At 34.8% G+C, this 72089-nt stretch overlaps 4 protein-coding genes and 3 long non-coding RNA genes across 7 annotated transcripts in view; 4 read left to right on the top strand and 3 right to left on the bottom strand.

Moving 5' to 3' along the window:
* The window catches only part of LOC18777332 (uncharacterized membrane protein At4g09580), a 2976-nt gene extending 308 nt beyond the window's left edge, over nt 1-2668 (bottom strand). Inside the window, exons 1-4 of the mRNA XM_007209426.2 lie at nt 2221-2668; nt 1015-1285; nt 767-937; nt 1-272 (exon numbers count right to left, since the gene is read on the bottom strand). The exon at nt 1-272 is cut by the window's left edge and continues 308 nt beyond it. Coding sequence (XP_007209488.1) covers nt 147-272; nt 767-937; nt 1015-1285; nt 2221-2432 — 780 coding nt within the window. The 5' untranslated portion in view covers nt 2433-2668 and the 3' untranslated portion in view covers nt 1-146. The remainder of the gene's footprint in view (nt 273-766; nt 938-1014; nt 1286-2220) is intronic.
* Nucleotides 8369-10849, top strand: LOC109949271. The gene is made up of 3 exons (XR_002271835.1): nt 8369-8640; nt 9528-9591; nt 10669-10849. It is a non-coding gene; the product is annotated as an uncharacterized LOC109949271 (long non-coding RNA).
* On the top strand, nt 22949-26101 carry LOC109949227. The gene is made up of 3 exons (XR_002271775.1): nt 22949-23231; nt 24462-24626; nt 25296-26101. It is a non-coding gene; the product is annotated as an uncharacterized LOC109949227 (long non-coding RNA).
* LOC109949167 lies at nt 31348-32519 on the top strand. Its single transcript, XR_002271686.1, has 2 exons — nt 31348-32091; nt 32211-32519. It is a non-coding gene; the product is annotated as an uncharacterized LOC109949167 (long non-coding RNA).
* On the top strand, nt 33313-37168 carry LOC18777458 (inositol-tetrakisphosphate 1-kinase 1). The gene is made up of 2 exons (XM_007210455.2): nt 33313-34991; nt 36692-37168. The coding sequence occupies exon 1, from the start codon at nt 33663-33665 to the stop codon at nt 34740-34742; it is 1080 nt and encodes a 359-aa protein (XP_007210517.1). The 5' UTR covers nt 33313-33662; the 3' UTR covers nt 34743-34991; nt 36692-37168.
* Nucleotides 46608-48347, bottom strand: LOC18775884 (transcription factor MYB39). The gene is made up of 3 exons (XM_007210587.2): nt 47847-48347; nt 47027-47728; nt 46608-46872 (listed from the first exon to the last, which is right to left on the bottom strand). The coding sequence occupies exons 1-3, from the start codon at nt 48209-48211 to the stop codon at nt 46860-46862; spliced, it is 1080 nt and encodes a 359-aa protein (XP_007210649.2). The 5' UTR covers nt 48212-48347; the 3' UTR covers nt 46608-46859.
* On the bottom strand, nt 56418-64795 carry LOC18777187 (ABC transporter B family member 2). Its single transcript, XM_007210367.2, has 12 exons — nt 64073-64795; nt 63928-63982; nt 63656-63831; nt 62221-62421; nt 61827-62086; nt 60624-61164; nt 59898-60277; nt 59221-59636; nt 58607-58848; nt 58277-58524; nt 57681-58093; nt 56418-57269 (listed from the first exon to the last, which is right to left on the bottom strand). The coding sequence occupies exons 1-12, from the start codon at nt 64394-64396 to the stop codon at nt 56722-56724; spliced, it is 3804 nt and encodes a 1267-aa protein (XP_007210429.1). The 5' UTR covers nt 64397-64795; the 3' UTR covers nt 56418-56721.

Here is a 72089-nt window from a genome sequence, read left to right as displayed (position 1 = left end):
AGCATATAATCTTATCCAATGGAGATCCGACAAAGGCAGTAATCTTCAAATGCGGACAGATGCTAACTGTACAGAGGTGATACCCACATGACTGCAAACTGAATAAGGGCCTCATGTACACCAAGCAAAGTTCAGCAAGTGAGACGCTATGATTTGCTCTTGCTCACTAACGTGGGAGTAACTGAGACAACTCCAATGAAGAACAAGGTGGCTATTGAGTTGAAATCATAGAGATCCCCAAGAGATCGCAACTCTCCAAGAGCTAATCCAGCCTGAGGGCAAAAACAGAGTCAGAGATCATAGGCATAACTAGTAACACAGAGTACATTACGAACGCCAGAGAACTTAGATAAATCACCAATACAATTGTCCTTTATAGATTAGGCCGAACTATCACCACCTTAACATGCTGGTGGCATGTGGCAGGTGGTTTGAGCTCCAACCACTTCGTGAAATGAACCAAAATAAAAACCATTCTCCAAAATTAGAAAACTAACTTTGCTAAAGACAATTTTACCTTTTTATGCATGAGTAAACAATGCAGATTGAGATGACCGAAGATGAAGGTATAATGATCTTTCTCTATGCAAAAAATAATAATCATGATTCATATCTGTTTTTGCATAGTAATTTTTATTTTGGGTCATTTGAGCATAGAACCCTTCAGGATTTGAGTAAAGTTGTGATAATGCCTTATGATGTTTGGAGACCACAATTGAACTTCAAAATTTAACTCAAAAATTTTCATAGAAGGAAAGATCCATACCCTGACAGTGACATAAGCAGCTGGTATCAGACCAATTATGGTTGCCAGGAAGAAAATATGATAGGGTACATCCACTATTGGTGAAGCAAGATTAATAAACGTGTTTGGCAAGGTCGGAGTCAATCGTAGAAACAACATGTAGTTTAAAAGTCCATCTCTTCTTTTAGCCACCTGGAAGAAAAATAAATGACTGATTCCTATTTTTTATGTTAAGTATCAATGAAAGATATGGAGACATTCAAATTTACCTGGTTTTGGAAAAATTGTAGCTTGTCAGGCCAAAGAGAGAAGACAATGGGCCTCCCTATCAACTTTGACAAAAAATAACAAGAAGATGCACCAGCAGTGGCATTGAACACCACCAAAGCTACGCCTTTGAAAACCCCAAAAAGGGAACCAGCAAGCAAGGACATGAATACAGTACCAGGGATCATGAAAGTCTGCATAAATATATAAACCATGCAGTACCCCAACAAAACCTGAGCAGTGTAGTCACTTGTGTAGTCCTCAAGGTGAACTCTACCCAGAAGAAGACAATGAAACAATAAATAAATAAAACTGACAAATACTATGAAACTAATATTCCGCAATCTCTCTCTAAATGAAGAACATACAGCAGGGACAAAACACAATACATCATTCGTCAAACTAGGGAAGTAGATTTGCTATAACAAAGCAAGTTCATAGTGCTAATGATGTTACAGCTATGTCTTTCAAAATACTCAAGCAATAAAATTATCAAACCTAAATTAAAATTATACCACAAGAATCTCGTTCCACCTCTCTACCAAGTGAAATGGCTTTAAATGGTTATAACAATAAATAAAGGACATTAGCATTATTTCCCCTCATTGAGTCTACACAAATCACTCCCAACCCTCCTACTACAGCATCTTTAGGTCACACTAATGCACTAATTCACATTAGTTCACATTAGGCATTTGTGCCACAACTCATAACTAATATTACAGCAACATGATGTCACATAAAGTTTCACAGAAGAAGAATCAAAGGTCCGAATCTAAACTTGCTTAGACCAATACCAGTTGTACTAAAATAAAGACCTATTATCTTATTAGGAAACAACAATCTATGTATTATTTTCAACTCTTGAAAAGTGATTTGTCAAAATAGAATGCTTCAATTATTTAGCTAGAAGATAGATCCTCACAAAAAGATCACGCTTATTGGTTTAGCTTTGGAAAGAGAAAAATAGCTCTCAAAGCTAAAAATCCATGATTTACTACACAACTAACAGAGCTCTGATGCAGAAAACTGCTTATACCAATAAAACAGCGGGAAAAAAAAGCCCTAGATTGGAATTGCATGAGAAAACCACAAATTTCCCATCAATTATGTTCCTTTTCTCTAAGCTCCAGAACATTGAAAATTGAATCTTTTATGGGCAATTTATGATATATCTAAAACAAAATACAGGAAATTGGGAAAAGTACCTGAGGATTTGAAGCTCTTGGAGGCTACGAGGGAGCTTGAGAAAGCTATAATCCGATGCGGGCATGGTTAGGTAAACCACCAGAAGGCCAACCACGAAGCCCAATAGGACCGTGGAAGCCACAGCCATCTCCCAGAAGCTCAATGGGAACTTACTGATAGATCCCACTCCCCCAACAACCTTCACATCTCCATTGTCTTCTCTCTTCTCCATCTCTCTCTAAATTTTCCTTCTTTTTCTTAAAATTTTCTTTCTTTCTGCAATTTTCTAGGGAAAAGTTAGAGAGAAACAGAAAGAGATGGAAAACCAAAGGAACCCCTTTTCTCTTCTTCCCTCCTTATGTTTCACAATCTAACTTCTCTCTCCTCTAATTTTTGGTTTCTTTTCTTAGCAGAAAGAGGAAGAGAGAGACAGAACAAAGCATATTCGCTAGTTTCTAAACCAACTAAATTCTTCGGGAAAAATAAAATGAATATATTGGGAAAAATAAAAATACGATAATTATCTTTTTACTTATTTTGATTTTGTAATGCATGTCGTATTATATGTCGTCCTCCGCGTTTTACTTTGTTAGCAACCGAATAAGGCCCAACCTCCTATCATAGTCTCACATGCTTCCCTTTTTCTTCTTTTGGCTTTATAAATTTTTTTATTGGTTTTATTTTTTAATTTTTCTTTCTTTTAGCATTATCTTAAAATAAACTTTGTAATTACTTTCAAACTTTTCAATTTGTTTTGAACTATGTCTATTGTGATATATTTTTAAAAAAATTGGTGTCTGAAAGAAAATAATTTAAATGGAGGGTGTTGATGTTAGAGTCAACTTGGACAAACCAAATCCTAATCAAATTAAGTTGATGCAAGAATTGTTATCTTATTTGATTTACAGAATTTGAGGTCCTTCCAAATTTTTAGCAATAAGTCCATTTCAGTATTATATTATACAATTATCCATTAAAATTTAAGCAAAATTTTAGCAATGGTCCCTGAATTAAAACTAAACTTAACTTTTCGTCTCTCATATTATTAAATTGTTACGGTGGTACTTTAATTATGCCTCTATTTTCAGAAATCATCTTTTCCGTCATCTTAGTCAACTATTTCGTTAAAAATGATGAAATGGCAATGACAAGTTCTCTCTCTCCAGCCCCAATTTCTTCCCACCCCCCAGGCGATTTCTCACCCATATTTCTTCTCCTCCCACCAATTTCTTCACCCACCCAAATTTCTTCCCAGCCTTGAAGTGACCAATTTTTTCCCACCCATATTTCTATTAATGACGATGGGCCAACAGGCAAGTCAACTTGAAAAGCATGAGCTTTTGACCAGAAGCAAAAACCAATTCAAGAAATGCGATATGGGTTTTGTTCTTCATTTCATTTCATTCTTATTGGGTAAAGTCAGAGTCAAAGCAAAATTTGTGTATGCAAAAATGCAGTTGCGCCAACTGCTCAGCTACCCAAAAAAGCACTTTTTCACACTAACTGGTCTCTTTGAAGTTTGAACTGGTTTTTTTTGTTCCTCAAGTCCTAGTGGATGCCAAATCACAATTTGCAATAATGTCCAATAATGTGTAGCCCTCCTTTTAGTGGGGTTGGGGCTAAGGTAGAGGGTGGCTGTGGGATATGTTTGAGGGTTGGAGTTTGCAGGTGGTAGTCATGGGGGAATAGGGGAACGGGGAGAGTGCACAGGAGGGGAGGAGAGAAAGGGGGAGAGAGAGAGAGGAAAAAAAAAAGAATTATGAATTTCTCAATTTGCCCTTAATTTTAACTAAGTTGACGGAAAGACCAATGATGCAACATAAGATCTAATTGAAACACCACTGTAACAATTTAACAATATAAGGGATGAAAGTAAAGTTTGATCTTAGTCCAGGGATCATTGCTACAATTTTGCCTAAAACTCATTTGGAGGGAAAATCCCAAAACTAGCCACTTGTTATTTTTAATTGGTTTTAAAAAAAATTTAACACACTAAGAATTAATTAAAAAAATAGTTAATATTGGAATTTTCCCTCCAAATAAGTTATATATGGGTAATTGTATAATATGCCATGTTGAAATTGGCTATTAATGAAAAACCCTTTCTTAAAAGTAGAGAAAACATAAATTTATCAATCAAGAATCCTAGTCCTACCTGAAAGAGATCCTCACACTACTCAAATCCTTTTTGTTCCTTGTCTTGATCTTTTAAAATTCTCTCGTTTTAAGATAATATTGTGATAATATTGTGATAATATCGAGATAATGAAGACAGTGAAAAATAGACCTGGTATTCGTATTGTGTTTGCAGTAGTCGTGTCGTGTTCGTATCAACCCGCTTTTCTTAACGGGTTTGACACGACAAGACCCGTTAAGAAAACGTGTGAAAAATATCAAACACGAACACGACCCGTTACAATTCGCAAATCACACGACACAACCCATTTCACCCATTAATAATAATAATAATAAATTAAAAATTGGAAAAAAAAAATTAATATAAAAAAAACCACCGTGTGTGAATCTGGGTATTTCTTTCTAGAGCCAAAGACATTCCATTAAACAGCCAACATCAAGAGAGAGAGGAGATTAAGGAGGGAAAAAAGAGTTATGAAAGGAAAGAAGGGGAGATTGCAGGTGATGGTCAAGATTGAAGGTTGGATGGTGGGGAGATTGCAGGTGATCTTTACAGCAACCTTCACAGATAGCCAGTAAACCTGAGAGTTATCTAGTCCTATGGGTTGGCTGCTAAGAATTGGTATTCTCGATTATTTTCCTGGAATAAGAGGAGTACCAGCAATAGTTTGGAGTGTATGGTACTTGTAGCAATATATATATATATATATATATTCCAATACTCTGATACCAAAAGGGGTCTAGTATATTCTAATCTCGAAAATATAATTCATTATTAGATTCATATTCTAGTTGTTCTTCATTAACTATCTCAGGGATTTTACCAATATTGGCTCTAGAGCTACTCGAATTACAAGAGTTGGTTATAAGAAAACGACTCATTTTTACTCAAGGTTAAGGTTTGGATTACTAAGAAGAATGTGAACAGTAACTCATAAACTTAACTCTCGGTCTAAGGAGGTACCTAGTGACTCTCTCTGTCCCCTATCATGTCGCAGCCGCTCGTGCCTCTACCTGGGACTTATCGTTTGGATTCTAGGTCTTACTGTGTGGTCCAGAGAGAAAAGGAGTAGGAAACTTGAAAAACTTTGAATTAAATAAAAGAAGAAATTGAAAAACTTCAACTCGGAAATCCTAAACCAGCCACTTGAGTTGGATGAGTTGCGACTTAGACTCACTCTTCAACACTTACGACTTTGATACCAGAAGGGGTCTAGAACTAGGAAGAGATAGAAGCAAGGGTACAAAAATTAGATAGTAGAAGAGACGCAGTTTATGCATGAAACAAATTAATGAATAAATGAAAATAGATGCAATTAAAAATATCATTATTTGAACATAGAGGGGTCGTTTGGTACGCAGGCTTGGCTTGGGCTGGCTTGGACTAAATTTAGTACCATGTTTGTTTAATTTAATTCTAGTCTTAAATAGGATTGCTAATACCGGGCCCACCAAAAACACATCTTTAGGAGGAGACTATTAAGCCCATGTAGAAAGGGAGGATTAACTAGTAATGTGTTCACCAATGTATAAGATGCATATATTATATTGTAATAGTAATAACATATATTACTATTATTATTATTATTATTATTATTATTATTACATACACATATAATATAATGTACATATATACATGTATATACACATATACATGTATATATATATAAACACATATATACATATACAGTCCCCTTCTATTGAGGGATCCCTCAAATAAAATTATTTGAGGGACGCCCTTTAGGGTACCCTACAATTTTTTTCCCAATGATCCAAACCATCTATTTTTTAGGTCTTCATTCATAGATCATCCTAACAAAAAATTAGACAAAACGGTTTCCAATTGTGTCTTACAAAATCAATGAACACGGTACTTCAAGAAAATGCTAAAATTTCAATAACTTAATTGAGTGGTCAAATGATATCGGATTCAAGTAATTTTTTGTAGGGATGATCTTTGAATGAGTATCTACAAAATAGACGGTTTGGATTAGTGAAATACAATCCGGAGTGGGGCCTACAAGGAGTGTCCCTCAAATAAGCTTATTTGAGGGATCCCTCAATGGAAGCTCTCTGTATACATATATAATATATATATAAATACATATAGATATATACACGTATATTATTATTATAATATACCCATATACACATACATATTAATATTATAATAATAGCATACATGTATATATGTAATATATATAATATATTATATATTAATGTACATATATACACGTATATACACATATACATGTATATATATATATAAACACATATATACATAGATAATATATATAAATACATATAGATATATACACGTATATTATTATTATAATATACCCATATACACATACATATGAATATTATAATAATAGCATACATGTATATATGTAAGGCTTAAATGCTAAAATGATCCCTGTGTTTTAGCCAGTTAGCCAATTTAGTCCATTTGTTTTCAATTTGGCTAATTTGTCCTTGTGTTTCGGACCGTTAACTAATGTAATAAAATCCGTTAAACTTCTATTAAAATATTAATAAAAAATAAAAAATAAAAATATTTGAATTCAATCTATAAAATAAATAATTATGAAATAAAAATAAGATTTAAAAGCTAAAAGCAATTAAAAACCAAAGGACAACACCATTTTAGCAACACCCTTTCTCCCCAGCAACAACTCACCCACACGCAAAAACCCCAACTCCCCAAGCCACAGCCACCCACCCCTCCCCTTCTCTCTCTCTCTCTCTCTCTCTCTCTCTCTCTCTCTCTCTCAAGAACAATCCCTATCTCCTGACCATTTCTCAGTAGAATCTTCATCATGCAGTCATCGCCCCACTCCCCTCAACCACATTGCTGAGCAGCCCTGCGCCCATCCTTTTCTTTTTTTAAAATCTTTTTTCTAATGCTATGTTTTAGTTCTAATGAAGTTTTAATATGTTTTTAAATTAATCCAATTTTTATAAATTAATTTCAACAAAATTTATAGGTTTTCGAAGGAAGAAGAAGAAAAAAAGAATTATCATGTTTATTTAATGGTAATTTTAACAAAATGGGCCACATTGGCTAACAGTGCTAAACACAAGGACCAAATTGGCTAAATTAAAAACACATGGACTAAATTGGCCAACAAGATAAAACACAGGGACTATTTTAGCATTTAAGCCTATGTAATATATATATATATATTATATATTATAATACACACACATATATATATATATATATATATATATAAACACATATATATACATATATGTGTATATATATACTATACCCATGTATGTATTATAATATATATATACACACATATATACACATATACATTATATATTTATACTATATGTATATATATATTATAATATACATATATACACATATATACATGTATATTATTATTATAACATACCCATATATATTATCTATTATAATATACATATATATATATATATATATTTATATATATATGTATATGTATTATACCCATGTATATATTATAATATATAGATACACTTATATACACATATATATTATATACATGTATATACGTATACATATGTATATAATAATATATACATATATTATATATATTATATATACATATGTATTTTATAATATATATGTATATACATACATATATAATCTACATATATACACGTATATTAATGTATATTATTATTATAACATACCCATATATATTATCTATTATAATGTACATATATATGTATATGTATTATACTTGTAATAACCCAAAAAAAAATATCTAAAAAGAAATAAAATATCTAAAAAGTAAGGATAATATCTTCTAGCATAAAAGACAATTTTGCCCTCGCATTATTTAATAGGGGAAAAATTGACTTTTTGATCGAGAAATAATTTGGCAATTCCGCTTGCGCCGTTGCGTAGAGCACGGCGAGAGGAGTCCGTAGACACGGAGTAGACCCGAATCGGAGTTGTAACGAAGAAGATACGATCAAAATACCGTGAAGGGCAAAATGGTAATTTGACCAAAAGTCAGATTTTTAACCCTTTTTCCTTCTCTCTCTCCTCATTTCTCTCTCCTCCCGATTTTTGCTCCAGCCGCCCGACCTTTCCTCCTTCTCCTTGACGCCACGGCCGCCACACTTGGAACCGATCTCCGCCGTTGGTACCAAACGAACCACCACTCGACCGCCGACGTTGCTTGACCCTTCGCCGGAGTTTCCGTGGCCGGAGCTCGCCGGAAAACTCCATTTTCGCCGGATTTCCAGTTTGAACTTTGAGCTCGATTTTCTCCTTCAATTCTCCACCAAATCGATCTAGTAAGGTATGGTTTCTCAGCTATTTTTCGTGTTCTAGCTAATGGATATATGGATTTCGATCGATTTTAGCCCTAAAGGGTTCGATTTTCGACTTGAAAATTGGCCGAAACTTCGGCCGCCGTGATCTACTGTTTTCGATCACTTTTTGGGGTATGTCCAAGAACAAAAGTGACTCAAAATGGGGTGTTTTACCTAGGATAGGAGTTTGGAGTCTTGGTTCCGAGATTTTTCGGCCACTCGGTATCGCTTTAGACACCCGAATCTGCCCGCGCGTGCTGGGGCGCGTGGGCGAGGGTGGTGGAGTAACTCTAGGCAGTTTTGAGATCCTCGTGTCATCACCAGCGCGTAGGATTTCACGGATCTCGATTCGAAGTCCGTTTGAGCCCCGAATGGATTTTCCATATCGCGTGATCCTTGGGTGCAGTGTCGTCAAATCGTCGGATCGCGCTGAATTTCGGATATGTCGCTCTACATGATTTCAGGATCGTGTAGGATTTGACGGATTGCGAATCGGAGTCCTGGATACTCCGAAATCGCGAACCCTGGGGCTAGGGTTTGGATTTTAAGCGATAACGCGATTTTGGCTAATCCGACCGTCCGTTTCGGACCAAACTCGCAGAACATGGTTCCTTCTCTGTGAGGAACCTTCAGAGGAGCCCAGATTGGCCATCGGAGACCGTGGACCCACGGGGTCCGGGATCGGCCGATCTGGCAGTATATCGCTTAGTAAGGCTTCGGGTCTCTTAAGGTCATTCTAACTGTCTAAAAATCTAATGTGGGCATAAGAGTAACTTTAAAATGAGTGCACGTATTTCTAGGAGCCGGGGGCAGGGTGTTTAATTTGATTATTTTTATTCAGCAGTTTATTGATTTATTATTCATGGATAATCAGGCACCAGATGTCCAGTCGACCTGCAGGAAGGACCTTCGAAGGGTCCAATTAGCTCGGACCATCAGTGAGTAGACTTTCTTTCATAACGATTTTATATGCATGAGTTATATCTTAAACGATTTTATATGCATGAATTATATAAATGAGATTATTTAAGTGATTTTTTTTATAATGAGTTTATACAAATAAGCTTTTACAAATTAGTTTATATGGGTTAATGTCATTATTTGATCTTGAAGAAGTTTTATGAACTATTCATTTCGAACGTGATCTGTGCTGTACAATACTTTGATTTACGGTTGTTCAGTTATTGAAGCTCAGTAATATAAAAAGCAGAGTTTGAGAACTCTATCAGAGGAGACAGCAGTTAAATTTTAGTTTCACAAAAAGGCAGTGAGTTATTAGATTTTTCTAAAAATAGTTTATTTTAGAACCACCATGTACCCACCCTTTACTTGGTGATTACCCAGAGTTGGACCGATGTCTACGGACATCCAGTCCGATTTCAATTTATGCCAGTGCACTTGACTTTGCCTCACGAGTTTCGGGGACGCTCGGACCGTGAGTGCCAGAATTTGTGGCTCGGCAGACTTGGTGTCCCGAGACCTGCCAGGATTGCGGCTCGGCTGACTCTGTGTCCCCGAGACCTGCCAGGATTGCGGATCAGGCTGACTACGGTCCCTGCATCCTGCTAGAGCGACTCGAGCTGACTTGGTGTCATCGAGGAATCTGCCGGCGGATCAGGCTGATCATAGTCCCCTTATTTTGCCAGTTTGCGGCTCGGGTAGACTGCGTGGCGCCCGAGACCTGCCAGGGGAATTGACGGATATGACAGGGGTACAAATAGGTGGTATTTTCAAAGGATTTTGAGTTTTCTTTTATTCGATTATGACTTTCAGTTATTTTATATCAGTTTCTTTGATATTCATGCATTTATATCTTTACATATTTGTTCAGTTATACGAGCACTTTCATCAGTAGGTTTTTACATGCTTATTTGAATACCTTGTATTGAAATATAGACAAACCCTCGAGTTAAATCCTTGCTTATTTTTAAATGGGGGTTACTATGTTTATAAAATTTATTTTCAAGAACTTAATTTTTGTCCACTCACATTTTCAACCTGTTTTTCGCCCCCAGGCCGTAGAAGTACGCAGGATCCACCACCGGGCCATCCCTAGCTTCCGCGCCACCAAGTATTGAGTTTTGTGGAAAAGTTCTTGAAACTCTGTGAACTTTAGAAAATGCTCTGATATCTAGTTTTAGTGGAAAACTGGAGTTGGTGAATACTTGGTTATTCTATTCTGGTAGTTGGTGTGGATTTATTTGATTGTTTAACAGGTGAAATAAGTTGGGTTCGGTCAAAATACAGGGGAGATTCTGCCGAATTTTCGGCAGAAGTCTAAGGGAAAATTTAAAAAGAATTTGAAACAAGAAGGGTAAAAAGGTCCTTTGTGCCAGACATTCGCCAGGTGTCAGACACGCACAGGACTGGGCTCGAATTCCAAAGTGGAAATTGGGTCTGGTCCTGTCAATACCTATATATATATATTATAATATATAGATACACCTATATACACATATATTATATACATGTATATACGTATATATATATATGTATATTATAATATATAATATAAATACATATATTATACACATATATTATATATATTATATATACATATGTATTTTATTATATATGTATATATACATACATATATAATATACATATATACATGTATATTATTATTATAACATACCCATATATATTATATATTATAATATACATACATATATATAAATATATGTATATGTATTATACCCATGTATATTATAATATACATACACACATACACACATATGTATATGTGTTTATATTATTTATAATATATAATATTATTATAATATACATATCTACATGTACACACACACACATATATATGTATAGATATTTTTGAAAAAATTAAAAAATCTATTCCTAATCCAAGCATACACCAAACGCAGGATAAGTGTTATCCAACTTAGACCAAGCCAAGCCAAGCCAAGCCAAGACAGTTCCTAAGCATAGTCTATGTCAAGATAGTCCTGTGTAACAAAGGAGCCCAGATATTATTATTGATAACTTGCAGAATGCAAAACACTTACAAAAGGTTTTCTTTGCCTCACCACTTAGTTCTTCAAAGCATTGATACTGAAAGAACTTTTGAAACTAAGAAAAATTGAAAGTGTACTAAATTACATTCTGAGGATAACTGAGGCCGAAGCCTTTCTTAAATAAGCAAACATTATAACTATTGGCAACTGTTGGAGCACGGGAAGCCTACTGTGGTAATCATGCAACTTTTGACTTTGGAAGGTAACTTGGAGCACGGGACTTCAGATTGTTGAAGCGCAGGACCAAATATTCCTTTTGCTTTAACTAGAGTGAATGCTTTAACTTTTGCTTTCACATTTACTTGCCGGGGCTCATAATGATTGGGGAGACTAGTCTTTGCCAAGATCAAATGGACTGAAATCATAAGGATCTTGACTGTTAGGAGGATAATCACTCCACCACATTTTGGGGGCTGAATCCTTCTTTTGACTTGATTGGATTTTTGGTTGACTGGTGGATGATTGAGACTTGGGGGTGGCATCACTATCATCATCTTCATCCTCTTCATTCATCTGAGAGGCTTGAAGCATTAACTGGCGAGCAATTTCCTGTAACTCAGGTTTGGATTTTTCCTCGATTGGGAGAGAAGCATGAGAAGAAGCAGGGGAAGATTTCTTCTTTTCCGACTGGGGAGTTTTGACTGGAGGATAATTAGCATAAACATAATTAGTGATTCTCTCAATTTTGAATTTATCCCACCATTTGATTGAAAATTGTCGGGATAAGACTCTTGATTCCCAATTGACCTGATAAGACCATTTGAGGATCCACGAGACTTTGTACTTGGCACAAATGAGCAAGGGGAAAAAATAACTCAGACTCATTGAATTTGTGTTTATAATAATGGACTAATTCCTGCATCCGGGGACGCAGGAGATCAAGGACTGGACCATGTTTTTCCCACCAGTGAAGAAACCCAGAAGGGAAAAGACTTTTGAATTTGCTATCAAAATTAATGAACCATGAATGACTGAAATCGATGGTTTGGTGAAGGAGGATGGAATACCAAGCATCAATATAATCATAATAACTGTATTGGAGATCTGACTGAAGAACTTTTAAATCATAAGGGTGACTATTCCATTCATGCTCATTAAGAATTCGGTGAATATAGATGGAATGGTAGAGAATTATCTGGGGATTATCTTTATCTCTGATTGATTTGATTCCAATTGACTGGGTCTCATAGAGGATATCAGTGTAAAACTTAAGATTCTTAAATGGGGCTTGGGGAATAGAATGACTTAAGGGTGGAAAATAGGATTTTGCAATGGTGACTGGGTTAGCAATAGAATCATATTTGGACTCAACAATGAATATGTGACTATTACTCCTGATCATGTAAGGAGATGTTTTTTGGTAGGAGACTGCTAGAGGGGTAAACTTGGTTGACTGAAATGGATCATGGCTTGAGACTAAGGTTGACTGAAAACTGAGACGAATTTGGCCAACTGTGGCACCTAGACTGGAAAATCTATTACTAATTTGAATGGGAGAGCATCCCGGGTAGGGGACGATCTGGGAAAGAGACTCATTTTTGTCTTGACTCATTGATGGAGGGAGGATTCTAGGTGACTGTTGGTGACTGGATTGACTAGGATTTTGACTGACTTCTTTCTGCTTATCTTTTCGTCGTTCTGCCATTGTTTTTCCTATAAAAATTCTCTGGTAAGGAAATCAGGGACAAAATTCTCACTTCCTCTCAAATACTCAATCTCAAAATAAAAAAAAAATACTCAAAATTGCTTGCCATCATGCAAAAATCTGTTTTGATGCAATGTTTTGAACATCTTTTTCTAAAACATGCTTAGCAGACTTACAATCAACTCTGACTAAATTTTTTTGATCTAGTAGATCATCTTGAAACTTAGTAATGCATAATCCAATATTTAATATCTCTTTTTAAATAGTATTGTAATTATTTTGTGCTTGTGTCCAGATACTAGAATGAAAGCGAATAATTTGCTCAGGTTGACTAAAAGTGACTCGTTGTTTGAGAATACCACTATAACCAATATTAGAAGCATCTGTTTCAACAATTTTGAATGAATTAACTAAAGGGATGCCAAGACAGGGAAGTGTTTTGACATGGACCTTGATTTGTTTGACTATATTATTATGAATAGATGACCAGAGGGGGATTACTTTGAAGACGATCAAACAAGGGTTTACATTGTTTTCTCAAATTTTGATAAAAATCAGAAACATAATTAAGAGATCCTAAAAACCTCTGTAATTGACTCTTATCAGTGATTTGATCAGGAAATTTATCAGCAAATTGGATAACTCGATCAATTAGGCTAATCTGTGACTAACAGATATTGTAACCAAGGAATATGACATTAATTTGGAACAACTTAATATTTTTAGCAGAGATAACTAAACCATTTTGTTTGACTATTTGTAAAAACTTATATAAGTGTTTCCAGTGTTGTTCTATCGACTGAGAAAAAAATAAGAACATCATCAATATAAACTATGGAGAAATGACAGTAAGGGTTAAATATCTCATTCATTATATTCTGAAATTCGCCGGGTGCATTTTTAAGACCAAACGACATTACATTCCACTCATAATGACCAAATGGAGTAACAAAGGCAGTTTTATATCTATCAAACTCATGAATTTGTATCTGCCAAAAACCACTCTTCATATCAAACTTAGAAAAAATGACTGATTTTTCTAATCCATTAATTAAGTCTCTTTTATTAGGTATTGGATACCTAATCCATTCTAAGACTATATTGAGGGGCTTATAATTGATGACTAATCTTGGGGCTCCACGTTCTAACTCAGTATTTTTCTGAACATAGAAGGCAGGGCAGGACCAAGGAGACTTACTTTTACGGATTATACTTTCTCAAATAATTCTGTTATTTCAATTTTACAAAATTCCATTAATTCTTGGCTCATTTGGATTGGTCTGTCTTTAGTGGGGACATTCTTCTCCCTAAAAGATTTGATATAAGGAAGACTAACGACATGCTGTTTCCTATGCCAGAAAGCATTGGGTAACTCAGAACTGCTTCATTTTTTTAACCTTTCTTCAAAATTACGTACTTGTGACTATAAAGACTCACTATTAAGCTGTTGCTCAATTCTTTTAAATTTGACTTCTTCTTGTAGAAAATTTAATTGTTTATTTTTACTCTGAATTATTTTGACTATTTTTGTAACTGCACTTTTCTGAAGGGCTTTTAGGTTATGTAACTCAGGCTTAGTTAAAAACTCAAACTTAACATTTTCTCCTAAATGGGTAGATATGACTCCATCGTATTCTACCTGGAAATGATACAAAAGGACAATAAAGGGCAAACCTAATGTGACCTCATTAGTGATGTTTTTAACTAATACAAAGGAAGATTTAAAACAAATATTGTTTTGGCAAATATGGGCTTTAGGTATCTCATAGTTTAACTGAAGCGGCTACTTAATGAGTTTTTGACTTCTTATAATACTTAGTGGGGATTAGACATTCTTGAATACAATTAAGATCGGCTCCTGAATCAAAAAGGACAATTGTTTTTATCTCAAAGTTTTTAACAAAAATTGTGACCTTGGAATACCATTTCCTAAAATTAACTTGTTTAATCAAATTAACAGCTTGCTCTTGATTAGGAGGATCAGGGGGCTCATTATATGAATTTGTTGGACTTTCAGGCAATCTTTTGGATTCATCTTCTTTCTCCATAAGGTGAATCAGATTTTGTTTTATCTCATAATTTTCAACCTGTAACTTTTGACTTATTTGCTCAAGTTCTAAGATTTCCTTGTTGACTATTTTTATTTCTGATTGCAAATGTTGTAGCGTAACTTCTTTCTTTTTATTAAATTTCTCTAAAGTTGTGTTCAAACTTATCTTTTGAGGGGTAAACCGACTTGGTTCTTCCTGACTGATGACTTTTCTTAATTTTTTCAGATACTCAAATTTAAGCTCAGGATTTTCTACTTTGCTAATTAGATCAATTAATAACTCTTCCTGCTCTTCCTGTTTAGTGAGGACATTAACTGAATTAGACTTACAACAATTATCTTGATAACCAAACTGTATTTTGGGAGAACTGAATTGAGAATCTAAGGAATCAAATTCGGGAGACTCAGTATTACTAACAATAGTTTCATTTTCACTTGACTCCGAATTTCTTAACTTAAGGACTTTAATCAGTTTGTCTTTTTCTTCTTCCGTAATTTTTAATTTTTTAATTGTATCTTTTACTTTGCACTCATTAGCATAATGACCAAACTTTTGACATTTATAACATTTCACTTTTCTCTTGTCGGTACTTTTCTTAAAGCGACTATTCTTATATTTTTCAAGACTCTTTTTCCAATTTTTCTTAAGGGAAAATTTCTTTTTACTATAAAACTCATTATTATCATTATTTTGTCAGAATAACTATCTTTTGCGAGAATAATGGTGTCGTTTGCTAAACTGTCGGCTGTGGTGACTAGACTTATCCTTTCTAGACGGGAAAATTGAACTTAGACCATTGTTCGCATAAATTACCTAACTCATACTTAGCAGAATTTCTTTTGGATTGAATTTGTTTACTAATTTTCATATCAACACACATTCTCATACCAACTTGATTAATTGTGCTAATAATATTACAATATGTTAAACTATCCCAATCTATATGACCTTGATCATTACTAAGGGTCATACGGATCTTATGGGTGAACAAATTAGAAAGACCATTAACAAATTTCTCTTTCCAAAATGACTGATTACTATCATCTCTAATCATGACTCTGGAAATGAATACATCTTTATACCATATAAAATTAGATAATTTAGGCAATCTTAAATTACTAAGTTGATCATGAATTCTTGTATTATGACTAGGTGTTCCAATGAAATGATCAATTATTGTGTAAAACAATGTGTTGACTCCGTCTTCTATTCCTTGACCAATGTGTTCATCAAATATAGGAAGACCTTCATCATTAAGTTTGACTGCATGAATTATTTGTTGTTTTTGTCTCATCAGTTAAGTGTTTATCCCACCAAGAACGAAGAGTTCCGGTGAAACCTGTTTCTAACAAAGGAACAATTTCAGAAGTAGTTAGTGGCATAACTACTGGCAACCATGCACATGTGTTGTAATTTATTAAGAATTTCTTGCTCAGAGAGACCATCAATATTCCATTCATAAAGTTTATCATAGGAAACTGAAAATTAATTCTGGAAATTTCTTTCTTCGAACAGGATATCAGGGGGAGTTGGCTTAGGATACTAGTTCTTAGTTAGACTAGTAGGATTGACTCTGTTTGTTAATCTTTTAACTTTCAGATCATTTCCTAATTCTAGATTTTTAAACGCATTTTCAATTCTTGAAAAATTGGGAGACTCTGTGTGTATACAGGTGGCTGACTCATAATCAGAAGAATTAACTAAAGCAATGGATGACTCAAAGGATCCTAAGACATTTACACTTGTTTCGACCTTTTCTTTATCTTTTCTTTAGAGTGGTGTTAAATCTTCTAACATTTTCTCAATTTTTGTCATTGTAGTCTTAGTCTTAAAGTTTGGGCTTGACTTAAGATCTTGGAATTTAACTAAGGGTTCCTCTTTTTGTGATTTAGACGCAATTTCTTGTGGAATTAGTTTATCAACTTTTGTTACGATTTTATCTAATTGCTTTCCTATGACAACTAGACTTTGGTTGGTATAATTATTTTGCTCAACTACCATTTTATTATCCGAATCAGGGATTTTGAAAGGACTGGCAATTATTTTTGATTTTTTATGGGTAATATCTATTGTTTCAACAGGGGGGTGACTAGCTAAAACTTCAGTTTCATCAACTTTTTTCCATTTTTCCTTGGTTAAAGTTTTTAACTCATTGGGCATATGACGGCTTTCTACAAAATCAAGATAATAAATTTCAACTTTAGCGGCCTGCATATATTCTTTCCATTCATTAAAGATTTGTTGTCTTTTGACCCTATCAAGGATGACTATGTGGTAATTGTCTCTCCTAGATTAATTCTCAGGGGCATGCAAATGTTTATCTAGACTTTTCCAATTGATTTTAATTTTTTTATTAAGTGTTCTTAATTGGTTATCAACTTGGAAACCGGTATCAATGAAATCAGTTTGAGTGGGTGACTTAGGAGACTCAGACTTATTATCTTCTTTAACCGGGACTTTACCATAGAGAGGATGAGTAACTTGATAAGTTTTTCTTAATGATTCCAATTTTAAATCAATTAAGGCTTTTTCTAATTCTAGGTCTCCTTCTATAGTAGAAGAAGAGGCTGCAAAAGAATGCCTAGCAAGAACATGTCTCTGGGATTGACCAGGTGTAGGTAATTATTGTAATTGAACTGTTGATTTTTGTGGAGGTTGATTACCAAAATTAATTTTGACTGTGCCATCTAAATATTGTTGAATATAATCTAAATTGTTTAGACTACGTTGAATTGGAATAGGTTGACTTTCAGCCTTTAAGGTCCAATCTAAGGGAAGGGAAACATTTGACCATTTAATTGAATGGGGAACCCTAACAGTAGCATCAGGTGTATGACTCTGGATTAACAAAGTTTGATTCTTTGGACTCTTACTCAAGTCTTGGAAATTCATATTAGTGCCTGTTACTTTATAGTAAATTCTGTAGACTAAGGCTAACGGTTGTGTACCTGGCAGGACTTCATAACCATTAGTTTAATGTTTAATGTAAGAATTTTTAAAATATGGGGATCACTTAGGCTTACGGTGAAATCTGGATAACAATCAAGGTGAACTGGACCATTAGCAATATTTGACTCAATAATTCCTAGCGTACTGTGGCTAAAATTAGTGAATCTAGCATCACTTAAACAGAGAAGGATAGAAGCTTTTAATCCTAATCTGGTTAATGGTTTGACTGCAACTTGAACTAAACCAATGTGAAGGAATCGATAGAGAAGATGAGTGAATTTTGGAAGAGAGAAATCGACAAAGAAAGCTAAATAGGAGGAATTTTTCAGAATTAAAAATTACAAAATTACCCATACTTAACGGGTTGGTTCATGTATTCACGAATGAGCACCGAAACGACCGGTTAGTTTAATGGGTCAACACGATATCAACCGACACAATAACTCAAACCCGAATACTGAATTTTTCGTGCGAATTTGTGTTGTGTTAACCGGCCATGTACAATATTGCCAGCTCTAGTGAAAAATTTGAACCTTATAGGAACTCTATGTGGTACTAAGTCACACATGTATCTTACCATGCAATGTATAAAGTGTAAATTATTATAAATAAATGATTACGGTCTAGTTAACCTTCTTTCATTAATTACTACAGATTTTCTACACTTGAAGTGTTTGTTAGCTCGCTATATAATCAACTTAAATAAGTTAAACCCATTATGCAATGCATTTTCTTCCAATTTTTTGTGATAAATTAATAGATAATTGACTAAATAAACATCCTCCAAAGTTTCAATAAAAACTTCTAAGCTTTTCTTATAATTTATGTGATTTTTATTCAAGCTGTATCAATATAGATAATTTCACGATAGTTCCATTGAAATTTTCGTATTTTTGGACCACTGATCGATATTTTAGACTTCAATTGGGCAAGGGTGCAATTGTTAGGAGTCCAAATACACCGCGAAATAGACAAACATGGTGTTTCAAGATAACATTAACATGCCAATCATTTAATTGAGTGATTAAATGTTGTATGATTCGAGTGTTTTCTAACGACAATGATCGTTGAGTGAATATCCAAAAAATAGACGGTTTTGATTATTGAATACAAGGTGGATGAGATGGATTGGGCCTTACGAGGGTGTCTATCAAATATGTTTATTTGAAGGATCCCTCAATTGAAGCTCTATGTTGTGGGGTCCACTACAAATTTTACTTCAACGATTCAAACTGTATAATTTTGTACTCTTTATTCATAGATCATCCTTACAAAAAATTACACAAATTTAAAACCATTAAGACATGTAGTTGTGATGAACAAAATAGTAAAATGACAACTATTAACTTGATTTGTTAAACGGTTTCGAATTCAAGTGATTTTTAGATGATATGATCTTTGAAGGAATAGTTATAAAAAAAAAACCGGTTTAGACCATTGAAATACAATGTGGAGTTGTGCCCACAAGGATATCCTTAAAAAAAAAATTAAAAATTATGCCAAATGTTATTAAAAATAATAAAAATTAAAAACAAAAACAAACTCTAGCCGCTAAGAGAGACATAAAAAGAGAGTGAAAGCTTCAAATTTGGGGGGGTTTTCCCCTAGATCCCGTCGGATTTTAAGTGTTCTCTAGTTTTTGGTGGACCTATGTCATTCTTAAGTATGGGATGACTTTGGTTGTGTCTCATCTTGTGAGACTGGTCTTTCAGGTGTTGCGGTTTCTTCATGGTAGATTCACTACTCATTGATGCGTTGAGACCTTGGAGTAAAGAGGTGTTGTCTTTATGTCATGTCCTAAAGGAGGGTTAGCGGTTGTTAGTTTTCCTACCGTTGTTTTAGCTTTTTAATTTTGGTTTAGTTTGTTTAATACAGTCCAGAAACTCTGAGTCTTCTATGTTTTTTTCTTCTCACATGATTCCAGAAACTTATTTGAGTTTGATGGGTGTTCTTAGTCTCTCTAAGAGAGTCATGCCGATTAGCGGCTAGTTTTGTCCTTGATGTCATTGGATTAGATTCGGAAAAATTATGGTGGTTGAAAGTGGTTATAGAAAAATTATTTTCGAGAGTAATTCTCTCCAAATCGTTTCAAATTTTCAGCTTGCTCAGGTCAATGTGGAAGTTTTAGTCATGTCAGCCATATTGTTATTGGGATGACTCCCTTTACAATTTGTGTCCTTTGTATTCTTTATTTCCATTGATCTAATAATTTTTTTTTCCACCTTTTTAATTTATTTAATTGAAGCATCCCTCAATTAAAGCTACATCAATAATGTAAATAATATCAAATTTCTAATCCCAATATTATTTTTGCTTCTTATTCATATGTCTCTATTTATCAACTATAATTTTCCCAATAAAGACTGCATATCATTAGGCCATCTCCAACCCTAGGACTCAAACCCAAAATTTCACCCCCCTCCTCCAAAATACAACTGTTCATGTATTTTTAGGACTCAAACTGTTTTTTCCTCCAACCTTGTGGACTCATAGTTTGAGTCCGCAACTTTATTAAATTGTTAAAGAATAATATGATCCTATTTTGTTTTTGTGGTTATTTTGTTTTTACTTAATTTTTGCATATTACTCCGTGATTTATTTTTTTGAACATTTGGACATAAAAATTTTGAAATTTCACAAGCATAATTTTATTAACAAATTGATGGGTATTTATAGAGTTTATGATATGTTTTGAGGTTGCATCCAATTTAGAATAATAAATTTACTTATTTTTACCTTTGGATTTAAATTTCAGTTGTTGGATTATTTTTTTTTCCAGTTGATCCAGCCAAAATTTAATATCAGCCGTTAATTTCTAGACTTCAGGTTTGGAAAAAAAAAATATTGAAAGAAACCCATTTGAAATGCAGCCATAGAAGTGCAATTTTAAGTTGCCTAGGCTTTGACACGTGGCCAGAAACTTGGGGTAGTGGGCAATAGCTCATCATTTGCTTCAAATGAGGACCCATGTGGCTTTTGTTTGCTGCGAATTGGGCCCCAAAGAAATTCTGCCTAGACTGGAATTTTGGGCCAAATTCTTCCCCATTTTTCAGTCAACTAAAATTCCCACCCCCTCAAAAATCCAAATTTTGGGTTTTGCTTCCCATGGTTGGAGATGGTCTTAACGATGGTTGTCAACAAGATATGGAAATGTTTCAAGTATTTCTCCGAAGTTTTATAAATAAACTAACATGAAGATCATGGAGAAGTAATATTACAGAGTTCATAAATTACCATATCCAATTTTGTAGTCCTTGCAACCAAATTATTGTTAGAGTTTATAGAAGAATTTTCTGTCACTGCGACATATATTTGTTCAGCATCAAAGTGCTACAAAAGGTGTTTTTGATCAAAATTTAGAGTTTCAATATAACCATGTTGACGGTTTAAAAACCGTTCTACACAACGGTGAATTCCCTTCGTTCATTGTGATTTTTGTAACAGTGATGTCTCATATGTGAGAGATACAAGTCTTGGCATTCTAAAATGAAGTGGCAATAAACAAGCAGCAACCATCTTCCCCTAACTTCCCTGCGAAAAATAAAATAAAATAAAATTCCCCGGCCCAGCCTCCTACCTCCACCCCACGACCAGCCGTGGCAGCCGCCCCTAGGTAAGTATTTAGTTTGAAATTTTTTTGTTTTTATCAAATTGGACACCCTTTTTTTGTTAGCTTATGAATTTCTGTATTTCATACTCATAAAATTGTATCCATTTTCAGGATTTAAAAAAAACTGCATTGTAGAAATTCCATTTCTTTATTGTTTTTATTTTTTTTCTTCTTTTCTTCATTGTAAATTACTATTATTTTTTGCTTTGAAATCCCAAGTATTCATTCATAGGAAGAGAGAGAAGACAAGGAAATAGGGAGAAAGAGAGGACATAAGTTTAATATATTTTGAACTGTAAATGAATAAATATTTAGAGATGTTCTTTCCGTTCAATAATTAAACAGCAAATTAGCAACTCAGCAAAACAACTCAGTTTACTCTTTCATCAAAGATTCTTCAAATCCATGTGTCAAATATTCTTCTTTTGCCCAAGGAACCTCACCTTTATGTTTTATTCCTTGTGGTCGTGCTTTATTTTATTTGTAATTTTTTACAGTCAGTATGTTATGTTGTAAGCCACCCACACATTACACAATGTGGCTACACGTTTGTGAACCCAGCATATTGGTTAAGTCCCATAAACAATGCAGCAGACATGGATTGCCTAAAATGGAGCAATGCCAGACCCAACTTTGCTTCATCTTCAAGAAAGAATGGAGAAGAACCGACATAATATTGCTCATTATTCTTGTTGCCCTAATATCTGTGTATTTGATTGGCTGTTGTGCTTTTAGGAATGCCAGGACCAATTCAGAAACTACAAACAGGGCTATACCTAATAGTAATAGCTAAGGATACTTGGGGTGAGGCCGCCGCTAGTTCAAATCCTCATTCTAGTAGATTAGATTAAACTATCCCTTGTATTAAAAAAATCATTTGTAATGCAAAAGTCAGCAGACTTTAGGGTTTTAGTAGCGGCTGCAAAAAGACATAATGTGGGATCCGGTCAGATCGGCGCAGTTCAATCTCTCTCTCTCTCTCTCTCTCTCTCTCTCTCTCTCTCTCTCTCTCTCTCTCTCACGCACACACACACACACCCACCCACCCACCCACCTATAAACACCGCCGCCTCTCATTCCTCTCTCTGCTTCGTGTTTTAAAGTTTTGTTACCTGAAGAAGTGGTTGTGGATCGGGTCGGATCGGCGCAGATCGAACAAAATCAAATGGAATCGTCTCCAGGAACGTTCGGCGTTGAAGAGCTGTTGAAATCATGGGCGGCGGGTTCGATTAAACGGCAGTTGGAGGAGATGCAATCCAATCCCTAAGACGATTTCAAGTGCCTCGCACTCACGGTTACGTTTACTTTCCAATACCCCTTCCATTTTTTTTTTAAATAAATATTATTGTTCTTTGACTTTTGGTTTAATTTCACTTTGAAGGATAAGTTAAGAATATGGATTGGTGATTCTAAATTCTATTTGAATTTTGGTATTGGGTCCGAGCACAATTGTTGTTTTCAGCATTTGAATTTGTTTTAAGATAATTTGAGAGTGCTGCTAAATGAACCTTAAAATTAACTGAGTGCACCTTATTATAAAACTATTTATTGAATTACTAATTTACCCTAATATAAAATGACCAAAAAAGATATATTGAATTGTGAAACAAATATAATTTTAATAAGTATACCCTACTCACCATATCCAACTCTAATCAAATGTAGAGAAGTTTTCGGTTTTCCTTATGCCGACGACAAACAACGCAATGAGCATTGGCAGTAGTGCAAAGAGGTGTCATTGAATGTTTGTTCGCTTGCCCCTTCCTTTGCCAACCAACAGCCCTCCATTGCTGCCCAACAACTCCTCCATTAGACATGAAGGTTAAAGAAATTATTAAGAGACCAAATCTGAAAGTGGAAGACCATCTAACTATTCATAACAATCATTGAAGATATTAGTTGGATCTAAAGTTCAAATATAAGAAGGCATTTGGGAATTAGTTTTCAAGTTTTCATGTAAATCAAGTTTGCAGTAGCTATTTGACCCATACGGCATGTTGTCGAACTAGTTTGAACAAATTCATTATTTGAAGACTAAATCAAAAAACCCCATTAAGATGAGGAAAAAAAAGAAGAAGGAATTTGGAGAACAAATAAAAACCCAAATTTGTTCAAATTAACACATTTTAATGTGAAGAACAAAAGCTTTAGAAGAAATTAAAATATGAGGTGGCAAATTAGATGTGATATGCTGGTGTTATTCAAATAGGGTGTATTTAGTTAATTCATGAACAAAGCTTGAGAAGCATATGCTAGTGTTATTCATGATTTTTTTATATTAAGTATTATATGTATTTTTGGTAGTTTACTAGAGTGTACTTAGTTAATTTTACATTTTAATTTAAATGCTAGGATGTACTTAGATCATAAGGTGTACTTAGTTAATTTTAGAGTTCGTTTAGCATCACTCTAATTTTATGGTCATTTAAAAAAAATAAAGAAGCCTTTTCTTTTTAGCTCTTGAAATTGGGCTTGTTGTTTGGCCGAAATGCTAATTTGTCACATCATTGATATTTGTTTTCAGTCGGACCCATATGACTGGCAATTTGCAATCACAGGCCCTAATGGAACTGACTTCGAGGCTGGGATTTATCATGGTCGGATCCAGTTTTTGGGGAAATACCCACACAACATAAGCGTCCTATGTTCACGTTGTTGTCGGAAATATCATATGTCGTTGCTTTTTAAGGTTGGAGAATGCTAGCAATCTTCTCTCTAACATTTTCTTTTGGACCTTCTCTTTTTTTCGCTTGACATGTGTTATTTTCCTTACACTTAAAACCATGTCATTAATATATTATACAAGTGAACTTTTACTTTCCAAGTTTACTCTTATTAAATGTATTCAATTTATCCAAAAAAAATTCACAACTTTCTTACTATCTTATTATTATTTTGTTTTAAAGAAAAAGTTTGCTTTTTTCAAAAAAGAGGAAATGTCATTTTTTTTTTTAACACACAAAGGACTTTTTTTTTTTCCTATCTAAACCCTTTGTGTTAAAAAAAAAAAAAGAAGAAGGGATATTTCCTCTTAAAAGCATATATTTTATTTTAAAAAAATAATTGACGTTAGAAAAAAAATTAATAAGATGATAAGAAAGTTGTGAATTTTTTTGGATAAATGGAATACATTTAATAAGGGTAAACTTGGAAGCAAAAGTTAGCTTGTATAATATATTAATGACATTGTTTTAAGTGTAAGGAAAATGACATATGTCAAGCAAAAAATGGAGAAGGTCCAAAGAAGAAGGTTGCTAGCATTCCTCTTTGAAGTTTATGTGGGCCTTTTGCTACTTGGGTTAGTTTCTTTTTTCTTTTTAAAATTATCACAGTCATGATGTGTATACTTTACTTGCAGGAAAATGGTCGCTTCAAAACCCAAACCGAGATCAGTTTCAGCGATATTTTTCGGAAGGAGCAACACGGTCGTACATTTCATTCTTTCTGAGACATTATGTATGCTAGTATATAATGTTAGAATACATCTCTTGAAACACTCACTCTCCTGCTAAAGAAGAAGAGAAGACACATAATCCACCAAAACACAAAAGCTATTCTTCTACTCTCAATAAACCAAAATGCTTTTGCTAATGGATAAGGTTTTAGCCTCATTATTATATAAGTTTTCTTGACTGTATGCCCTTGTTTTTTATATAATGTGCCATCTTGCTATTGTACTGTTGCTGTTGGCAGTGCGAGATGCTTTGCTTAGACTTATTGAGTTATTGCCCACCTACCCAATAGAGAAACCAGCTCGACTTCCTGAGAAGACAACCAAGAATGATGAACTGAGGTGATCTGTATTGAAAACAGCATTACATCATCATTAATAGGATTAGAGTTTGGATTTGGAAACATCATACATCATCTATATATTTCAATTCGATTTCAATTCAATTGGGCCGACCCAATTAGATTCGGTTCGATTTTGCAAGTTTAGTTGGTTTGAGCCCAATATCAGTTTTTTTTTTTTTCAAATGTCCAATATTGGTTTGTTTTTTCCAAAAAGCTAAATATCAGTTTTTTAAACAGGCCAGCCATAAAGCCATTTCGTTTTACAGTACTATCAATCCAAGTATAATCTATTAGTTCTTACAGCACATGACAAAAAAATTTACATAAAGCAAGAAATTTATATTACACTTACAACAATAGCTGCAGCAAAACTTTAGGTCATCAACCAAAAGACTTGACAAAAAAAATCCATCCAAAATAAAACCTGCATCAAAACTAAGCAACCAAACCAATAACACTAGAATAATTAAAACAATGATTAATTTCAACTTAGTATCTTGAACTCTTACTTTTAAGGCGCATGTTTACTCTTGCACTGAATTTAACAATAAAGTACCATGTGTTTGTAAATTTTTTACAATGCGGCTCAACCGTTAGATTAGTTGTTAGAGAATCTATTAAGTGATGACATGACACATTTGGGATCCATATATATAAAATAAATTAGTATATTAGTAAAGTTTTCATAAAATTCAATTAAATAAGAAATATGATTTTTTTTTTTTAAACAAGCCAAAACAATTATAATCCAACCATTCCAAATAAGATGATTGTGAAAGGATTAATTGAGATGAGAGAACTTGATCCAATGATTCGTATGAGATGAAATCTAATCTTGTATATTTTTGGATTTTGTATAAATCTCACACCTACCAGATAGTGCAAGTGGTTAAGTTGGGAATAATATTGATGTTAGTAGTGGACCGCAAATCATCCCTCTAAATTCTTAACATGACATCATACATGGCCGGTTTACTAGGCCCAATTGAACCTGAATCAAACGAATCTCGAGGCCTACAGACTCCAAGTAAATTTTCACTAAAAAAAGACCTAATACTATCAGGAGGATCATGGAACGTTGACAGGCCCAACTCAAGACATGAACCCAATTCAGCTAATCCATCTGCCACCATATTGCACTCACGATATACGTGATGAATAGAACAAACCCAGCTTCTGTCTATATAGTCTTGGCATCCCCACAACATAGTAGCAAGAGGATGAAGGTCTTCCACATCTTTATTAAGCAGATGTACCGCAATCGCTGAGTGAGGGATATGGGTTGCAATCACTCCCATTTTTTGAAAGAAAAAAAACACACATAATTCTAATGCTTTTAATGAGTTATTGGAGGAGGAATATATATATATATATATATATATATATATATATTCATTGAGTGTATATGGATTTTGAATCTCTGTCCACATGAGTGGGAGTGGAAGAGCTCAACCAACTGAGCTATACCCCATTAACCACATTAAAAGCCAATTACATATTTTTGTTGCTTTCAAAAAGTGAGTCAATTATTATAGTTGTCACGTGTTACACTAGATAACCTATTCTTATAAATTATATAACCTCTATTTTTTAACATCAAAGCATTTATTATATTTTTTAATTTTTTTATAGACCTATATTTTGAGTTGAAAAGAAAAGCACCACTAGTTAGTAGTTAGCATTAACGTTAAATTTAAATACTATAATGTCACGTTTTTAATACGTGACTTTACATCCAATTTGAAGCGTGACATCCGTTTTGAAAGTAGTGCTTTTTAATTAGTTAATAGTCCTTTTTATGAAAGACCTCAAGTTTTTCTTTAGAAACGTAAACTTTTTTGAGAAAGACATCATTTCAATGGGAGAAGAATAATAGAAAATAGACGACACCTCTCTTTTAGCTCAACCGCATAAAAAACATGCTTATACCTACCGCACTTAACAAATAGGCATGTTTTCCTCATTCTCCCAATTTGTTTTATCAAAAAGAAACTTCATTCTCCCAATTGTAAATTCCTTTGAGAACACAACTCAGTCTCAACTCGGCCCACTCACTTTTGGAGGAACATCAACGCATGTGGTGATATCATATAAAATTTTATAATTACGGAATAATAAAAACGTGAAGTCCAAATAATTTCTTGAGATTGAGTATGAAATGTTTCTGATTTGCCTTTCACATATCTGGGAAACAGTATGAAAAATTTCACTTCCCTACTGACTGATATATTACGTCATTAATACTTTTTCAGGTGGGCCAAGGAAAAGAAAAAAAGAAAGATAAGAGGAAGGATAGATAATAACGTGAGCTTGAATCTATCCCTACAGATTACAGAAATGGGTGATCCGTATGATTGGGATGCTTTGGACTTGGACTATGATGGAGTTTTATTTATTTTATATTATATTATTTTTGTTTTTACTTGTATTTGTATGTATTTGTGGGAAAAGAACATCACGGCAGGACTTGTTGATTATATCTTCAATGGACCAAAATTAAGATATGAAGAAGACATGCATGCAACAAGTAGTTGGAATAGAACCAATAATTGTGTGTCATGATCTAGAGAAATACATATACATGATGCCTAACTCGTACACTAAACCTTAGCCTTGACGGGGTTTAATTCACTCAACACGTTATAGCAATTCTCTCTAAATCATTTAAACTACTTTCTTAAATTGAGGTTTAATTTGAGTTCGATTGAGCGTATTATTGAGAATTCAAGAGAAGTGATGTGGAAAATCATTGAAATGTTTTTGTTCATTTCTTTGATGATGCCACATTGAAACACATTTTTAGAGAAGTTAAGTTTTATGTCGATGGTTGAGCTTTATATTGTAGGATCTCCATTTAGTTTTCATGACCTATTTGGAAGTGCTTTTAAAATGGCTAAAATCACTTGACTTTCCTCAATTTTCAGCCAACACTTTAATTTTTTGAAGTTTTGACTTTATTATTTTCATATATGCATTTTTTAAGTATAAGTGCTTCCTATAAAAGCAACCACAACCACAACCACAAACATGTATCTCGGATTTCAGTTGTCACATAACAAAGAAAAAAGAAAGAAAAAAAATATATATCCAGTGCAACTAAATGAACCTTAAAATTAACTGAATACACTTTATGATCTAAGTACACCCCAATATTTTTAATCAAAATGTAAAGTTAACTAAGTACACCGGATTTAGCTACCAAAAATGCCCCTGATACACCCTAATACACTACATAACACCCTAATACCATTCAAGAGTTGGATGCTGAACACTATTAGACCACCAAACCCACCTTGCTGCCGAATACACTATTTTTCATCTTCATCTTTGTTGTGAGTGAATATTGGGATAACATTTTCCTTTCCCATTTTGTTGGTTTTGAGCATTTATAATCGAATAATGCTACTCTTATCACATTTGTATACCACATCTTTATACCATTTTATGTGGCAACTGAGGTGGACAGCCACATCAATTAAAATTATTTAATATATTTTTTTCTTTTATGATTTATTCCAGTATTCTAATTGCCTTAATTAAACTATACCTCATTGATTTAATTAATGTGACATATAATATGGACATGCAACATCATGTGGTATAGAATATATGGGATAAAAATGTGATAAGTGTAGCATTACTCTTTATAACCATATCCATGTGGATTCCTTTCACTTTAATTTTTCATCAAAGTTCTCCACAGCTCCAAGTTGCTTTAGAATCCATCAATTCCTATATATTACTTTTTTCAATATAAACAAGGATTGAACTGGGTTCTTCACATTTGAAGCATCAAAAGTCTTATATTTGAATTTATGAAAAGAACTTAAAAAATAACATAAGGAAAGGGGGTATAGCGGGTCAAAGTTCAGAGGGTATGGTTAAGTTCACCCCCTTCCCTCTTCCCTCTCCCTCATCTTTAATTCAGAAAGAACCATTTTATTTGGTGATCTTGTTTATAACATGATTTCACGAGGTGGTCTTCAAAAGATCTCTTGTACTGGGTTGGCTGGTTAAAACTTAGAACCAGATCTGCATCATATAGATTAGGGATATTTGTAGAAATGTCACATAAACTTATACTTTAGTTTCAATTTGTCACTTTAAAAAAAAAAAAAAAAGAGAAATGTCACCTGAATTTTTCGAAATTTATAATTTGTCATATGACTTTAACATCATCCAATTTTTCATCCATAATTAAGGGTATTTTAGTCTTTTCATTTTTAAGGGTGGTTTAAAAATGGAAAAACCCTAAATACAAAATTGTATATATTTTAAAATAAACCATTAAAAATCAAGATTCTTTCCTACCAAATATTAAAAAATTGAAAATTGCATTTTTTTTTTCCATCCCCCCTGTCGTCTCTCTCTATTCTCCCTTCCTCCCCAACCACACCTCCCCTCTCCTCTGTTATTTTTCTCTCCCAAGACCTGAGCACCCCATCCCCACCCTCAACCCAACCCCATCCTCTCCCTCTATTTGACTCCCCTCTCCTTTGTTTCCATGTCTGTAATGTTGAGAACTGGTGGTGTTACTTTTGTTCAGAAGTCATAGCAGTCTATTCTATGTGATGTTAATGTTTTATTGTTTAATGTTGGAATAATTTGAATGTACTGTTTTAGAGTGTTTACACACACCCATTGCATATATTCATGTCCTTAATTAAATATGAGGAAGAGGGTGGGGGTGGGTTGCAGGTGGGGATGGGGTGCTCAGGTATTGGGGGAGAAAAAAAACAGAGGAGAGGGGAGTTGTGGTTGGGGAGGAAGGGAGAATAGAGAGAGACAAGAGGGGGATGGAAAAAAAAAAAAATGCAATTTTCAATTTTTTAATGTTTAGTAGGAAAGAATCTTGATTTTTAATGGTTTATTTTAAAATATACTAGCCTCTCTGCACGCGCTTCCGTATTTGCGAGAGGTTTTTTTTAAAAAAATAAGTAAATTTATTTTAGAATTAAAAAAGATAATGAGTAGTTGTGTTCCATAAAAATAGGATCCATTATCTGCTTTTTCTTTTTCTTTTAATTTTTTTAAATATGAAAAGTGTGAATTTACCATATTATCCTCATTTAATTAATAATTTTAATTCTTAATGTTTGCATTAACCAAGGGCATTTTCTGGTATTTTGAATGTTTCACTATTCTCTGCCTTTTGCTTTATATATATAGATACAATTCAAAATGAAAAGACTAAAATACCCTTAATTATGGATGAAAAATTGAATGATGTTAGTCAGATGACAAATTATAGATTTTGAAAAATTCAGGTGACATTTCTCTTAATTTTTTTTTTCAAAGGTGACAAATTGAAACTACGGTGTAAGTTCATGTCATATTTCTACAAATATCCCTATAGATTAAGATACCTTTCCCAATTTTTAAATGTTTAATATTTTTAATAGATTCTTTATGTTCCTTTTCCTGAAAACATTTTCAAAGCAACCTTTGCCGAATCACTTCTTTAACCCTTCGGTGGCTTCCGGCCGAACACCTCTTTAACCTTTGGTGGCTTTCGCTTACATTCGATTAGGGTTGTATATGGTGAGTAAAGTGCACTTATTAAAATTACATTTATTTCACAATTCAATATATCATTTTTAGTCATTTTATATTAGGGTAAATTAGTAATTCAATAAATAGTTTGGTAGTAGGGTGTACTTAATTAATTTTAGAGTTCGTTTAGTAGCACTCAAAATATATGATCATCAGATCCCAACTTTCAAGCCTAACTAGCGTTTAGTGTAGTGGGTGAGGAAAAAAAAGAAGAAAAAAGGCTATGTGCCGCACGACCTGGGGGGAAGGAGGTCCTCTCTTCCTCCCATTTCCTATGGTTTCTCTTCTCTGGCCTGCTCCTTACAACTTGAGGAGATCTGTAAGCCCCTTTTCTCCCATTCTTTGTGGGTGTTTATGCTCTTCCCTTTGTGGGTGTTCTGTTCTCCCCTTTTTGTGGCTATTTTGTTCTCCCTTTTGTGGGTGTTTTGTTCAAGCTCTGCTTGAACTCTAAGGCTTTATGCCTTTGGCTTCCTTTAATTTCTCAGATCCCCATTTATTTCTCATCCACTGTATTCAGTTGTCCCTTCCTCCATCCATTTCCTCTTATCTCCCTCCCCCCCCCCACACTCCATTCAAATCCCTTCTCTATGGTCTTGGTATCGTCCATTCGTACCAAAATTTTCTCCTCTTTATTGATATGGCTTCATCTTGTGGCTGCTTCGGCTAGCCGAAAACGCGGCTTCTTGCGCACAACTCTGAAGATGTGTAGAGTTCGAGCTTTTGCTCTTTCTCGGGTGCCTGCACCACCTCCTTCTACTATGTTGATTTGTGTTTGTTCTGGTGCTTTGTCAGGTTTGATTTGGGAGGTGATGATCTTCTTGTGGCTGACTTCTATTTTCTTGTTTGTGTCTTTGATATATGTGGGATTTTATGGTATTTGGGTGGATCTGTGGGTGGTGCAATTTTTTCATTTTGTGTCCCTCAGGTGTGGTAGCTCTTCCCCTCAACTTGTCCCCTTGATGTCGTCTCGTGCGGTGTTGGCGGCGGCTCGGTTGAATTTTGGTTAGGGTTTGCTAGCTTTCTTGGCCTTGGTTTTTGCCTGTGGGCTTAATGCGTTCCCGGTTTTAAGCTGCTTGTTGTTTTCTTTGTATTTTATTTGGGCCTTTGGCATTTTTGTTTTGTTGTTGAGCCTAGTTGGTTGGGTTTCACTTTTTGTTGTATTGTTATACCCTTTTGTGGGTTTATAATGAAAACTACATTCGAACAAAAGAAAAAAAAAAAAAGGAGTTACCCATGGGTTGTGCTATACAGAAGATACTTGTCACACCATACGTGTGCTGATGCAATGTAACGTAATTCTAGTGTCCAAAACAATCCTAAAAATGCGTGCCAATTATACCAAAGCCAAAATGTAATGCAAAAAAGCAGATGGCTGGAGAAGTCGCATCCCCAAATTGCAAAGATTCTTTTGTCGACAACAAATTGACACATTTATACCAAAATTTAAATGTTCAATGCATGTAATAGTCTAAATTAGAAAGTGATATAGTATTTAAATTTTAGATTATTGATTGTAGGTTTGAATTTTAGACTATTGATCTACAGGTTAAAAAGATCCCTTTCCGGATGAGACCCACACCCATTGACATAAATATATAATTTTAGACTTTAGTCTGCATACGAGAAAAACAGAAGAATGAAAAAGAAAAAAGAAAAAAAAAAGAGAGCCGTGGTCCAAATGAAAATTATCAGCCGAATTAAACACTGATTTCATTTTACTCCTCCAGAATCCTCAAGTCAACATCGTTGACTCTCTCACCTCACCAACCCGTCACTTTAGCTCAACTCCAACCGTCCGTTTCTCTCTCAAATCCCCAGACCCCACATTCTATCTCGGAAAATGCTAGGGAGACCAACTTTAGATACCAACTTGTGTACCAACTCTCTAATAGAGTGTGAGACCCATTGTATTGGTGGGCTCCACCTCTATTAGAGAGTTGGTACACAAGTTGGTATCTAAAGTTGGTCTCCCTAGCATCACCCTTCTATCTCACACATGCGCTTCCTTGCTCGGAGCGATTCCGCATCTCGCCCAACGAATATGCCACGTGTGCATCCAACCCTTCCTCTCTGTACTAACCCCGGTTACTTTATCAATCCCGTACCCTACTAACCCTAGTCCTCTCTCTTTCGCTCACCTCTCCTCTCCCGTTCATATCTCTCTCTCCCTGTGCAATTTTCGATTTCTTCTGAGCTGCGAAAAAACGACGAAGAAACTCCGAAACAAAAAAGGAAAATAAATAAAGGGAAAAAGAAGAAAAAGAGAAAAACCGAAAACTTGAATTAGGGTTACGTATACAAAACTCTGCAATTTGTATGCGCGGGATTATATGAGCGTTTTGTGTAGCATTCTGTGGATTCGTTGTCTTGCAAATCAATGGCGGAGCGGAGGTTCGGGATAGGCTATGCTTTGGCGCCGAAGAAGCAGCAGAGCTTCATCCAAGAGTCGCTGGTCGGCCTCGCGAGATCGCGCGGCATCGATCTCGTACGGATCGACACTGAGCGCTCGCTGGCGGATCAGGGGCCGTTCGATTGTGTGATGCACAAGTTGTACGGCAACGATTGGAAGCGGCAGCTGGAGGAGTTCAGGGTGAAGAACCCTAATGCGGTGATAATCGACTCGCCGGAGGAGATCGAGCGGCTGCACAATCGGATTTCGATGCTGCAGGTGGTTTCGGAGCTGAAAATCGAGCACGAGAGTGACACGTTTGGGATTCCGAAGCAGATTGTGATATACGACAAGGAAACGCTGTTTGATCGCCAGGCTTGGGAGGGTCTGAAGTTCCCCGTAATCGCGAAGCCTCTGGTCGCCGACGGCAGCGCCAAGTCGCACAAAATGGCCCTGGTTTTCAACCACGACGGGCTCGACAACCTCAAACCCCCAATTGTGCTTCAGGAGTTTGTGAACCATGGCGGCGTCATCTTCAAGGTGTATGTGGTTGGAGAACATGTGAAATGCGTGAAGCGTAAGTCACTCCCTGACGTTTCCGAAGAAGAGAAATTGGGAAGCTTGGATGGCTTGTTGTCGTTCTCGCAGATATCCAATCTTGCAAACAATGAGAGAACTGATGACAAGTACTACAAGATGATGCAGTTGGACGACACAGAGATGCCGCCACAGAGCTTTATCACTGATATTGCAAGAGGGTTGCGGCAAGGGCTGAGGTTGAACCTGTTTAACTTTGATGTGATTCGGGACGCGAGGTTTGGTAACCGGTATTTGATAATTGACATTAATTACTTTCCTGGATATGCCAAAATGCCGGGTTACGAGACTCTGTTGACTGATTTCTTTTGCGATATTATGCAAAAGAAAGAGAAAGATGGGGCGGAGAACACTGGTTTGGATAGTTATGAAGTACTTAGCTGTGATGACGAAGTGAGGAAAATTGTAAGTAGTGATGGGGATGATGGGGGTGATCTTAACGTAGAAGAGGAGAACTCAATTAAAGTTTGAAAGGCCCTGTGGCGTCTTTGTCCGATGGTTGGCTGGCACTATTGGTTCATTGGCATTTTCTTAAGAAGCTTGGCCATTTTGGTGATTTGTGGACGAAGATGAGTTGCACATTAGGTTTAGATAGCAGTTGGGGTACAGTGCTGAACTGAGTAGGCTGGTTCTTGGTTTTAGCTTTAATTTCTTGACAACAGGATTACATGATGTTCAGCGTTGATCGTGTATATTCCATTCACCAATGCTCCGGAGAAGGTACTTCTCAAAATACTATGCTCAAGTTTTAGCCTTTTTAGGAAAGTCAAGTTGTAATCTGAGGCTTTTAAGTCTTTCATTGCCTAGAAACTGTTCTAGTTTGTGCCATAGGCACCTTTAGTTAATGGATTTTGGCTTTTTTTTGTTAATGATTTTTTCATTTTTATTCTTTTTTGCTTTTTAGTTTTGATTGAATTTATTGAATTTTATGATACATTTTTTCTCTTCATGAACTAATTTATTTGTTTGTGGTTGTTAATGTGGCTTGAATGGGTTGCATTAATAAGGTTTCTGCTTAGTACTCTGTCAATCAAATTTTATGAGGAAATCATTGAAGTTTTATGACATTCCTGATCTTGCACTTCTTCCTTCTTTTCTTTTTTTTCTCCTAATTCGAGTGTTTTTGGGCAAGAAGATAAAAGAAATGGTTGCTTGCATTTAATGTATAACCTTCTGATGATACTTTTGTCATATATGTAGGCCTGTTTGTATAAGCTAGTGTTAGGAGAGTAGTGCTTTGTCGCATGTTTTGGAAAGTTATTTAAAACTTAGTACATCCATGAATGCCCAGACTAATGCTCTAATTTCCATAATAAAAAATTAGGATCCCAGGTTTGCCTTTTCAGGTTTTGTTGAGACTTGAGAGAAATGAACACCAAGTTATACACACGTAAGCCAATTATTGCTTTGATGTAATGTTTGGTTGTTTTTGGATAAAGCAGAATGCTAGAATCAGAATGGAATAAGGAGCTGATTGTATTTTCGATGAATGAGTTCTAGGATTAGACAATTGATAAGAATGTTCTTGAAACCAAAGTGGGCGTAGGATAGAACAAATTACAATGTTGGATCTGTGTTGCTATACGTTTAACACTGCGTATTAACTTTGCATGAATGCCAATAGGGGTGATTGGCCCACATATGGTTTTGGTGTGTCGTTATTAGTAACGGTTTCTTCCTTTATAATGCAAATATGCCTTGTCGTTTATGGAAACAATATATTTAAGTAGTTTAGGAATTTGACACTAAGATTCCTGTGGCTTGTACTCATGTTAAATTCTGACTTGTAGCTGAGTTATATTTAAGCACCATCTGCTGGCTCATAAACTTGTTTGCAATAGATGGACTAGTACAATGTACGCAAGCTCGGTGTGTGTAGGAGTCCAACACGTGTTTGCTAATTGTTTTAAGCTCAAAATTGTGAATGTATTTTCCACAGTGCTAAAGTGTCAGGAGCCAGTGCTTATAACCGCATATGGTTCTTTTGCAGTAGTGTCAAAGACACATACTTAAGAAGAGACTGGGTCTATGAAAGTGACCAGATTGCGTACAAATAATCTTCCTATGTCCTTTTCCCTCCTCGATAATCTTTCAAATTCAAATAGAGAAATTATTGGTACTTTGCACCTGAAAGGCCACATGTCAATGATAAAATGATAATGATTTATAAGTGGAAATGGAAAGTTTTGAATACTATTAAGTTTCTGTAATCAATAGCAAATTGTTTAAATCCTTTGCAAAAGATATATCAAATGTATAGCCAATTGCAGAGAATGTCACTCCTATTATTTTACTTCCTTTGCATCAAATATATGATTCATTTCCATACATTCTCTACAGTTTTGTGTCAATGGGCTGTGGAAGCCTAGTTGAGAAGTTAGTAAGTATAGAATAAATTGTTTTTTGTGAACTTGTCACAGGATTGTAGTTTTTATACAACCGATTGTCCTGGCCAGTTCCATGACCTTTGCTGCTCTAAGCTGAGCGATTCCTGCTACGTTTCTAGCCTGTCAATGAGGAGTCATCTGTCTGTTAATTTTCTATATTCTGTTTTATAGAAAGAATTTATGTCATATACATATAGATAAATAATTATGGTATTGATGAAACTACTACCTCTTGGTTTGAGTATGGTAAGAGAAAATCAACAGTACGTGTTTGTTTGGCTAAGACTTATTGTGTCCCCATGTTACGTTTGAATCCATTGTATTTTTGGAGAGTTGGTGGAGGGTTCTTACTCTATTTTTGTTTTCCTTTTCTGTTTTCTTTCAGTTACTTATTAATTTAGTTTTCAAGTCAGTCTTCTTTTGTGGCGATCTATGTATATTCAAGTTTTGATGTGCTTTGATAGAAGAATCTTTGTCTATCAAGTCCCAAGTTGTATGCTTGGCCAATAAAAAAAAAGAAGTCCCAAATGCTGTGTGTTCTTGTGAAATGTATATAATCACTGATACCCATCTTTGCTACACCTTCGAAATTGTTTTGCGTTTGCTCGTGTTGTGGCCTTGTGGTAAATGTTATGATTTACGCGATTGTATGAATTCATGTTTTGAGAAAACTGGGCATGTCAAGAGTCCCTGACTCTGTCTGTAGATTGAGCTTCATGTACTGGTCCCCTTGTTAGGTGCAAAACTTAATCAAGTTTGGTATTGTGTGTAAAGGTCATAACCATGCAGGATGAATATAGAAGTTAAAACTGAGAAAGTCTGATTCTGGATATAGAAAGAGAAAAAGCCCATAAAACCTTCTGTCTCACTGGTTGTATTCCAGAAGTTCCAACTAGATCAATGACTTTTCTTGCCCCAACTATAGAAGAGTACAGAAATAAACTAAATCTTGGTGGTTGTTGAAGGTTGTAAACAGAAACTTTCTATTGTACAAGTCCCGAAAAAGAAAAACAGTAGCATGAGGTTGTTCATTGGATCTTAGAAGTCCTGTTATGTCTTTATTTAGTGTTACTAAATGTGGAGTACTGTGGGTATGTATGAATCCTTCTGAGGCTTCCATTGGCAAGTGAATGGTGGTGTCCTACTTTTCTATCCTCTTTATGGAAATTTCCGCATCCTGAATTTTCTATTGGCTATGGATTTTCCTGATTGCGGAATATCTAAAATGCGCTGGTCTTTTTGAACTTATTTTCGATAATTAAGGAAAAAGAAAAAGGAGAATAAGATTGAACTGGATTGTATTTCAGGCCTTGTCCTGAAAAGTCCGTTCAGATAGAATTCTAATTAGGTAGAAGAGAGTTTTGAGATTCTTCAAGGGATTTGAAACTGGATAGCATTTGCACAATATAGGTTATTATAGTTTTGGCATGGTGGGAGTACATGGGAAATCTGTTGAGGAGTTTCTAGCTTAAAGAAAATGCATTAGTATGACTGTTGCCAGGTTTATGAGCGTCATAACAGTGGAGAGATGCCCTTCGGGATCGATATAGGAAGTCCTTGAGAATATTCTATGTATTTTTGGCAGAGGAGCTTTGTGAGTTTGTGATTGTCATACTTAGATTTTGCTTGGGTAATTTTTGTATCAGTATTTTGTGGGGTGTAAAATTTCTCAGTATGTTTCAATGTACCTTTGTTTTTGGGTCTTCAGGAAAAGAATATTGTTTGGGAAAGAGCTCAGACTTTTCTTATAGAACCAAACCATGCCTTTAGAATCATCCAAATTCTGCATTTATCCATTTGAAGTGTGATTTGGAAAGAGCTAAGACTTTCTTCTTATAAATTGAGATGGGCTATGGCCAACATGCTGCATGAAATCCCAACATTGTCGCACAATTTGACAAAATAGTCAAAATTTTCGGCACACTCATAAATGATAGTTTTTATAGAAATTTTTTAAAATAGTAAAAAATTCACGTAAATAGACTTAAATTCCCTTAAAACTAATACCCACATTAGATTGAAAAAAAAAAAGGAGAGCAACGAAGCCTCTTGGGACAAAGAGTTTTGCTAGCGATGCCTTGTGGGAACGGTCTCATGCTTCTATTTGAGGTACATTAAGGCCGAAGGAAAGAAAATACGGTGCAATTTGAACGTTGTTGACCTGTCAATCTCAGCTAACCTGTACCAATTTATGAGACGTGAGGGTTTTGAAGGTTTACAACCTGTTTGTCTTTCAACGGGACCAAATTTCATAATTTTGGATGTTGTAATCTCAAATTTGTCATAAGCAACCTGGTAAGCCGACGGTAAAGTTGTAGATTTGGCTTCTAGTAAGAAAAAAAAAAACAAAAAAACAACAAAGCAGAGGTTTTATAAGGATTTTTTGCTGCAATATTTTATGGTTGCAGAAGGTTCTCGCACAGGATGTGAACTTGATCTTACAATTTTTTTTTGGGAACCTACAATTTAATAATATCTTTTTTTCATTTGACCCAAAAAAAAAAAAAAAAATCTAGTCTCTTTGATTTTGAGTCAACTTACCTGGACACTTTTTTTGCTTTCAAGGCTTATGTACATTTTTTTTTTTCCAAAAAAAAAATGTGTGGGTATTAAGATACAAAAGTGATATCTACTCAAAGCATCTCAATACTAAACATCAAATTTAAATTTGATATCTGATGTGGCAATTTGACATCTTACACAGCTTTACACTCCACTCGATATGTCAAATTAAATTATTATTTTATTACATTTTAGTGTTGATTTATTTTTAATTAAAAATAAAATAAAATAAAAAATAATAAAATATTCATTTGACGCCTTGCTTTTGGAATGTCAAAAATAACATCTCAACCTCCAGCCTTCATTCCATATCAGTTTTGACACATTGGTTGGGGTTGTTTGGGCCTAAAAAGAATTCCACAGACGACAACCCACTTCTCACAAAGAAGCCTAGGAACAGGAAAACAAAAGACTGGACCTCGACTCTAAAAGAAAAGCCCAATCCACATTAGAGGCCTATCTATTTTACGAAATGGCAAAATTGACCACCAAGCAGATCGTTAAAATTCTAAAGAAAGAATTGGATTGGGCCCAACTTCTAAATTCTCACCATTACTCTCAAAAAGCCCAGAAACAAGTCAGCATATTCTTACTGGAAAGTCTATTCTCAAAGAAAACCCACGTGACTTCCTGACCTTGAAAAGTCAAAATTCTCAACTAAAACAGAGGAAGTGATAGGGAGTTAATGAAGTCAGGTCTTACAAAACTTCTCCGTTTTTTCTTCGCCAGGGAAAAAAAGATCAAATCCCCTCTCTATATGCACAGAAGCTCTGCACCAAAACAGGTTATATTTCCAAGAGATAAGCAAGTTAAAATAAAAAATAATAAAATATTCATTTGACGCCTTGCTTTTGGAATGTAAAAAATAACATCTCAACCTCCAGCCTTCATTCCATATCAGTTTTGACACATTGGTTGGGGTTGTTTGGGCCTAAAAAGAATTCCACAGACGACAACCCACTTCTCACAAAGAAGCCTAGGAACAGGAAAACAAAAGACTGGACCTCGACTCTAAAAGAAAAGCCCAATCCACATTAGAGGCCTATCTATTTTACGAAATGGCAAAATTGACCACCAAGCAGATCGTTAAAATTCTAAAGAAAGAATTGGATTGGGCCCAACTTCTAAATTCTCACCATTACTCTCAAAAAGCCCAGAAACAAGTCAGCATATTCTTACTGGAAAGTCTATTCTCAAAGAAAACCCACGTGACTTCCTGACCTTGAAAAGTCAAAATTCTCAACTAAAACAGAGGAAGTGATAGGGAGTTAATGAAGTCAGGTCTTACAAAACTTCTCCGTTTTTTCTTCGCCAGGGAAAAAAAGATCAAATCCCCTCTCTATATGCACAGAAGCTCTGCACCAAAACAGGTTATATTTCCAAGAGATAAGCAAGTTACAGTTTCAAGAGATAAGTGGGGAGCAAATGAGTTGTTCACCAGAAAAAGCTGACCATCATGGCAAAATGTGTTTTTTCTATTTTGCAAGGAACACATAGAGAACAAAGAGAGTTGGTTTTCAATCAAAAAAGCAAGGAAAAGACCTCCATGAAAGTTATATGTTGATGGCCCTTCTCTGCCAAAATAATAGCTTCCTTCTTTTACGACATAAAACAAGAAAGATCTTGCTTTTGGAAAATCTGCCGCCCATTATTAAAAGATTAGAAATCCCACTCCAGCATTTTTCTATAAATATGAGAGGAGGTGAACAGATCAAGGACATCCAAAAATCAATCAAAAAATAAAAACTCAAAATGATCACTTGATCTCAAAAGCCTTCAAAACACTGAAGCAACCAAAAGCTCATTGAGCCACAAGAAACAAGCCATCTATAATCCATAATCTCTAACTTCAGTTCAGTTTAAGAGCAATAGTCATTCAAAGAGAGATTTCTTTCGTTACAAATTTAGTTCAGCATAAGCCAAATCAAGTAGAGTTCGGGTTTTGCAAATATGAAAACCTCAACAAATTTATGGAGAGCCCTGATTAAGCAGAATAGGTACTACAGTGCAGTTCCAGCTCAGTAATCATCAAATCCAGCCACTTCTGCCCCTTCCAGACTGAAGAGTTCCAATTCTGCCAGTTCAAAAAGCCTTCTAGGGCTTGAAATAGATTAAAGCTCTGCTAAACTCGAACGTCGGTATCGATTTATAGCTGAAACTTGACAGTTGAAGGTGTTGATGGTCCAATCTAGTCCGGATCAAAAGTAGCTATCCAGGCAGAAATTGAAGTGCAATGCTCTTTTGTCTTTTTTGGAGTTGGTCTTTTCCTTTCTGAGTCTTGTAAAAGGCAGTTTTGCCTGAAGCAATTTACTTTCTTGTTATTTATTCTGGCTAGAACTACCAGTTTTGTACAGTCAAAAATTATAAAGTTATGATCAGTTTGAGGCAAGAAAAGAAGTTACTTGGGAGATATTCCTCACCCAAATTCACAATCGCTTGTTTAGAAATCAATGACTTGGGACGCAAGTTATCCATTTTTAAAGGAGTCTGGTAGGGTTTTTTTTGCTAGCAGTGGCACGCTTATACACAAAAGAAAGTTGACTTGTTGACCAGTCAATGGTTTTCAAGATATTGAGGAACTTTACCCTACCATCACAGGAACAAATCAAAAACGGGTGAACATGAGTGATATGAGATGTTATTTCTAGCCATTAAAAGTATAGACACTTTTGACACATCAGTTGGAGATGCTCTCACAATATTATCAACACATTTTCAATACATTAAGATACAGAATTGATACATACAAACACTATTTTCAACACATTAAGATACATAATTGATACTTACTAACACTATTTTCAACACATTATTAAGATAGAGAATTGATACTTACTAACACTATTTTCAACACATTAAGATACATAACTGATAGGTACCAATCGGGATCCAATATATATTTACACAGCAGTATACAAATAGAAACAAGGTATGCAAATGTAGCACAAAAACAGGGTATGCAAATGCTTTCTTGACAAGATACATTGATCCTTATGCATCCCAAATCATCTCATATTCACTGTGTAGATCTTCAATTTTCTCTTTTGCGTTCTACTTCTAATGGTACTTATTAGTTGTTTTCTAAGCCCCATTAAATCATTAAAATGATGCCCTACACTCACACCACTAGATGGGCAAAGCAGGATGACAATGAGGGTCAAAGAAAACAGATAAAGGTTCCTGGAATTTTAAGAAAAGATAAGTTAGAAGTAGACTAAGCAAAGCAACAGCTACAAATCTTAAGGGATCTATGATGCAGATTAACTAGGAAGAAGCAACAGCTATGAATCTACACTTCAATAAATTACCACAAACAATAGCAGCAACAAAAAAAAAAAAAAGGGAAGGAAAACATATTTTAACAGCAGCAAACCTTTATATAGAGTTACTATGATTAAGCCAATTTATATTTTTTTGCAAACACAACTAGTACCGAGAAAGAATAGTCTTACCTAGAAAATCAAAGCCCTAAAATCATAAACAAAAATTAAACATTAAGTGAGTGCAATATAAAATGCAAACCTTAATATCAAAGAGGGAATTCAAGAGAAACGTATCGATTCTAACCAAAGAAAATTGGAGATTGTATTGAGAGAGGAGAATATTTTTGAGATGAACAAGAGGGAGTCTGAAAAAAATGAATTCAGAGGCGGGGGGATTGGGCGGGATTGGAAAAGGTGTGGCAGGACACGTGGGCTAAGGGGAAAGTGTAGCGTACCCTGTTTATATTATAAGCTTGCTTTTTCTCTTCAGCCGCTCAGATGACTTTCGATGACTGGGATTGATTCTCGTATAATGTTCTTATTTTACCATTCTCACCTGATCCGAGCTTATGCATGACCAATCAACTTTGTGAGCATCACAACTTGGGCTTCCCAAGTTCAAATGAAGACTTTGACCAAACTACATTGAAGCCCAACAAATTATTCAAATTGGAATGACCGTGTAATTGAATCCGTCTCTTATACAATACTCCTTATTCACATTATTAGAAAGTGGAATCTAATGTCGAATATCCTAATATGAATTATTCCTTTATATGATTATCCCGATACGATTTGAAGACTTCTTCTTTCACATTTTATCCACTACTCTGTACAGAAATTTGATCAATCATATCCTTGGAGCATTCTTTCTCTTTACTAAGAATAGAGATTCCTTGTTATACATTCATTTGCCTCCATGAGTTTATTGAGAGTCCTGATAAACACCTTTAGGTCATGTCTTCTACAACACAACTGTATAGTGTCCTCAACGACAAACAACATAGTCACAAGTCTAAGGATTAGTTTGCACCATTGCAATCTATGAGTTCTAGTTTGACATGTGAGTAAAGATTTCCATTCTAGAACTCATGTATTTGATCGCATTCAGTGTACTTGTTCTTCTATAAGCACCTACACATATATCTAGGTGTCGCTACACTCAATGACTTGAGACCACGTCATTCTCTATATATGGAGAAGATATTGTGTGTACTAGTCTCCCAATTGATACTCCTATGACCAGGAACATATTTAGGATTTTGGATTATGATAAGTCTTGATGTGTGCAATCTCATTACATAGTTCATATGTTCACTTATATATTCCTATGACTATAGTTGTTTCACTTATAAGCCCTCAAATCTACCACTTCTTATTTCTAATTGGTTCTTAGTGTATTAAAATTTTATAAGAATTAATTAGAAAATGACAAATGACAATTTTGGGTTTTTTTTTTTTTCTCCAAATAGGCTTTATATGGAGTTTTGTATAATATGTCATGTTAGAATTGACTTATTTGTGAAAAGCCCAAAAAAATTTAAAAATTTATAATAATAACTTATTCTAGTATCTCTACTATTATAAGAGCATCCATAATGAGCTCCTTAAACCATCTCCTTAGACAAATTTTAGGGAGGAATCGTAAAAATACAACTCCAACCATGCTCCCTATCCACCTCCTAAAATAGGGAGTCTTCTAGGAGCTCCTAAATCTGAGGAGAGAGAAAGAATTCCTAGTGGCTCCCTATAATTTAATGCTGCTTTATTTAATGAGTATTTCAAACCTTTATTTAATGCTAACTATTTTTTATTTTATTTTTTAATAGAGATGGACCAATCAAAAAAGAGTTATAGCATTTATAACTCTCCAAATTAGGAAGTATGGTTGGAGTTGAAATTTTTTAGAGAGCCTAAAATAACTTTCTTATATTTTTAGCTAAATTTTAACTAAAAAATAGAGAGTATCATTGTGGATACTCTAAAGAAACACAAGTTTAAGCATGGAATAAAAAAAAAAATTTATCACAGATAAAGCTTTTGGAAATTAATGAACATTCAAATTAATTAAAAGTCAGAAGTTATTAAAAAAACAAAAAACAAAAGAAGACAAAACAAAAAAGATGAAAACCCAAACCAGACGCCATCGCGAGAGAGCTCCCTCTCACCTAAACATTCTAATTAACTCTTCTGATTAAGACTGTTTTTGGGGAAACACAGTAAAGAGATAATACGAATGCATTATTGTTGTGGTGGTCGATTCATATTCCCAAGGTGAAAAATATGAATCCTTTTGCTGGTCTTTTCAAGTTTGTATTTGAGCCAAAGGATTCAACTCTTTTGGCAATGTCTTGACCATCACCATAAACAAAATAGAAAAGTTGATATAGATTCAAATTTTTATTGAGGAGTTGGGTTTAATCGTTAGATTTGGGGACTTTGATCTAAGTCCTTTGACTTTTGTGCCACATAGAATTACTTTCCTTTTTAAATATTTTTTGATGTAATCTTTTTATTATTTTATTTTTAAAATTATTTTTTGATCCAATGTTGACCCTTATGACTTGAGTCGGGTAATAATCATTTATGTCATATTGCCTATTGCCTATTGCATAGGTATATATATATGTTGTTTCATATTTTTGACAATGTGTAATAGTATTTTATGTACATTTTTTTTATTTTTTTATTTTTTTATTTTTATAGATAACATACAATTTTATTTTGCCATTCTTGTATCTGACTTATAGGTAGTCTTCTAATTTATGTTCCTAAGTTATAGGTAACATGATTTATCACTAAGTATTTTTTGTTGCTAATAATAGCACTATTTACCTTTATGTCAGGTACATAATTTAATGTGGGTGCTTATCTGATCGATTGGTATAATATGTGGGTCTTTACTTTTTATTGATTAAATTGTATTTTATCCATATATTAGGAATATTATCAAGGAAAAATTTCAAATTTCAAATGTTGGAATTCAATTACAAGGAAATAATGCATTAAATTTGGATTTTCAATGTGTTTTCCTTATTTACCTCAAAGGGTAAAATCGGCACAACAAAAAAAGTAATAAATGTCAAATGACTTACATCTAAAACCAAAAATGTAAGGACTAAATCCAATAACAGCTAATTGTTTTGTAACTAGTTCTAAGAAGCCCTTTTTCTAAAAAAAGAATCATAATTTTTTATTTTAATTTTTTGAGTAAGATACCAAACTGGTCTTACTTTTTTCCTTATTTCATCTCTCATTAAACTTTTACACTTTTTTGTTTCCTTTTTCTTTTTTAATAGAGTTGTTTATAGTTTTCCTATATTTCCTATCGAATGAGAATAATAGCGTTTACAACAAAAAGGTGAATAGCATTTGCAATTTTCTTCAGCAACTCATTTCTCAATTGTAGGTTTTGTTCTTCCCGAACAACCCATGTTTTTTCTTATTTCTAAAATAGCATATATACAAATAATAAAGCAAACTCAGCCAGCCTAAAGCATAGAAAAGGGTTTTTATGGTGAAATGACCAAACAACAAAAAATGAAAGTGTCTTGAAATTGACTCATTCTCATACAATTCAAAGCAAACTGGCTGTCTTGAAAGTGTTCATCCTCACTGATCATTACAACTATATCTAATATACTAAGTAACTAAACTAAATCGTTATCCCAATGAGGCAATTTGGAAGCTGAACTCAACTTAATTAGGTGGTTTGGTTGGAACTTGGTAAAGGGCTACTCCTTAGCACACCAGTCAATAACTTGTGTTAAACGGAAATAATCTTGGTCTTACCTAATCAGTTGCAAATGTAACTACTAATCTGACTTTTAGTGACTAGACTTATACATAAATGAATCATTAATAACATCGAGGGGATCAACTTTTTTCTAACTTCACTCATCAGCTGATGTTAACACTCGGAGACCCATCAAGAGAAATATATTATTATGTATATATGTATCGTCGAATAAGGTGGAAATGGCAGTGACATGCATGCATGGTTGACTTTGACGTGCTATAATATCGTCAAAAGCTTAATTAATTATCTGATATTATTCATAAGTTCAGTTTGTAATGAATTATCTGATATTATGAAATAGCATTGAACAATTCTGGAATGAAAATGGAAAATGGACAATTCTTTAGCTAAAAGTTTACAAGAATTCGGAGGTATATATCTTTTCACATAGGTATAGCTACATATATGTATTATCAGTAAAGAAGCTGCATCAAACAATAATTATAAGTTATAACCTTAAAAAAAAAAAAAAAAAAAAAAACTTATTAACGAATAATGAATGCAGTAAATTTCGTGTAGGAACTTCAAAAGTTCTTCAAATTTATAAGGGCGCGGCTATAGATCGTGACAACGGCATTTATGATATTGATCTGTAAAACAGAAAGAAAAATGTTAATGTTGTGTAAAAAGGAAGCAAAGTGAAAATTTGGTGTAGAATTGATTATTAAGAATGTTTATACCAAACATAAGGAAGAAATAAAAATGAAGAAGTATTTGGGGGGAATAATTATAATGAAAACCTACTCTAGTATATCTTTCCAGTAGGATTCACTGGTTTCATCATCCATGAGCTTCTCCCAAGCCTCAAAGATGGTGGTGGGAGAGTGAGTGGAGAAGCAATCTGCTGCAGGATCACCACTCATGCTATTTTCCATTTGGTTGGTGTTGGTGTTGCAAGAAGTCCCAGGAGATGCTGAAACTAATGCAGGAAATGGGTTCTTGGTCTGCAGCATATCTTCATAGTAATTGCTCATGTTGTTGTCAAAAGTAGGAATATTATTATTATTATTATTATTGCTATTATTATGTCCTTCAAAGCCTTCCAATGAGTTGGCTTGCCCTCCAAATTGGTTGAGATTTTGATAACCAAAAGTGCTCATCATGTCAATATTAGGAAGTGGAGGAGGAGGAGCAGCAGCAGCAGAACTTGATGAGTTCACAACCTGCATGCATAAATGTTGCAGTAGCTGCATTTTGGCTAGTTGGGCTGCTCCTGCTTGTAGCCTCAGGCTTAGGGCATTGTCCCAAGAACTCATATTCATCTGCCCGACATTTGCTGCTCTGAGCAACTGTGAAAGATTCAGAAGCTGATTGAGGTCAGTCCTTGGCTTGTGGGTGTTTGGATCAATCCCCATGTGTAGCAGCTTCTTTCTCAGGTGGGTGTTCCAGTAGTTCTTGATTTCATTATCCGTTCTCCCCGGAAGATGAGTTGCAATCTTTGACCACCTAAAAGAAAAAAAAAAATAACACCACCTTCAATTTAGTTGAGCTCTAATTTCAAGCAAATTATAGTTTTGCAAAATTTTCCACAAGTAACTGTACAAATGGAGAAAAGTTAACATACTTGTTTCCAACAACCGAGTGAAGATTGATGATAACTCTTTCTTCGTCTTCAGAGAATTTTCCCCTCTTAATATCTGGCCTGAGGTAATTTGTCCACCTTAGTCTGCAACTCTTGCCACACCGGTTCAGGCCTGCAAGCTTGGGGAGAGCTCTCCAGCTTCCATGGCCATGTCTGGCAATATAATCCATCAATTTCTCATCTTCCTCTGTGGTCCATGGACCTTTCTTCAAACCACTCTGTTCATCGCAAGAAGGGGATCTGCCCATTGTGCTAATACACACAAAACAATATCCAAATTGGAGATGGAAAGTGAGACAGGGGAAAAGGTAAGAGGATTGTTTGATTGTAGGATTGGTTTTGGACATATTTCTGAGACATTCTGGTTTTATAGGTGCAAGGAAGATGTAATTCAAATGGTGATGTCATTTCATTCTTTTTTTATCATTATGATTTATTTCTTAGTTCCCTAGAACAAGCAATGACGACTGACCAGGAAATAACCTAGCAAGTTAGCAACCATTTTGAAATAAATTGGCACCAAAATCAGGATTAGGTAGTGCAAGTGTCGTTGTCGAATGGAGACAGTAATATCATGGATAATTTATTGTAAAATGCTCTAAAGCCACCGATCAGATTTCTATTCGATATAGAATGCCATCGCCATAAGGTGGCATTCCTAGGATTTAATGTTTGGATTATGTTTTTCTTTTGTCAGAACAAAACTAAAAGGCAACATAACGAAAAGTAAAAGATATGAACTATTACAGATTGGGTGCTACTGCAGAAGATGTGCTGTCCTTGGCTGTTGTTGGTCACATATTAAACAAGTATTTCAATTGAGATTCCAAAGATGTATCTGATAATTTGTCATTTTATTTCATGGAATTGTAATGTTTATTTTTGTTATTGAGAAGTTATGTCACCATATGGGGTTCTCATTAGGTCTACCCAAGGAACATACAGCAGCATCCATAAGTTTTCCATGTTGTGCTTGGATTTTTAGCTGGATGGCTTTGATGTCATTCCCAGTTAATGAAAAATATAAATAAAAAACCAATGAAGATGAACGATATCGAGCACGATTCATTACAAATTCTTTAAATGATGATGCATTTTTCTTTTGCACCAAAAAAATTGTTCATGATTTATGTGTCATCAAAGTAATACTGAATGCTATCAACCAGTAAGGAATTCCTGAGTCTAGCTATGCAGCATCAGCGTCTAGTATTCAATTTGCATCACTGGTGCCAATTCTTGAGTCTTCCATGTTATTAAATACATTGATCATATTGTTCTTTTCCTAGATTCAATTTAGATCATTGATTGATATGCGGCTTCTCAAAGGGTTTCATGGCGGATGCATTATTATTCAATTGCTCAGAATTCAATTATTTGACAGCCTAAAATATGATGATGGTTCTATTTGTCATCTTTTTTGTTTCTTCATGTGTTGTTGATGTAGTCTCTGACATATCTTCTTCTGTGGGGGATTCTAGGGATGTTGAGTCATGCACAACCTCATTACTATGCAATAAAACTTAGCTGATTTCTATTATTCTTCAATTTAATTATGCTAATCTTCATGCCTCATCCTAGTGGTCATCATTTTTGTCATTTTCTTTCTGGTTTAACATATAATGATTCAAAGTTGTGTCCTAAAATATGCAGCAGTCTCCAACTGCTCTTTCAAATCTTGACATTGCATAGTTGATCACCCATTTACCAAACATTCTCCTCCTAATTCCTGAAACCAAAAAGTGCATTGATCCCCCTTCAGTTTACCACACAAACTTTTGAATTTTCACTTGTTCAAAATTCGACACGTCCAATGCGCACGTTTAAAACATTGACCTTTTCTAATGAAACCTCAAGTAAAAGAATAGATTAAAGACATTAGTCATTCATACAGTTTAGCTGAAGTAAACCAAATTGACAGTGATATAGATTGAAAATTCATTTTTAGTTTTGCCCCGGGGCTATAGAGGTTTATGAGATTTAATGTTTGGTTATGAGAAAATATTATCTTCTCTGTCTTTTCAGATGGCCAAGAAAAGTTGGAACTAGGCTGCTAAGGCTTAAGAAAAGTTGAAGCTGGGCTGCTAAGGCTCCTGCAAATTAGCTTATCTTTTGCACCAGACAAGTTAACTGGTCAAATAATTTTAGTCAATTTATTATTAAATTACACCTTGATCCATATAGTATTAGCTCGATTTAAATTTAGTTCTTGTAGTTGTAATTTCAGTATATACTAATCTGGTCAAATGTTATACTTTTATCACAACTGCTTGGCCAAAATGACTAAAAAGTGAACACATTTACCCTTCTCTTGTTCCTATTCAACATTTGATTCTATCACATTGGTTTTTCGGCCTTGATGAACTTAAGGCAAAATCTTCTTATGCATATTTTTCATCAGCATACTACTCCAACAGAAATGTCAATTTTTCACCCCTTTGAAAGCATTTACATACAGTCAGAACTGCAAGGACTAAATTTCAATTTTTTTTTTCTTACCCAACAGTTATTAAAGATAACTCTAAAAACTTGTTAGCAGAACTGATTACGAGAGTTGTATATATAGCGTCCGCAGAATTGATAATAACGTGCGAATGTCCATATAGGAGAATTATATTTATGTATATATATAGGATGAATTAATTTAAAAGCAAATTTACATGCTAAAGCAGAAAGCCATTGTTAAATATTTGCAGAAGATGTGATTGTAATTGTATTACAAATTTTGAATGACAATAGCATGACAATATCAACCCAACCAAGTGGAAGAAATATTTGTATGCAGAAAAACAAAAGTTTTACAAGTTAGTTATTTTCTGGTGATACTGAAAGCCATAAGATATCATTGTGTACTAAAATAGGATTCAGTGCACTTAGTCCTTGCTCAACTCCAAATAAAATATAGAATAGCTTGGACTCAATGGGAAGGATGTGTAATATGTTTGACATTCCCAAAAATGTTTGACATTTGGTAGAAGATGTGAGTTGGTTTTGACCTCCTGCTTGGTAGCTCAAGGTATTTTGTAATTTTCAAAGTGTGACATAATGCTTCTTATTGGTCAAAAGGGGCAACAAAAAGGACACCAAGATAAAGCCAGAGGCTTTCTCAACCTTTCTTACCTCATTGCCTTCCTTGAAGAAAGAAAACTCTGGAAAATATTGACAGAAAGGAACAATTAATTAAGCATCCTCCTATATATGTTGACCTTTTTACATGGATCATTTGCAAAATCTTCCAACTGGGATTTACTTAATAAACTTGGTTTCCTCCACTTAGAAAGAAATCTTGGACAGATGTATGATTGAGATTACTCCACGTATTTCTTTTGATTAAAATAATAATAGGAGGGAGACAGAAGAGAAAAACAGTCACTTTGTGTGAAACTACACAGAAGGTTCCTTGTTTCTTCTAAAGAGAGGGACCATTGTATTTGCAGCACAGCTAATTTTTTAGTTGTACAAGAAATTTAAAACAGCATCTAATTAGTTATTGTTTGACAAATGATTATATTAAATTAAAAGACTAATGATTAATTTTATATTTCTCCGGACGTCTCTAACTAGTTTGAAATTTACATTGGAATCTATTTTGCGTCACGAGCCTATTATCTTAATAGGGTCTTATTCATAGGCCAGACTAGCCTTCCTTTTCAAATCTTTTTCTTAGTCCGTTTTAACCTTTTCCTCTCACATAAGATGCATATTTCACTTGGAAAAAAACATATTTTCATGTATTCATATGCTCATTTCAAGTGTATAATTGATCCGGATAATGGGGAGGAATAATTTCAGGTCAACAACCAATTTAAAGTTTATTTTCAATCACTTGATATGATTTTGGTTTGCATGCGTACAACCCGAAACGCTTTACATACAACTTGAAACGCTACACCATTATTGAAAATAACCCCGTAACCCTATTAAGGGTGAATCATGTAAGGGGGATTTTTGATTTAGCCTAAAATGAGTGAAGTATTTATAAATAAGGACAAAATTATAGTGTTTGGACAATAATGCCCTTATTTATTTTTATATTGCCTAAGGAGTCTGTTTCTTCTTTTCAGATTATGCCAAAGGGTTTTGCTTCTTGATTGCCGTATGGAGTAAAAAAGGTTGGAACTTATACTTCATATGTTGGGATGATCCTTCATGTTAAATGAAGTTGATGATGCTTCTTCTATCATGAGGTCGTCATATGGAGCTATGCTTCCGTCATGTTGTCTAAATTAAAAAGAAAAGCTTGAATGTATAACTGAAGAGATGTATTTTGCTCATATTTTAATCTAATTATATGACTCTTAATATCTTCTGGTAAAAATCTATATATACCTGTCTCTAACTAGGGTTTGAAGAAAATATGGGTGTTTAATTTTTTCCTCAAGGAAAAATTCTCTGTTATGCTCAAGTGAGTTGGGCTTATTAGCCTCTTTTTCTTGTAAAATCATGCTTAAATTTTAACATCTTAAATTAATAATTCTAAAATTTCTTACTATTGTATCATACTCTTTCTTTTGATATTCATGTTTTTCCTGCAAAAAAGAAATTTGTTGTTTTGCTCTTTTATAATCATAATTATATGCTAAAAAATCTTGCTCAAGGGCTTTAATAAGATTTTCATGCCCTCTTCTCATGCTTTCATTATTAACTCTAATATTCTAAAAATTGTCTAAAAGAACTTTTTGTTTATTTGCTAATGATGCTTGAAAATGATATTTTAAAGCAAGATTTCCAACTTCTTGTACTGGAATTCCATTATAATAATAAGTATTTACTATTGGTCTTGCTTGACTACTCATGCTTAATGGATTACCACCCTGTGATGGTGTACCATTATTTTTGCTGCTAGAGGATGATGCTCCAAAATATTGCATACCTATTAATGAATAATGCGGGACAAGATATCTGCTAAAGTATTATACATACCTTTAATATGCTCAAATATTGGTCTAAATCCATTTCCTATAATAGAATCAACAAAATTGACCCATCTTCGGGTTGCTTGTTCATTAGTAGTAATGTTATTATAATGAGAAACAATATTTTGACAATCTATTCTTATAGTAAATATCTCATTATGTAAGAACAATGAAAATGTTTCAAGGGAGTTAATGACTCCTAAAATTTCTAAGTTAGTAGCAAGAAGTCTAGCTTGTATATCATTAAATTTACATGATGCATTTTTTAAAACTTTTTCTTCAGATTTAGGTTCTTCTTTTCGCTTCTTCTGATATAAAATTCTTGCCCATCCTATTGATGATCCGTCTGTCTCAACTATTTTATCATTATTATCTAATGGTAATGCTAGAGGCTTAAGCTGAGTTATGTCTTGTTTGATATTTTGAACTAATTTAATATCTTCACTATTAAAATATTTTTGACATGTTTTACTGGTTTTACTTTGCAATGCTGTAACCAAGGATAAAACTTCTAGTATAATTTAATAATCCTAAAAATGCTTGTAATTATTTTTTATCTATGTGTTCTTGTAATTCTATAGTTCCTGACTTAATATACATACATAAAAATTCTAAGTCTTGTTTTTCAAGCTCAATTTTATTCATACTTATAACTATACCATTATCAATAAATTCTATCAAAATAATTTATAAGTTTTTTCTATGTTAGTTTTTATTTATATTTATAATTTATAAATGATTTTGAAATTTTCATAGATAGATGATCCATGGAAAAAATTGGATGGTTTTGTACCATTTTCTTATTGTCAATGTCCAAGAAAAATAATGATCAATTTTGATGAACCCATTAATTTTCTACAATTGACATTTACATTTGAATCCAAATATGACTTTGAGAATTTTAAAATTGATCTATTAAACAATTTGAGCCTATGTAATTTTAATGGGCAATTAGAACAATTCATCAAATATTTTAGGCTTTTGAGAATCAATGGGCGATTTTGGACAGCCCACTCATCATTTAATCAGCTGTCCCACAAGCAAGGACTGATCAGTGGCCTTCGTGAAACATCACCAACCAGTGTGAGACTCATCTTCTAGCTGAATTAATCATACTCCAAATGGGACTTAAGGAGTTGGAGACGTGAAGGAATTGTAGCCTTTATAATCTTGGAGAACAATTGCACCAGACTTTCCTCTATTTAAAGCAAACTCTTTTATCTTGTCAAGCCCTCTACTATTTTATTCTCTTTCTTTTGCTTTGCAGTCAAACCCCTTCTGGAGAGCATCCTTGTTACTCCAATGGTATTTTCATACTTTACACTTTGACAAATCGCACAAGAAAGAGGTGTCAACCTCGCTCTTTCTTTTTCTTATTTTTGTTGGCTCATTTTCCTTTTGTTTTGACTGTCAGGTTTGCACACAAACACACATTCTTTTGCTTTGGTTGTTTGTACACAAACGCAATGTGAGGAATTTATCCAAGAGTGGGCCAGGCAACATGGCCTCCTCCTTCAAATTGCCCCTTTTTTTTTGCTGATTTCTCTTCTTGTTTTGTCTATATGCTAATAACTAATTTCTTTTTTCTGTTTTGGCAGGCACAGAAGAATTAGTGTTTTTTTTATTTTTTTATTTTTTATTTTAAAACAAAGAGGGAGAGAGTAGATCAAATTGTCCAACGGCAGAGGTATAACCCATTTCTTCTTTGTATCTGCTACCGGATTAGACCCCAGTATTTTTCCTTTTTTTTTTTTTTTTTTTTGGAGCACTTGGTGGTAAAGAATTAACTTCCCATTTTTTCATTTGTAGCTTGTTCGGATAGAGAGAAGAAGAAGCAACGGGACAAAAGTAAAGACCCCTTTTGTTTTGTTTGCTAACTGTGATAAGTCTCTGAATCCATTTTTCCAGGAAAATGCCTAGAATTTTTTTAAATCTGCAGGGGTTCTAGATTTCTCACCCATATGGATTTTTACATCCAAATAATTTGGGGATTACTCACCCATGAATTTGCATCTAAATAATTTCGGGGTTTCTCACCCATGGATTTGCATCCAAATGATTTATGGGTTTCTCACCAATGACTTTGTGGCATGCCATGCCTAACACAGAAAAGAAAAATGAGATTACAGTATACATTTAGCAATTTTTTCTTCTTCTCTGTACTGCTTCACTAGCCGTCTTTTTCTTTTAATTCTCCACTTTGTTTTTTTTTCCTTTTTTTTCCTCCCTTAGCAACCAACACGTTTGAATTTCAAATAAGTGCTAATAGGATTCCGCCTAATTTTTAGGCCTATTATCTTTTATATCCACCCTTTTGAAATACAACATATATCCAAAAATTTTGGGAACACATGCTGGCTTGCATTTAACAATTTTTTTTTCTTTAGAAAAAAATAAATTTACTTTGATGATTTTTTTTTTTTTTTAATCTCAACACTACTTACAACAGATGTTGTAAATTATATATGGCCTATTGGTTCGTTATGTAGTTTACCAACTTCTTCTAATGCTTGGATACCATAATTTTCTGCGTGCTCGGTCAAAGTTTCTAAGGGTCAAAATAATAACTAAACACCATACCTAGAACATGGAACTGCAAAGACACCAACTTAAAGGGCTGTGGAGCAGAACTCAAAGGTTTCTTGATAGACATCCTGTTATTGTTATGGCAAATATCAAACATGACCAAGTACTCAAACAAAGTATTGCTCATCAGTTTAGCAAGATAATAACATAATTATAAAAGCGTTTCCCTGTTTTGAATAAGAAGTCTACTAAGAAACCAAAAATAAAAGAGAAAAATACTTACTTAATTTATTTTGTTGCTGGAATTGTTATCACCCAGAATTAACGGTGGTCGAAGATATTAACATGGTTAAAATAAGAGAGTGTGATAAGAGAAAGTATATGAACAAAGGAAGTTGAAGGAGAGTACTGAGATTTCTTCTTCTCTAGCATTGTACTTCTCTCTTCATGAGTTCTACACTATACACTTCATTAACTGACTTTACTAATGATGGCTAAGGATGAGAAGAGGAGCATCTCTTCTCTCTATCTCTTGGTACTTACATACACACTTCACACACACTTCACATGCAAACTGATGCAAAATAAATGAATTCACATGCATTTAAATACAAAATGCACTAAAAAAATATGTACAAATTTAACAAACAAAACATTATTGCTGGCATTATCATTGCGCAATAACAACTATTGGATAAAGACAAAATCTTCACATGTTGGTCTAGTCTCTTCACATGTTGATATTGGTCTTCGGTGGAGGAAAGAGCCCTAGGACTTGCATGTCTTTGGTGCTAAAGAGAAGGGGTTTTCTTGTCTTTTTAAAAATATTTTGGGTTTGTTTGAGAGTTGGCTATCTGTTTTGGGTTTTTTACTAGATTCCCTATCATGTAAATCTGTTTGCATCCAATGAATGTTACTCTTATTTTTCTTATTTGGATCCTGGTCCAAATTTTGGCATCCAACACCATATTACAACAGATTTACGGCACAATTAGCCTGCACAAAGACAACATATAAATTTGAAATCCACTGAGGAGGTTGCATTTGGTTCTCGCTAGACAACAAAAATCTTAAATCTAGAACAACAATACCAAAAACAAAAATGCACAATTGGTTATTTCTTTCATTAGTTTTATGAATTTCCAATGTGTTTTTCCTTTTCCATCACTTCTTGAAATACAAAGGAAAGGCTATATTGACACATTTGGATGCCATAAGAAATAGCACTTCATATTTGTACAGCAATCCCCAACATGTGTATATTATCATTATTCTCAGACAATTGCAATCTCTCCATCTGATAAGTTTATATCATATATGGTAAAAGAGAAAAAAAATTGAAAATGAAAACAACTACAAAGATACAGTGATGAACAGAGCCCCCTACGTAAATTTGAGTAAACCTGTTCTCAATCTTGTTACTGTTGTGTGTTCTGTTGCTGAATGTTTATTAACTTGAAATATGCTCCCTTTCTGTTCTCAATAAGACTCGAATGACTTCCTTGCTCTACAATCTTCCCGTCTTGTATAACTGAAATTTCATCTGCATTTTGTATTGTGGACAGCCTATGTGCCACCAACACAGTTGTACGGTTCTTCATCAATCTGTCAAGAGCTTGTTGCACCACACGCTCAGACTCCACATCTAGAGCACTGGTGGCCTCATCTAATAACAAAATTTCCGGATTCTTTAAAACCGCACGGGCAATGGCAACCCTTTGCCTTTGACCACCAGATAGTTGCACCCCTCGCTCTCCGACTTTAGTTGAATAGCCCTCAGGAAGGGCACTGATAAAACTGTGGGCATTAGCAAGCTTCGCCGCTTCAATAACTTCTGCTTCAGAAGATCCATCTTTTCCATAAAGAATGTTTTCATATATTGATGTGGCAAACAGAGCTGGTTCTTGTTGAACCAGGCCAATGTGCTTTCGAAGAGACCTGATCTTGAGTTTCTTAATGTCTTTCCCTGCATGGTGTATCAACATTTAGATAAACCTACCAAATTGAAAGAAAATTACTTTTGCAGCATATTTAAAAGCTCTTGGAAAAAGAGAAGTTGAATGAATAATCATATGTTTTCAACATCAGAGAACAGATTCCTATAAGTTTTACGATGCAGAACACCAAGGTCCTAGGGTGATAAACTATTTAAACTTCCACAGATCGTTGAATTATTTCAGAAATTTGCTCCGGAATTCTGTTTTGATCTTGCTTTTTCAAAGTTAATATGGATTTCCTTTTTAAAATTGCACCAAGTATTTTTCTTCTATGTTTAACATGGATTTCCTTAACAATTGCATCAAGTATTTTCTTCTATGTTCAAATTTACTTGTTCCCTGTCAGAGCAATAGAGCAAAGTTTTATGCACAAGACTTACCATCGATCATGACTTTCCCAGTTGTTGGATCGTAAAATCGGAGTATTAGAGAAAGCACAGAGCTTTTACCAGAACCACTTTGCCCCACTAATGCCATGCTCTTGCCTGACCTGACTTTCAAACTGAAGTCCCTGAAAAGCAATACGTCTGGTCTTGAGGGGTAGCTAAAGTGAACACTCCTAAGCTCAATTGTGCCTTCCACTTTCATAAGCTCTTCTCCTATCTCCCCCAGGACCTCGGTTCTATGATCCAAAACTTCAAAGACTGATGCCGCCATTTGGTTCCCTTTCAAAAGGTCGGGGGCTAATGCTAAAGTCTCACCCATTGCTAATGCCGTCACAATCAACACCATGAATGATTTCATGACAGATTTAAAGCTTGCAAGCTCCTTTCCCATCAAAACAGAACCATACCTGAACAGGAAGACGAGGGAGAAGAAAAGAAGCTATCAATTCACATTAAGCTCTTCGAACATGTGAAATAAAGTAAGGATACTAGAATATTCAAATACCATAAACCTAATGGAAAATTATTCATTATCCAACTTGCATTTTTTATGTCAAACGTGGAGTGAAGAAGGAGGTAAAGCTACATACCACAAGGCCAGGCCATAGGATGAGAATATGAAGAACTGGGATACACCGTAGAATATGCCAGCAATCTGACCACGAGTAAATGAACGTCTAGAAGGCTCAACTAGCTCACGAGAATAAAGGTCGATGACTTTCTCCTCAGAACAAAATGCAGCAACAGTGCGCATGTTACTCACAGCTTCCCCAGCTAGCATGTTAGCTTTTAGATATGCTTTGCTCAAGTTTCCACCATAGCCTTGCATGAAAAGTTTCTGCAACAAAAGATAAAAACTGTTAGCATACTATAAATAAATGTCTTCCTTATCTCTTTAAAGCTACAGAAGAAAGTAGGACCTCGCTGATGTGACCACTGATGATCAACGGATATGTGGCTAAGACGACGAGTGTGATTCTCCAGTTCAAGATGAAGGCAATGATAAATGAGGCAACAACCAAACCCACATTCTGTAAAAGAATTGTTGACCGATCAACAACAATAGTTCTTAACAAAGTTGCATCACTTTCTAGACGCGACGAAAGCATAGAACTAGTGTTGTTTGTATCATCAAACCATCCGATCTCATTCCTCAAAATAGCTGCAATCAATTATAAGAGAAAATTAAAAAAGAGTAATCAATATCATACAATCTTATTCTAAGCTCAACGAAGGTAAACTTTACGTATGTATAATACAAACATGTTCCCACACTTACGCATATATTAGTGCCATCAGACAAGACAAAACAACGTGTTGTGATCTGTTTTTTGAAATATATGAAGGACAATGCATTCTCAAGATGAAGGAAGGACACCAATGAAACATGAAAAATATATATAAATATTTGGACTGATTGGACCTCAAGCCTTGAAGAGATCATACCAACAGCTTTCAAAGGGAAGAAGAACAAAACTTCAATTAACACCCTATATATGCAACTGGTATAATACAGTAATTGATTGTGACATACCAGAAAACATCTTTTCTCTGACACGAAGAGTGAGTCGCTCTCCCATAATTCCAAAACAAAGATGCTCTATGGCATGAACAATGACAGTCAAAACTGCAGCCCCGCAGAAGAGTAAAGAGATTTTTTTAATCTCACGACATGTTGTGTCCCAGTCCATGTAAAAGGAAACAAGAGCCTGAGAGACCCCAAGAGCAAAAAGAGGCATCTGAGCTCCGGCAATAAGGGCACCAATGGTGCCAATCACCCCATAATACCAGTCTGGTCCAACCATGGAATACAGTCTCCCTGCTGAAACATGTCTTGACTTTACAGTCTCTATTCCATCAGCACCAGCACGGCCCAGAGATTCTTTATCAGAACGGAAGCTGGCTCCGAAACTTGTTGTAGTGCGGGATAATTCTCGTGAATACCTTATACTGCAAAAGAAAATAAATATTATGAAGACATGAATGTCAGAGACGAATTTACAAGCTAAACACATTCAAGGCTTCCCATTATCCTCGCTTTTAAGTAGAGCATTAATATTTCAAAGTAAAGATTTTCTATAACTAGCCTCTAACAAACTCATTATAATACTTTTCAGAAATTATTCTACTCATTTCAAATAGTTGAAGTTGCTCTAGGCATCAGAATATTTCATATGAAGTCTCCTGGATGTAACACTTTCAACCAAGTACCTTAGTGGCCGACCCAAGTGAGGATCAAGTGAGGGGTGTCGTTGCAAAGAAGCTGTTTCTTGTAGTTGTACAAGTACTGCATAGACACCGTTCGGATTAGAAATGAGCTCCTCGTGACTCCCAGTTTCCACTATTTTCCCCTCTTGAACAACAGCAATTACATCTGCATTCCTAACGGTAGAAAGACGATGGGCTACTACTACTGTTGTTCGTCCCACCATGGCACGATCAAGAGCCTCCTGGACACTCTTCTCAGACTCTGCATCCAATGCACTTGTTGCTTCATCCAATAGAAGAATGGATGGATTCTTCACTATTGCACGTGCTATTGCAATTCTTTGCTTTTGTCCTCCTGAGAGTTGTATTCCTCTCTCACCAACCTGGAAAAGAACATTTAAGCATCAATCCATGAAAAGCGAAAAAGAAAAAGTCTCTAAGGTCCCATCTACTTCTCTACTATGTCTGCAGGCAATATCCATATATATCATGATTAATTCTTGGTCTTCACCAAGAATGCTCTTGTAAAGTTAGTGTTGAAGTGGCAAAGAGACTACTTTTCATTATATAAAAATTCCTTTTGTTTCCTCAAGCTATATGTTTCTACAGAAATTATGCACCATATGAAACTGGATCCAAGTAATAGATATCTGCAGTTGTATCCACATCTGCATCCAATTTATGCACAAGGAAAAACGCAAGTTCTTTAGAGAAATAACATATCATTACCTGAGTTTCGAATCTCTCTGGGAGGTTATTTATGAAAGAGAGAGCCTCTGAGAGTTTAGCTGCACGTGTGATCTCATCGAATGTAGCATCGGATTTTCCATAAAGAATATTTTCCCTAATGCTTGTTGCAAAAAGGGCAGGCTCCTGGTTTACCAGCCCAATCTGTTGCCTAAGCCACTTAAGGTCAAGCTCCCCAATATTATTTCCATCTAATAATATCTGGCCGGCAGGTGGCTCATAGAAGCGTTCAATCAAAGATATAACAGTACTCTTTCCAGACCCACTTCCTCCCACAAGGGCTACAATCTTTCCAGCAGGGATATCAAGATTCAGCTTGTTGAATATAGTAACATCGGGACGAGAGGGGTAACTAAAACATATGTCCTTAAATTGGATGTGCCCCTCAATTTTGTTCAGCTTCTTGCCATTCTTGCTGCTGGATCGGCTTATTGTGTTCCTCTCTATCATTTCAAATATGGGATAGGCAGCTGCCTTAGCTCGAATGAATGCAGAGATGTCAGGTGCTGCCTGCCCCAGAGACCTTCCAATTAAAAAGCAAAAATTATCATTGAGTGAGACGTTGTGTAAATCGAAATTTTCTAAGCCACAATACATTCATCACAACTATAAACCAACTCAGTCAAATGTCATATAAACATCTTGAGGTTTTCTACAGCTTTCCACATTTTATATAGTGAAATCTAACTGAAGCATTATGCCTTGGCCTCCACGCTCCAGTAGCTTACTGTTTCTATACAAAACCAAGTTCTATGATTACCGGTAAAATTTTGTTCATATTTTATAAATGACAACCTGATTATTCACCAAAGTTGGTAATGTACTTCAGGGAACTTTTGAAGCTTCCATTAACAACATAAAGTTGATGAAGTGCAACATATGCTTCTAGATAGCTACATTATACTGCCTCCACTCAAATTCAAAAGAGATAAGAACTGGTGAATCAGAAATGCGTCCTAAGGCGTACTGATATGTGATTTTCATTGTCTTCACGTCCAACTCGTAGACTGAATTTTGCTAATCTAAAAATCTGAAATTATTGACTCAAAGATTCTGATCAAACAGTCAGTTTCATCCCACCTTGCGTGACCTTGTCATTAACTAATGCTCAACTTAATATATGTTCCGGACTTCCAGTACACATGTTGGTAATAACAAGTTAAGATAGTAGAAAATAAAACTTACAGGCCAGCAATGACAACATTAAGCATGGTGGTGAAGGACTCGCCACCATTGGCGATACCCTTGTGAACAACAATGCTGGTGAACCAAACAAGCAATGACCATGAAAGGAAAAGGGAGCAGTGCATGGAGCCGAGCCCAAGACCCTTTGCTAGTCCTGCTTTTCTCCCATACTTGTATGTATTCAAAAGAGCTGTCTTATACTCTCTTACTGCCTTCTCTTCTGCTGCAAATGCTTGCACTGTCCTCACATTTCCTATCACCTGATCAAATAATCATGAAAAGAATATATATATATATATATATATATATCAAACAAAGCAGTATAAGGGATCCTTTTCCGGAAGAAAGAGGCCTAGCAATGAGACCAATTGTGAGAGAGGGAGAGAGAGGTGACCTCTTCAGCAATTTCTCCAGCCTTGACATAAGATTTTCGAACCCTTGCAATGAGACCAATTGTGACATATGCATAGACACCACCAGCAAGGGCAATTAATGGAACAATGGAGAGAGTGACCAGACTAATTTGCCATACCCTAACAAACCCTATTATGAATCCTGCTAGAAATCGGCTTATGTAGTGCATGAAGTTCCCTACCTGCATCATCATCCACCCTCATCATTCAACTATATATATAACATTAAAAACTGCAGAAATTTGTTAAATTTTTCACATTAATTAATTTATTTTTCCTATGCATACACACAAGAGCAATCATTGATCTTATAGCCAAAAAACTTATTAAATAAGGTACAACGAAGTACGGAAATATCCTTTATGGATCTTATAACCAAATAAATCAAATTCAATCGACTCAAGAATTGTAACGAAAAATTACTAAACCTAATACAAGGGTCATTTAAATTATGTCCTAAATTTTCTAATTAATTCACTACCATAATTGTTTCCTTAAAATTGTGATCGATTATTAAATCAGTAAATTGTCACCTTTTTACTTTTTATTCTTATTCTCGATTTTAATAATGTTTTGGAAAAACAAAACATGGTCACATTACATGCTGGTCTGCCATGCTTCAAAATAGCCCATGACGAAGTGCAGTGACAGAAGATTGGATCGATTAGTAAGGATCTAAGATCTAATCTAATCGAAACATAATTAATGTTGCTCTAGATGCCCTAAATACTTTCTCCTCTTAAATTATTTCCGGAAAGAGAAGCCTATCCAGCTGGCAATTAAAGACAATGAAACACTCGACAGCCAACCAACCCCCTCAATCAACTTATAAATGCTGATAGCCTTGCATTTACTTCTGCACCGTCTCCGTCTCCAGAGAGAGAGAGAGAGCCCTGGAAATTAGATGAAGCTCACGCTGATTTCCACACGAAAATGGAATAAAAAAACCCTAGACAACAACAACTATTTTGACTCTCATAAATCCCACTTCTTTCATTAATTCATCAACCTTTTTTCTTTAGGCAAGGCTTAAATTGGTTATATGTGAAAATTATGGCATGCAAATTGATGAAATTAAACGTCAGGAGCTCATCTTAAAAATAATCCTAAACATCGAGAGGGTATTTTATCATTAAGATCTTTGTGACTGACAGAATTAGACTTAAATTACGAATGCAATTCTTCGCCTTTTCTCAAAAAAGAAAGTTTTGAAAATAAATATTAAAAATAAAAATAAAAATTAGTTTGGAAACAAATGGTCCACTATTCTTATTAATAAGGTTGGACCTACCTTATGATAAATAATGCATTCATGCAAATATTTATGCTTATGATTACAACCAGTAGGTAGTAGGTAGTAGGTTACTAATAATCATGAAAATTAATTTTGTGATATAATTAACATGAGAGCCTCACCTTCTCAGAAAGGGCATCTTGAACAACAATAATGTCACTTGTAATTGCAGATATCACCTCTCCTGTGGAAGCTTCAGTGTCAAAAAGACTTATATCTTGGTTAAGCATTGCCCTCAAGTATGCCATCCTCATTTTGGCCGCTTGCCTTTCCCCAGTATGCATCCAACAAGCCACCTCTACAGAAATATAAATATATATTTGCAACATTATTTTAAAAAAATAAATAAATAAACCAAATTCTCTAATGGTTGATTTACAAAATCCAATCGTACCCGTCCATGAAGAAAACAATATAGCCACACTGAGATATACAAAATCCAAGGAGTACTGCAAGAAGAAGAATATAAGATGAAATTCAAGTCGAATATAAACAGACACAGACATGTATATATATATATATATATATAATTAATATACCTTAGCAACTTTGGAAGAAGCTTCCTTGGGAAAGAGATAAGCCATGCCAATAATATTGATCAACTTGCCAAAGAAGATAAAGAAGACAGGGACAGAAGCACCATGAACACATGCGCCAACAGATCCGATAGCCATTAGAAAGTAGTCATAAGAATCAGCAAATGAGAAGAGCTTCAACAATGAAACCTTGCGCAGCTTATCTTTACTATTATTTTTAGCATTTACTTCTTCTTCTTCTTCTTTCATCTTCTTCATCTCCTTCAACATGATACCTTCTGCTTCATGAGTAGTACCATTGCCGGAAAATGTGTCCGGCCGCGCCATTTATTTGCCTCAACTCTCTCAAGAAAGTGTTTGATAAAAGTGAATGAGCAATGTGTGTATGAGAGCTGAGGAAGAAGAAGATGAGGTTGTGCACATGTGAAGGTTGTTTATGAAATTACAGCATATGGATGGGAGGATGGGTTCATTGAAATACAAACAAAAAAGAACCCCAAAAATTTAAAAATAAAAAAGGAAATAAAAAGAGAGAAAAAAGTTAGATGTGAGTCATTAAGAGCTAGTCATAAGCAGCTTGGGTGGTTGACCATGTTATGTTACGGCAGCACTGTGGGCGAGATGAGCCAGTGGCAGTTGTGGTTATTACGCACCTTTCTCCACCCTATAATAACTGCGCTGAAATCAGACACTTCAATTCAATTCTCTCTCTCTCTCTCTCTCTCTCTCTCTCTCTCTCTCTCTCTCTTTTATCTTTTTTGAGTCCAAAAACTAGATCGAAGGGATATTGGAGATTGCTATGAGATATTACTTCGCTTATGTGAAAAAATTATTGTATGATATTGGAATACAGAAACATGATATAATTTGTTTGCATATTATAATATGGATAAACAGTAATTCGTACTAAATTATTATATGATATTGAAACACCGTCAAGTGATATAATTCGTCTATACGTTATAACATAGATGGGCGACAACTCTCTCTCTATAACGAATTTAATTTGGATGAGGTGGTTCTATGTGAGCTGAGGGGCCACCCCTTTGGCTTTGATGGCATATGCCCTACCGCTTGAGAAATAGTATAAATGCAAAGATAACCCAATTGTGAATAGCTACCAAAAGCAAGCCACATGAGGCATTATTGATCGGAAAAGCTTAGCTGGCCAAGTTTTATCCTATGTTATATGCAGTGGAGTATATTGCTGGTAAATTCTCTTCTTCTCCCAAACTTTGGAGCTGTCATAATAACATCGATTTCTTTAGGCCCACAGTGAACCTGTGTATTAAAAGTATGAGGTGGCATCAAGGTACATAGGTAGTTCTGCTCATCTCAACCATTAAAGTTGTAATTATTGGTGGGTACGTGGGCATTATTATCATCACTCATCTTGATTAAACCCTAGAAACATTGGCTTTTTATATGGTAACATATTTTCTTGTCAAATGTCTATCTATAGCTTATATTATGTTGCAAAGTCGTAATCTTTTCTGGTTGTTTTCAAAGTCTTAATCTTTGATCAAATTTAGTAGTTTAACATGGTATCTTGTGTTGCCAAATCCAATCAATATATATAACCAGAAATAAGAAAAGATGAAAACAAAAAACAAAAAACAAAATGAAAACAAAGAAAAATGTTTCTTGTTAGGAAATGTGAGCAACAGTTGGTTGAGCTCTTTCACATTCACCCATGCAGAAGTTTAAAACACCAAAGCACCCAATGAATATTTGTGTAAACCTCATTCTCTCAATCGCTTGTACTAAATTCTTTTTTTTTAAAAATTATTTTATTTATTAACCATCCTCAACTAATGCAAGTAATCAAGTAAAATATTCCTCAGACCTGAATGGAGCATGCCGCTTTGATAATGTATTTTCCCCTGCCCTTAGTGAGGCCTTGGCAGCGAGAGAAAGGTTCGTTGTTGGCGGAGGAAATTTCTGGAGCTTTCCGCTTAGATCATTCCTACGTCAATGCACCAAGGGCTTGTTTGGTCTCTAGTTAGGATTGGATTGGAAATTTACGGTATGTTGAAGGAGGAAATGAAACAAACACAAAATAAGATCCGATCCAATCCAATCCTAAGCACCGAATAAGTCTCAAACCAATAAATTTCCTAAAAACAAACACATAATAAGATCTACAAAGAAAACGTCATTTCTCTACACTGTCTATTTGAAGAGTTGTTCTATATCAAAAAGTTAAGGGACGATTATATAATTCCTATTACCAATTAGTTTTGGGTGTAACTTCAACTTCCTTTAGTTTTGTCCACCATCTCAACGAACCTTCTATTGAGGGACCCCTACGAATTTTTTTTCAATGATCCAAATCATCTATTTTTTTAAGTCTACATTCATAGATCATTCTTGCAAAAAATTAGACAAATCGGAAACCATTTCAACATCCAATTGTGTCATACAAAATCAATTAACATGGTGCTTCAAGAAAGTACTAACATTTCAATAACTCAATTGGGTGGTCAAATGATATCGGATTCAAGTGATTTTTTGTAGAGATAATCTTTGAATGATTATCTATAAAATAGACGTTTAGATTAGTGAAATACAATGCAGAATGGGCCCTACAAGAGTGTCTCTCAAATAAACTTATTTGAAGGATTCCTCTTTATACGTCGAATTAGAAATAGAGATTCATGCAAAACAAGTAGTTGCATCTGGCATTAAATTTATTTCAAGTTCTGAGTTCTACGGGTAACGGGACTGATGAAGATGTCTTGACAAAAGAGGCTCATCTGAGAGAGACGGTGCCCTCGCAACTGCAATCAGGTTGTACACGTCATGCCTTTAATTGTAATGACTTTTGAGCTTGGATTGGCTTCAACATCCTCTTTCAAATCAAAACTATGTTGTTGTAAATGTTGGCATATCCCAACTGCATGCATATTTTGAAGCCATAAAAAATAAAATAATAATAATAATCAACTTTCGTTTTGACTTTCGATTTGAGGATTAAATCCCAGCAAAACATGGACATAGAATCCCATCAAACATGTGTATAAATGATTGTTTAAATTATTTTAAATTAATCAAATTTATGAAAAATAGCTTTTAAACTTGGGTGTTAAGAAGTGAGTGGACTTACTATCCCAACCAACGTACTTAACACCACGTCTACCAAAAAAAAAAAGGCAAATGAAAAGATATTTAGTTGTGATTAACGAAATAGACGAACACAGTGCTTCAAAAATTTACTAAAATTACAATCATTTATTTGAGTTCAAATCATTTGAGGAATTCAAGCAATTTTTTATAGAGATATATGTTGAAGAATATAAGTCTCACATCGGAAACTTGACTAAAGAAAATACAAGATATGTATAATGAATGGTTCCACTACTAATATCACCAAGACATTTTGTGATAAAATCCCACACTATTGGCTTTGTGGATGGTTAAGTTGGGAACAATATCGGTGTTGCTAATAGTAGGCCGCTGACTTGTCTCCCTGAAATTTAACAATATCCCTCAAATAAGTTTTTATTTTATTTTATTTAAAACTCATCAATCAAAACAATGATTTATGCCATTTGGGTTTGTGGAATTTTCATCTTGACAACTAAGGTCAAAACGCTTTTATGAAGTTAGTTGTTTATTAGAAATTGCAAATCCCATTATCTTTATCTAATCTGAATAAGAGACAACAACACTGTTTGCAAACCTTATCTGAATACTGTAGGTTTGAGGGGGGTGGTTACACATAAAATCGTGATGATGCTCACTCATTACATGTACAAATAGTGATATGTCGTCGTCTGGACGTATTATATATCAACTCTTTCTCTTCCACTTCCTTTCTTCATTCACATGGTATCTCAGCAACTTGATCTAAATCATAAATTTACTTCCATCGGCTTGTCCTATTTTGCATCATAGTCTCCTTCATTGAATTTGTTCCCTAGAAAGATAAAATTAGAGAAATAAAGTAGGTGTCAAGAGCACATCAATATTTATCATTTTCTATCGTATCACACGTCAAAATGGAGGAACGAAATTGCTTCGCTAGGCTCCATTCAGATGGAAGGATTACAAATGTTAGAGAATTATTTAATACGACATTGTCATATATGTGCGAAGTTTCACCACTCAACCATGGAACAAAAAATTGTGGCTGTATCTCAGAAACTTCTCAGTTCCAAGGGTGCCTACTGATGTTGTTGTTGTATGTGAATCCGAATCATAAAAAGAATAGCATTGTGAACATGTGTCAATTGATTTTGCTTTTTATTTTAATTTTTCACATAGAAAAATGATTAATGAATAGTTTCATTTCTTAACATTTTTATTTAATTATATTTTATATGAGAGAATAATGCAGCAAGAAAAGAACAGTGGAGAGGTGGAGAGGTGGGCAAATGAGGTGGTCATAGTAGTTGGAAGGAATTTAAATGCCGTGAAGGACCAACAACTAGTCGGTGTAATTCAATGCTTGGCTACACTACACAATAGGCTATGCCCTCTCTAGTCTTTGCCACCTCACACACATGCTTCAATTTTGATTCCATCCACATTCCACACCTTATTACATCTTGTTACAGTTGAGTTCAGGATTTCTCATTACTTGTATGCTTAGATCAGGATGCAAGGTCAAATATAATTTTCATTTGGATTTTATGCAACAAGATTGGGATGTGGTCCAACAGGATTAGGACTTTACTGGACCAAGTCTCAATCCTATTTTTGGTCTATTACAAACACTTAATAAATGCGACAATCACTATATATATGCTAATTATTGTTTGGGGGTGATTACAAGTTAACGTCGGAGCATCAATAGGTGCAAGAGCGGTGGAAGTGGAAAGTCGGGTACCAAAAAAAAAAAATCATTTAGATACACAGTCTAAATAATTTTTATTTGGATTTTATGTAACAAGTTTGGGATTTGGTCCAACAGGGTTAGGACTTTAGGCAATTTGCCGAGAGGGAGGGTTATATTTAGTCCTCTAAAAAATAATTTTATAAGGAATAGTGTTAGGTTACATTTTATCCGTCTCCAACAGCAAAGGGCTAAAATTAATCTTTTAATAATTTTTAGTATATTATGTAAATTTATTAGTTAATTTAATTAAACTACTATTCATAAATAAATAAAAACCTTAAAAATTCATTTAAAAATAAAAAAGATCAATCTAAAAACAACAACTTAAATATTAATTTAGAACCAACAACTTAACAATTAAAAATAATCATCATCTTCTCCCGGAATTGTAGGATGATAGTTGGATGTTGAATCCGAATTCGGAAACAACTCGCATGCACAGTGTCGGTCTCGAATTTCTCTCTTTTTAAAGTCAAAATACTCCTTTAAAAATTTCCCACCAATGATGAAGTTTAAAGGCTTTTTTGGCATCTTCCTTATAGATAATATGTAAAATGATGAAGATGTTGTCAAAAATTTGTATAGCCCTCTTTTTTTTTGTAGCCCTTTGTGTAGCTCACTCTTGGAGATGAGTTTTGGGGATTTTGGGCTATATCTGAGGATATAGGTCTCACTTGGAGATGGCCTTGCTGGAACAAGTCCCAATCCTATTTTCGTTCTACCCATCAAACAAGGCCTATTACAAACACCTAATAAATGTGACAATCACTTGATATATGTGCTAATTATTGTTTGGGGGTGATTAAGAGTTAAGGTTGTGTGCATAAACTAAGAAATTGTTTTTACCATATTTGAAAAATGGGTCAAAGATGGTTTTATTTCTCAAATAAGATTACATTAAACCCAAGCCCAACCTCTTTCTTTCAGAAACAAAGAAAAGGGCTTTTTGGACTTGGGCCAGTAATGGGCAAAACCCTCTCAAAAGCCCATAGTATATAAAGGTTCTAGCTTTATTCCACACTTAAGTTAAGAAAATAGGTAACTGTTACCTATTGACCCACGTGTGGGTTTGAAAAGGGGTTATCAAGGAATTAAAAAGTAAGTGGGGCCCACACAAAATTAGGAATTGAATTCTTGGGTGGGATGTGGTATTCTAATTTCGAAAGAGCTAACCCATTATGAATTCATCTTTTTTACCCGTTATATCCTCACAAAATTTTAAAAATTCCAAATTTGTCATCTACTTTAACCCAACAACAAGGACATTTTAGTAGTTAGTACCACTCCTACCCCAATTTTATATGGTTTAGTAAACACCTTTAAAATGATTTCAGAATCTAACTCCCCGTAATCCATATAGTTTAGTAAACAAGTTCAATAGGAATCCAGAATCTAATTATCCTCAATCTAACTCCTCCTCAATTCAATTCCTCATAATCCAATTATAGATTAGTAAACATGCCATAAATGAGTCCTAAAATTTAATACATTGAAACAAACACAAAAGAAATTAAAAGTCCAAGTTTAACTAAAAAAACAAAAACAAAATCATAAGCTAGAAGGGTACAAAATAATATACAATTATGCACTGATCACAAAATAAGGTTATTTCTTACTTCAGTACTACTGAGGCAGAAATCCATGTCTGAGCCCTTTCAAAATGAGGCTCCACTTCCCCTGCTCCAACTGGTTCCTTTGGAAGAACTTCTCCAACATTAGGAATTGGGCTTGAAGATGCCACTGGAGCTAATGGAGAGGAAGGAGGGGAAGGAATCTACAGACAAATAAATTAAGACCAGCAGCGACAATTCCATGGTTTCTACTAATCAACATATAACTAGCCATAAAGGAATACCTAGGGGCAGCAGTGGTTGACTCTAGAGTCTTTGCAAGTGAAGTCCTTGCCCGCTTGCTTTGAGTAAGCTCAAGCTGAATCTGGCCCATATCGCCACCACTCACAAACTCTTCAGGCAAAGACCACTTTCTGGTACCCAGTTTTTCAACTGCATCAAACAAAGGAACAATTCAGAATCCATGCAATTAAGAAGAGAAATTCCTAGAGATCACGAATATGGTTTCTTTTGCCTCTATCTGAAGAGGAAAGAAAAAGAGGTACATCAGAATCAGGCATGCTAGTCTTTGAAGGGCTAGCAGCCTTGGCAACCACAGAAATAGAAGGCACTGTCTTCACCAAATTTTGCTTTCTCTGAACAAAAATAAGAGCTTTTGGCTCAACAGACCCTGAACCTTCACTAGTAGCTTTGCCTTTCTCAGTCGCCAGCTTGCTGACTGGACAGAAAGTCTGGTAACTAGTGCCAACAACAAACAGCAAACAAAAGCCAACTAAAAATAAAAAACAAGTTCAAGTCTAACCCAACTAAGAACTTTCCTTACCAATCATTGGAAATTTGTTATCCTTTGCTATTTGAGTAAGAAGTGCTTGCTTTTCTCTCTTGCCAAGCTCCAGGCAAAAAGGGAAACCTTCGAACACCTTTTTATATGCAGCTTCTATGGCCCTGAATCGGCCTTGGTAGTGATCCCACCAAGCCTTAAAGGCCTCGATACAACAGGAATCAGATTTATAGGACTTTAACTCCAGAGCCTGGGTAGAATCCGCATACTTAGCCCTAATTCCCAAGACATTGTCCCGGCTCAACTTGGGGAATCTATAAGATGAACCCTTGTTGACTAGAAAATAATTCAACTTGAGGATTACTTAAGGGCATCCAAGCAGTTTGCTGAAAAACTTTGGGTTATAAGCCTCTACACCATATTGGTAATTTCTGGTGTCCATTTTTCCACCGCAGGGCAAATCTCGTGATTGAAGACACCAGAATATCTCCATATTCTCAAAATCCATGGCCTATTAGCATCCTTAGGGCCATGATAAATAAGCTTCTTCTTAAACCAAGAGTAGCCTTTCTTCAGACTCATCAGCCATTGAGCAACACGTCTGGTCTTTCTGCCCATGAAGAATGTGAAGCACTCTTCAATTGTCTTCCCAGAAATCGGGCTCAAAACCAAGTCCCTCAAAGGCACCACCTCATGGGATGTCTGTAGTTTTCATCCCATCAACTCTGGAAACGACCATTGGAGCCAAACTTGGACTATCATAAAGGTCCTTTTACATTAAGGTTGATGGGCTCAATGGTCGCTTCTCTTAGACCTCTGTAGATGGAG

This window comes from Prunus persica, chromosome G5 (genome assembly GCF_000346465.2).
Source record: "Prunus persica cultivar Lovell chromosome G5, Prunus_persica_NCBIv2, whole genome shotgun sequence".
NCBI lineage: Eukaryota > Viridiplantae > Streptophyta > Magnoliopsida > Rosales > Rosaceae > Prunus > Prunus persica.
This window is presented reverse-complemented; position numbering and strand designations above follow the sequence as displayed.

Bases quoted from the DNA above. Each gene is read 5' to 3' on its own strand.
- LOC18777458 (XM_007210455.2), top strand. From the start codon at position 33,663: ATGGCGGAGCGGAGGTTCGGGATAGGCTATGCTTTGGCGCCGAAGAAG.
- LOC18775884 (XM_007210587.2), bottom strand. From the start codon at position 48,211: ATGTCCAAAACCAATCCTACAATCAAACAATCCTCTTACCTTTTCCCC. The intron at 47,729-47,846 runs GTATGTTAACTT...TTTTTCTTTTAG, and splicing joins CACTCGGTTGTTGGAAACAA to GTGGTCAAAGATTGCAACTC.
- LOC18777187 (XM_007210367.2), bottom strand. From the start codon at position 64,396: ATGGCGCGGCCGGACACATTTTCCGGCAATGGTACTACTCATGAAGCA. The intron at 63,983-64,072 runs GTATATTAATTA...TTCTTCTTGCAG, and splicing joins CTTCTTCCAAAGTTGCTAAG to TACTCCTTGGATTTTGTATA. The intron at 58,849-59,220 runs GTATGTCACAAT...AATTGATTGCAG, and splicing joins CAGAGAAAAGATGTTTTCTG to CTATTTTGAGGAATGAGATC.